This window comes from Saccostrea echinata, unplaced genomic scaffold, assembly GCF_033153115.1.
Source record: "Saccostrea echinata isolate AGI-Se365-2 ecotype Australia unplaced genomic scaffold, CSIRO_AGI_Sech_v1 ptg000023l, whole genome shotgun sequence".
Classification (NCBI taxonomy): Eukaryota; Metazoa; Mollusca; class Bivalvia; order Ostreida; family Ostreidae; genus Saccostrea; species Saccostrea echinata.
This window is the reverse complement of record NW_026889772.1, coordinates 11,683,751-11,739,990: the sequence shown is the minus strand read 5'-3', so window position 1 is coordinate 11,739,990 and position 56,240 is coordinate 11,683,751. Positions and strand designations below refer to the sequence as shown.

The 56,240-nt window shown below is 33.3% G+C and overlaps 3 protein-coding genes across 7 annotated transcripts; 2 read left to right on the top strand and 1 right to left on the bottom strand.

Annotated features, from left to right (window-relative positions):
- Positions 1-2,566: 2,566 nt before the first annotated feature.
- Positions 2,567-6,313, top strand: LOC133191471 (uncharacterized). The gene is made up of 4 exons (XM_061327223.1): positions 2,567-2,757; positions 3,132-3,511; positions 5,533-5,975; positions 6,094-6,313. Coding segments are annotated over exons 1-3 (594 nt in total). The 5' UTR covers positions 2,567-2,755; the 3' UTR covers positions 5,745-5,975; positions 6,094-6,313.
- Positions 6,314-18,316: 12,003 nt separating this feature from the next.
- Positions 18,317-22,210, top strand: LOC133191198 (uncharacterized). The gene is made up of 4 exons (XM_061326934.1): positions 18,317-18,418; positions 18,517-19,061; positions 20,645-21,432; positions 21,717-22,210. The coding sequence occupies exons 2-3, from the start codon at positions 18,578-18,580 to the stop codon at positions 20,920-20,922; spliced, it is 762 nt and encodes a 253-aa protein (XP_061182918.1). The 5' UTR covers positions 18,317-18,418; positions 18,517-18,577; the 3' UTR covers positions 20,923-21,432; positions 21,717-22,210.
- Positions 22,211-38,476: 16,266 nt separating this feature from the next.
- LOC133191197 (troponin T, skeletal muscle-like) lies at positions 38,477-55,624 on the bottom strand. 5 transcript variants are annotated; one of them, XM_061326928.1, is made up of 15 exons: positions 55,482-55,624; positions 51,286-51,330; positions 50,428-50,445; positions 49,976-50,014; positions 48,517-48,553; positions 48,130-48,246; positions 47,733-47,819; positions 46,095-46,244; positions 45,707-45,715; positions 44,256-44,468; positions 42,325-42,365; positions 42,080-42,121; positions 41,229-41,265; positions 39,540-39,771; positions 38,477-39,038 (listed from the first exon to the last, which is right to left on the bottom strand). In XM_061326928.1, the coding sequence occupies exons 2-14, from the start codon at positions 51,312-51,314 to the stop codon at positions 39,583-39,585; spliced, it is 1,008 nt and encodes a 335-aa protein (XP_061182912.1). In that variant the 5' UTR covers positions 51,315-51,330; positions 55,482-55,624; the 3' UTR covers positions 38,477-39,038; positions 39,540-39,582. The 5 variants fall into 5 exon arrangements, with proteins under 5 accessions (XP_061182912.1, XP_061182913.1, XP_061182914.1 ...); XM_061326929.1 differs by lacking the exon at positions 45,707-45,715; XM_061326930.1 differs by lacking the exon at positions 49,976-50,014.
- Between the last annotated feature and the right edge of the window lie 616 nt (positions 55,625-56,240).

Genomic DNA, 56,240 nt, shown 5'->3' with positions numbered 1-56,240 from the left:
TCACAATTTTTTTAACTTGACATTCACAACTTCCTGTTGGCGACCAGTTCTTGTGCACTTTCTTTCTGCTTTGGGTATGATAAAAATCACGTGTTCATCTGAATCAAACCACACACCCCTTTCAAGTTTTCTCGCAAATATGGGTAGCGGATGAGCAATAATGACAAAATTTCAATAATTTTTCTCAGTAATTTTTATACATTTCACAGGTACGATGTCTTTTCGGCACTCATTTTCAGTTTATGACGTTACTTTTCGGCACTCATTTTCAGTTTATGACGTTACTTTTCGGCACTCATTTTCGGTTTATCCTATTAAACCTCTCGCGTGCTTCTTTTTAATAATCTTTGCTGCCATTTTGCTATAAACCTTCTTCTTTTGAGCTGTACTTTCATTTATAATTATTTTAACTTTGTCCTAATGTTATATCTAAATTCATTCATTTCTGCGTAAGTCTTATTTGTATCATAAGTTTCAAAATTAGTGTCCAAGACAAATGCCATAATGACTTAATATTTCCGTGCGGCGATAGACGAGACCCAACGTAGGTTAATGTAATAGTATATGACGTTTTGTTGAAAACTTTCGATTTAAGATTTTACAGCAGTTGTGACATTTCTTTTAAATCAACCTTCATATATAATTAAGTTAAGAATTATTGCTTGAATAAAATAAAACAACATAAATTTCCATATCCTCAATCGGCGTATAGCAGATGACAACTTCTCCGTGTTTGATGACTAGGTTTTCACAAATCAACCCGCATAAGAAAAATATTTTGGCAGATCTAAATCGAAATCGTTGAAAAATCTCAACTCCGGATAGACCTTCCCAAGGATTACTCTTATCCAGAACTTCCAATGGATTACTCCTATCCAGAACTTCCAATGGATTACTCTTATCCAGAACTTCCAATGGATTACTCCTATCCAGAATAGTTCGTCTATGAATCCTCATTATATTCCAAAGAAGCATTCTGGTAACTATTTTGGATTTTGAGTTGAGATACCTGAGACAGACAAATCTGGAACGAAATAAATTTCTACTTCTTTTAATTACAGTGTTACTTGAGACCTTAAAGTATCCATAGTTTATTTTTTGGTCTTAAAGCTAATATGAAATGAATCTTAGCCTCTCTTTGCACCAAGTCATTATCGGTATTTAATTTAAGGATGGGTCATACATCAATCACAATACGTTGTTACGTTACAATAATTACGCCATAAGGTACACAGGAAACAAACACGCACTGATATACGTTAAGAGATAATGACAAAAGAGACCGTCCTGCCGTAGGCCGTCAAAAGAACAATAAAATTAATCTACAATGTGTTTTTCCGACAAATTGAAATCGGAAGATTATATCAGATTGTGTTTCTGAATTGATTTACACCAGCGGGTGTCCAGAATGTGTGTTTTATAAAATCTTTACACCTCTTAGAGACGTACGTTCTTTGATCGTTAATCCATATTTGTATCGCCCCTTGATTATCCAGAGGGTTGTACATGCTTTTATCTTGAAGTGTTCCTATAATAAACCTAATATTTCAAAATGTTAGGTAATAGACTGCTTTCTCCAGAACTTCAAAAAGTGTAAATTGAATGTGAAAGCAGTTTAATAAACAACGTTGTAAGACGATTCCAGTTTCATGAAGTACACGACTATGAAAATTTTGTACTTTCTTTTTGATAATGAGGCTATCGTTTAAAAAACAGTCAAGTATATTTTCAAGTGATAAATTGCTATACTATGGAGACAAGTTTTACCACAAAATGGTATGCAGAAAGGTCACAGGTACTTGTGGACAGCCATGCAACATCCACCACCCTTTTAATGATTTCTAATACATTTGTAATTACATGTATATTTATATATGCATACGAATTTCTTTATTTTTAATCTGTTACTATTCTTCTACATGTTCCTGTTCAAAAATACCAATATATCATGCATTTCCTAGAGCACCGTCCCTTGATGTTTTCTGTAGACTGGCAACCATTAATATATATAATTTATTTACATTTATACACTAACATGGTAAAACTTGTTTATTTTTTACTCAGTTATTTATTTATATTTTCTCAATTTTATATGATACATACACTATTGAATTGCTAGTCTATATATTAGTTATGAGGAGGAATACTGTCCAGACAGTTGCACTGCTGAGACATGCAGAGCTCTGTCCCTTGATATCTTTTGTAGTTTAGAAACTCAGTATACGATAATATAATATATATAATTGCTTAATATAAAGAATGACACAATGGTGGCTACAACAAACTGTCAATGCTTCGCTGACAAATTTTTAATGTTAGACGTAAATAGAGCATCCTTGACAGAGAACTTATGCAGCGAGCCAGTAATATTCGGTGACCCCAACCACCACAAGGAATAATAAATAAACACCGTCTTGAGCGTAATTTATACTCAAGCCCTGCTTCAACTTATAAATACTTCAAATCCAAATAAAATACACCATTAGATTTTATGAATATAGAACGGTCTTCAATTTGGAGATCAACACAGATAAAAATAGATTCGGTAAATTCCCTGAACCCATTTCATTGGACGATAAATTGCAAGGGGCGGGGCCTTGTTTGTTGCATACGGTGATAACAGGATCATGTTTAGACCTGTCGCGATATGTACTGAACAGATCAAAACATGTGGACAATGTGTTTGATTTCCAGTCTTTATTAACGTTACACATGACACTGTGCTCTTCATATTAAGTTTAGATTTCAAGCAGGCATGTAAGTATTTTATTCATTATAGTAACTGCATAAAGATTATTTTTAGAGACTATTATTTACCTTTTAAAATGGCTTAAATTCAGACTAATTAATTTAACTCATTTTGAGTACTGTTGAAGTATAATGTAAATTTTTTGATAGCCAGTCGTTAATTATCTGTCATAAATGACTTTAATCCTGACAGTTAATTAATAGACAATGAAAGTCTTCTGCAATACGTGTCAAAGCATAATTAACCAGTGAGAGATTGTGATCACTATGAGTTTCTAATTAGCAGTGGAAGACTCAGATATGTAAATGAGATGTCAAATAATATAAAAGGATCTTCATTACGCTTATTCAGTAAAAAGGAATTTTTCTCCAAAATATTTCAGGTCTTCAAAAATGTGTAGCATCAGCGAATTTTACAACATCGCTACGGAAGAATGTCAAAAGTGCTCCGAGTGTCCGAAAGAAGATTCTGTGATGTTCAGGTGCTCTGCATTCATAGACACGATATGTAAGAAGGAATTCTGGAAAGATCTGCCCGTACCTCCCCACCCTATTCCCACCACCTCACACATTACCCGGAGGCCGGGCACGGTGGCGGTGGAGGTATTGCCGGAGGAATGGACGTCTAGCCCCACGGTCCTGATGGTGGCCACCGCCCTGTTTTTGACGGTCATTACGGTGATCCTGTCCATTATTATCTACTGCTTGTGGAGGAGAATATGGAGGGCCAGTAAAGATAAGGAAATCGTCTACCTCCCTCGACGTAAGTTTTCTTACAAGTCAATTCTCCTGTTTATCTATGTCTTCATCAAAGCACAATTATCTTTAGGCCCATAACATTTGTATTTAACCCTATCCCGTTTCCAAAAAATTGCTAAAAAAAAATAATAAACAAAATTGAAAAAAAAACAAGACAAGACAAAGGAGGGAGTTTTTAATAACTAACGTTTGTATTTCAAGGTCTCTTGATTCAGTGATAAAATCGCAAATTTAAACTTTAAACAATAACAGCGAAAGGGGGCACATTTCTTCCAGATACATAGCAAACCTTTCTGCATATTTTGGATGATTGCTTCAACTGATGGTGTAACTGATAGAGAATTTTTCTGAAATAGATCCAGCTTTTACATGGTTCATGACACAGGATTGTCGATTCAAAAACAATACGGCATATGTGTTTTTCAAATGATTTCCCAAACAACAAAAAAGTGAAATTTTACGAATGACTGCCAAAAATATTGAATTCCCAACTGTAGCCTGAGACAAACTGTCTTATCAAATGAATGATAACGACATTTATGGTCTGTGAGACTGTTTATTCCGAGTTATATTCATGTTCAAGTCATGTAAATTAGGCGTTCATTCGCTAATTTATTGAGGGGGTATCAATTAAATTGCGTATTTCCTGGTACGTGATAGGGACTTTATTCTTAAATCAGTATTGTACGATTTCGATTAGATTTTATTATCAGGTGTTTTTGTATGCCCCCGCTTAAACAGTTAATTGCATTAGCATTATGACTTTTGTCACCGTGATCAGTGAGAATTGCGACAGGCGACACATCTAGGCTTTCTGGTATTGTTATCCGAGCGTGGAGTAGCATCTGTCACACGGGATGACGTAATACTATTGACTTGTCATTATCATATTTACATACTTTGTCAGGTCAGCTGGATTGTTTGCTTACAATGATGTTTAGGGACCCCATATTGTTGAATAAACACTGTCACATTCTTTCACGCAAGACAAAAATGGTGTCCATAAGTAGTAATTATGCTCATAAAAACAGTTATTTCGTCAATTTAAAATTTAACCTGTGTGATTTTTTTGTCTTCAATATTTTAATTCATAATGATTAGATTTTCAGATGATTAACAATCCATCTTTTTTTTTTTTTACTTTTACTCCCCTGTCAATCAACATCACAATCAGATTAATTTACTTCTCATTCAAACGAGTTTCTGCATTATATAGTTGGGATTCTTGTCCTATATATTAATGTTTTACTTGTCAAATCAATCAAAATGGTAAAGGTAGGCATCAAAGTTCAGTTACGAAATATGTATAAAATATACTTTAAAACCAAAGATAAAAGATAGCAAACCGAAGCTAAACATGAATTTTAGCCCCGTTTCTTTGCCGTTATTCTTCAGGTTTTGAAAGCTTTTTACATTCATACAATAACAGTCTACCCGCAACGTATAATTTGTTTGTTTTTTTTTTCATAAAGGAATAATAGCATAAATATCTGAAGATGCATTTTGTAAATAAATTTTACACCAATTCATTTTATATCGCACAACTTTACATGATTCCATTAGACCCGAGGCAGTGATTTTATCCCAGGCACTGCCGGAATCCCACTGTGTGCAAAGCTCCGGTTGGAAGGGACAATAAGACGTGAATGAAGGAGACCACCATATAGATATTATCACCTGTCGCGGCCATTGTAATTGAAATAACAACCCATTTCTTGTGCCGAACTACTTATCCAGCTAACATTTTTGTCTCGTATATCCCTGAGATGGCGGTGGGGTGTCTAAAATCGCCACTTGACAGAAAATGGTCCATTTTCCCCATTTAAGTAGAGTTTTAAGTGTACAAAGCTGTGTCTGTCAAGATATACATTAATGGTCATTAGTGCCTATGTTCCTCAAACAAATCGTGTTCTAATTCATTTGTAGTTGTCATTTATCATAGATGTTTTGCTTAATAAGCAAATTTTCTTGGTCCAGTCCTTCACAATAAATACTCTAATTTTTTATTATATTTTTTATTCACAGGGTACACTGATGTTCACGACATGGATGGTGAAGAGCCTCGTTACCAGCCTCTTCCCTCACGTGACCGCCTCAGGAAAACCAGCTACATTGGAGAAAGAGTATATGCAAATACCGCGACACCTAGCATGCCAAATACTCATATATATGTGAACATGTTAGACATTATTGACAATGATTATTGCAATATAGATGACTACGTTAACTTGGATTGAAATTGCGTGATGTAGAAAGCAACAAATGTTCTGTCTGTGATATGAAGCGAGAGTTTCACAAAAACTAATGACGCAATAATACTCTAACGGCATAGCAAGCGTCCAAGACTGAATAAAAATGACAAAATGCATGACAAGTCAGTATACAAATTAGAAAGTGACTGAAAAAAGCCTAATCCTCAAAAACTATAGGGACCTTTAACCAGGATAGAGGATATGGGGGTACGTCAGGTAAATTTATTTATTCTAGTCATATATTTGGAATTTGTATTTTCCCGTAGAGTGATGATTCTGTTTTCAAATCCTCTCACAGCTGACATCTTATATATTCTCGTTTTTTCCTTTGTAGAATTTAAGTCCAAGAAATGATGTATGGTCGACCCGAAATTTCCTTCGTGTGGTTTGTGTGTCCCATCCGAAGAATGTAAATGCGTTGAGAGACCAGCTCAAAGACTTAGTCTAGTCACTAGTTGAATTAATTTATTTATGTGTATATAAAGAACGAAAATCTGTATATATTGTACTTATTAACTTATTTTAAACACAATAAAAAACATGAAAACTTTTAAGTGTTTATGTATCAAGGTTTAACGTGCTATTGCGTAAGACATTGACAAAATGACCATATACTTGTATGTCTAATTGTCACGTAAATGCAAACAAATATTAAAATAATTTACAAGGCGAACTATACGATGAGATTATGCTTGTCAGCCTTTGAAATCGTTAAATAACAGAATGCTCTGGACTTGTTTATTCATTTTATTTTCATTCTATACCTTAAAAAAAAAAGGAGCAATATCAAAACTTTCTTTCTTGATATACATGCATGTGATGATGTATATTTAGACATCAGACCAATTTACATCTCGATAAAATGTCTAATTATTTATGGCTATTTACCACAGTTTGTGATTTTTCCCCCCAGTTTTTCCGAATTCTCTATAAAGTCTATGAATTGACACGAATGATTTGAATTCGGACTCCTAGTTAGCACCTGCCGTAACGAAAAGATTTCTATACAACCGACGCGTGATCTGACAGATGGCGCGATAACGTCACACATCGTCAAATAACTTCAATCAGAAATCTCCAGTACATTTCTCTATTTGACCAAAGCATTAATTCATATTTGGAGACATTTCTGAACATTTGCAATAAAGGATCCACATGTGCCGTTATCGATTTTCCAAAAATAAAATCATCTGCTCTTCTTTGTCGGAAAGTATCTAACGGACAGCGGGAAATTAGGGTGTCCCATGCTACGACTCACCTTCGCGTGGTGCTACTTTGTGATGCTAATGGACGCGTGGCTTGATTGAAATTCTCCTTGTTCTTATTTGCTTAACGGGTCCTTTCAGCTTTAGCTTTTGAACAAATGGATTGGGATCTGCATAAATATTTGTATCCAGCAGGCTTTCATTTTCCCCAAGTAGCTGATAAGTAAAAGTCAAGGTGCTCACTTGCCGACTATCGAAACTAGAAACAAAATTCATCCCTAGTTTACTGATAAAATCAACGCAACAAGAAAAACAACTTTTTTTGCAATTACTTGTCGAAATAACACAGTAAAAAAATAATCACAGCACAGATAACAAAAGATAAGAATGCGTTTATCTAGAAAATGTCATATTCTGAAAGTTAGATAAATGCTTTCAACACCTGGTCCAAACGCGGCCTACGTTTTTACCGAAATTTAACTCTGCTTATCAAAATTTATTTGCTTCATCAATTGCAGATTTTTGAAGATTTAGATACGCGCATGCTCCAGCATCAATTTGACTTTCCTTATCTCTTTCACAGAAGATCACAGGGATTATATAAATTGATAAAAGCAATCTTGAGATAAACTAAATGACTTTATCTCATGGTTAAGTATAAACTTATGACACATGTTTGAGTTTTTTGAACTAAAAATGAGATAAGCTTTATTTAAAACACAGCGACAGGTGTTTCCGACTTTTTTACGTCTTTCTATAGTGTATGGTATACATGTACATGTAATTGTCCCAAATATTGAAGCTCTTCACATATTTCATTTATTTTGAATGAAAATCCTCTAATAAGTTATTTTTAGGTTACTTTAGTTCTACTTTATTGTTACAATTTTATTACACCTTTCCGCCAGTTATCAAGTTACCGAAGTTGCAGACGTTTCCTAATTAAAATTCCGCAACACAAAAACTCCAAAAGAAAGATTGTGAAATTGATACAATTGATAATGGGGAAAAAAAATCTTTTTTTTAACACCTAGTCTGTCAACGAGGATGGCTAGAACTGAGAAGATTATGGAACAATCTGTCGCAAGAATCCGAAAGGAAGATACACCGGAAGTACTGGAATCCGCATTGTGGCGGAAGGAACAAGCGGATTATAACATTTAAACAACAAGTTTACACAAAGAATCATTTAATGGCATAAGAGGACTTAGTGATAAAGGTCGGGGCGTCCCGTCTAAGAGTCTGTTTCAACGCTGTCAATGATTAATAATGAATTTGAAATCCTATGTAGCGATTCCAGCTCCTTATTTAAGTATTTTATAACATCCAGATTGAGGCTTTATTTTATTGGTATTGTTAAATAGAGCCAATTCGTACAAAATCATGTACCTTGAAACGAGGAAGAACAGGTATTAGATGTGTAACCACTGGCTGCCGTCTAGGAATAATAACCACAGATTGTGTATTTCCTGACGCTTATCTATCATAAGCAGGAAGAATTCTCTTGTTTTCCCCCCATTTTCTATAGTAAGAAGGAAGGGGTCTCACGATTTCCCGATTCCTTGTGTATAGTGCCGATTAAATGTATTTGAAATCAAATGGAAATTGATCTACAAGTTTGATGAGCATGATGAAATGATCTTAATTTGTAATACAATGTCACCATATTTTGTGCATATAAAACGAAAGTCTAGATGTCAAGATAAATTTGGCCATTACTTAATATCAGATAGATTGGATAACTACCTGTATAACTAATAGCAGATTTTACAGAGAAGCAGCTTTGTTGTTAATAAAGAACATGATATGCTGTTTACGAAATGAATTGTATCTAATGGATTTAGAATTTATATTTACATAACTCTGGTTGTAACATGATGACATCATCTCCTGTTCCCTGGATAAAAGAAGGACATCTCAAGTTACCTATATACATTACTCAATACGATACAGTAAAATATTTTACTTTGAATAAATTTTGAAAAGTTATGTGATAAATTTGGCACTCTTATTCTTCACAAATCTGCTGCATCATTTTGAAATGCGTTGCTTAAAAAATCTGTCAGTAAGCTCTCTCTGGAAAAATGTTGCCCCCCCTTTTTTTTAAAATATAATTTTAAGGGCATATGAAGCGTAGATTACAAAACCCCTTGTTCTGTTATATATATATATATATATATATATATATATATATATATATATATATATATATATATATATATATAAAGGAATAACTTTTATCCCGAGTTGTATTCTCTAATAAAACAGGAAAAACATTCTGTAAGTTTCATCATGTCTATAAGAAAACCTCCCATAGTATAAAGCCACAAGATTCTCTCACCCGATAAAAGATCCTTCAGTTTGAATATTATGCAATTCGAAATAAAAGACCCACAACGCACAGATCATTACAAGACACCGGTAGATTGATTGGGCGGATACCGACAAAAAGACCGAGGAATCCGAATGATTGGTGGATGTAACTCGACACAGCACCCTCCATTAAAAGGAAATAAGGACGATTTCTTCTCGGTTTACTTCAAAATATCTCACCTCTGTGTGTGTTTACTCACACCATTTATTTTTTCACGCTAAGAGGGATCTGGCGATTCGTTAATTGGATAATCCCACGTATAAAATGAATTAAGTTCCTGGGCTATTATTTTGGGCACATTTATGTTTAATAGAACCGTTTCTTACTGAATGGAAACATTCATTTAGGATACGTTTGCATGGTTGGCAGTATGCGCCGAGTCAATGCGTTTTGATGGAGAAGGAACAATAAGACACACCTTCTGTTTGGCATTAAACCCAGAGAACACCCAAGAATATCTCCATACACCACGAAAATTTTCTTTGCTACATTACAATGACTGTCTATCTATTTCGGTATTTATGCGTTAAAAGTAAAATTTTGGCACCCTGTACAACGATACTATCAAATCAATCAATTAATTAATCAGAGACGTGATCCAATTTCATGTGTATTACATAATTTGTATAGAATAAGGACAATGTGAGACGAGAATTCACCCACTGTTAGTTGGTCTACTACATAAAGTTTGCTTTTTATTCTGTATTCCATTGACAAGATGACAAGGTTGTAATTTTAGCGTAACTGTGAAAATACTGGCTTTTCAGAATCACTTGTTTGGATGTCATCTTAAGTGGATATTAGACAATAATTACCGTCTGCAGACAATAGTGCTTCTGTACTTAGTCCCCGAGACCCCTCTGCAGTTATTGTTGTACCCCAATGATACATTATAAATCCAGAGGGGTCTCTGTAACTTGACGACGTCTGTATCTTCATTCAGGATAATCCCATAATGGCAAGTTTATAAACAAAGTCATTTAATGAGAAAACAAGCGTAAAATTACCGGATGTCAAGCTGAAATCTCCCATTGAATTAAAATGTGGGATTAAAACACCTAATATTTAATGAGAAGACAACCCACAGTATTTCTAGATATCAAAAGAAACAGAATTTTTACACACAAGGAAGGACTATTCTCATATTTATTGTACAAAAACAAAAGACCATGTATTCAAAATTTATTGAAATTTTCATAGATTCGAGAAGACACTATCATTAAATTTAAATATTATTAAATTTGACCGTCTTCTTTTAGCAACAAGGTCAGGTCAAGGTCATTATCGTTTTCCTTGACATGAAGGAAAAAATACTATTGCTGCCAATCATGTGATGCCTACTTTTATTTTAAAATATTTTTTTTTCTTGTGCATATAAAAATTATACCACATGAGAGCTATCGGATAATGCTACCAAATCTAGATTTAAAAAATAGAAATTGATTGACTCGAAGTTCTCTAATTTTCTTAAAATTTTAAAGAACATTAGTTATTGTTTACCGCTTTATAATTTTTTCTTCCCTATTTGTTGGAGTAGTCATATAAAGCTATTGAAAAAAAGGATAGTTAAATAAAACAAAAGTTAAGTTCCTTATTATTGATTTCATTTACTTCTGAAAATCCTTCAAGTTTTTGAAAATGTAAACTAAATTCAGTAGTTTGTAGTAGATTTGAAAAACAGATCATATGATCTTTTCCTACGCCACTGTTCCACCAAATATAGGCCTGCTGTATTATAAACTCGGTTTCCATGTGAAATTGTACATTTGTGAGAAGGAAAGAAAAAAAATCTTATATTTACTGTTTAACGCCGGCCGAGTTAGCATATTTCGCTATGTTTATATTTAAATTTTGCCAATCATGTCTATAAATGGTTAACCGAAAAAAGATGATACTTATAGATAGCTTGAATCAAGATAGAAATATGTTGCATCGGATACTGAAGAATTTTACATGTACTGGTCCTTAATGGAGGGGTGGTTGACAGTAACTACAGTGCAGAACACTTATCATTAAGTCAATGTCGAATCAATTTGTCTGGAATGGATTTTACAGAAAGACGAGCGTCGCAGATCCGGTCGGACCAAGGAAGCTAACAACTATGTAAAGGCCGGGTATATGTTGTGATAAATGACATGATTACAGGCCTTAAGACCAGCCATTCCGGCCCAAGAGCCATAAAATAGCCATTACGACAGAGGAACCCGAATCCGACCATCGTCTAGCGGGACGTCTGTGATTAAAATACAATTAAAGTGAATTTATTGCTTCAGAGATCAGTAAAGTTGATTTGAGCTTGGGGAACTGTTTGGTCTATTGTTAAAGTTTTGTTTATTTTGAGGATTTTTATGGTTTTCGATCTTGTCTCTTTCTAGTTTGACAAAATTTGGTACATCTTTATCAGTAGTGTTTTGAATGATATATTAAGTCAAATGTTTTAGAACTTTGTATTTAATTCTGAGTCCAGTAAAACAGTCCAATTTTTAAACATTCATATGATATCCTCAATTCTTTGTTTAAGCGGCAATCATAAATCTTTAAGCATATATTACAGGCAACATAATGCTTTTTGCAGTCAACCTTTCATCTTTAAGACCAAAGAAAAATATTTCCCCCTCCCCGTCAGACTCCGTGAAATCCGAGAAAACACTGACACTTTGTTTCCTGCACACTTAATAATAACGACCCAAAGGTTATCAGTTTCACACTGAAGCATTTATGAATACTATCGTTCAATGACGTCACCTTAACGGCTAAAAATGTCACGCAATTTGTGAAATTTTTACATTTGTGTATTGCAATTAAAAGCGTTAATGTTCGCCTAGATTATATAGCTTAAGCTCATAAGGAAATAAACATTCATTTTTTTAAAACCTAAAACTGTTTCATGCTAAAAATATGATGTCGAAAAAAATATGATTATTTTCATGAATAAAATTTGAAGATTTGTGGTGGAGATAATATTGTTCTGCATTTCCTCAACAGATGAACATGCGCAATACAACAGAACACGAATGTCATCTTCTCTCAATAAACACGGTTTTAAGAAATGCTTCTTCGAAATTGCGAATCAGAATCAGAAATTTTTATTTAAAGTCGGATTTTTTTAACAAATAACATAAGCTCTGTAGAGCTTTTGACCGACAAGAATAATATGATTGGAAGGAGGGGGGGGGGGCAAATACACGAGAGAGAGAGAGAGAGAGAGAGAGAGAGAGAGAGAGCGATCAGAAGTTTAAAAAATTAAATCATTGACAAACGTTACAGTTTTTTTTTTTTAATGAATTATACAATCTAGTGAGGAAAAGAAAAATTCCCACAGCTCAAACCTTTGGTAAGGACGCATATAATGTTTAAATGAATATTTGTTTGTGGTTATGATAAGAAACGTATTTTATCATACAATTATCCCCAACTTAACCTTGCCCATCAAAGAGATTTTTTTCATTTTATCTGTTATTTCATTTTTATAAATATAAAATAGTAATTTCCGTCGAATGATCAAGGATCGTTTCTATGGCGTGACGGTAAGTAAAATTTTAAGAAGATAGACGTATAATACCCTGTAATTTCGTTTGAGACAGTGCATAGTCATTGTATTGCTTAAGATCATCAGTCAAGGTAAAAAAAACAGAAAATACACGTATTACAATATTAAGAGCACTTTGAAAACCATTAATACTTTGCTGTTTAGGTTTAATACTTGATTTTTTTTCCCCAGTGTATCATGTCAATTAGAAAAACAATTACATATACAAACGCTTTCCATGAGTTTTATATTGCACTTGAACTGAAATACAAGATTTTTGGAGTAAATGTGAATACACATTACAGGTAAATAAGTATATGCATTGTTGCAATCGACGCGTTTCAATGAATTTTAACACTTATATCCCCACGAAGCGAAACTGTTCGTTGATCTATAAAAATCTCAAAAATATTGAAGTGGCACCAGTAAGTCAGACTGACCGCTTGTTAATCATTCATCTTCATTATCCGTGAACATAGTTAACTTGTACAGAGATCATCAGGACAGCTGCTATATTTCAAACTCGACATACGCAGATGTTTCCAGATATTTCATGATTTTGACGATTGAGGGCGATGAAAGCTTTAACATTAAAATTATTGTTTGCAAACCTATACACACTATCCTGAGGGTTTCTACAATGTCATGGCATTTAGAGAACAGTTCATATTTTTTCTATAGTGAATGTAATACCACTATCTGAGGAGAGAGAGAGAGAAAGGGAGAGAGAGAGAGAGACAGACTTTAACCCAGTTTTCGTCTTTTGATAAAACGTCCTACCACTCTCAAAAACTCAGGTTTGTTGACCTCTTCTGGTAAATCTATAGTTTTCTATGCTTTCACCTGCCTGTTTCTTTTTACCCGGCAGCTGTGGCGTTCCCTGCACGTGCCGGGTACCATTATTTCCATTCTGCACTCGGTCTAATTAATTGGTCAGGACCAGTTATTTGACTTTTGTTTGAGCAAAATAATGAAAGGCTGTTACCCATCTCAATTATCATCTTCTGTTTGGTGAATAATGAACTTTTTTTGAGTTTCACTGTATTAAATAACTAAAGGAAAAAAAGTGTTCATTTATTGATTACAATTCAGAACATATCTAGGAATTGGTAATAAATCCTATTCTATTCTAGGACAAAGACACCAAGATACAAAAATATTTCAATAAGTTTTATATATATATATATATATATATATATATATATATATATATATATATATATATATATATATATATATATATATATATATATATATATATATATATACTGGGTATATATATAGTTGTCAAATATTGTATTTTACACCCCCGCCCCCTCCTTAAAATCAGTACAGTATGCCTGTTATATGAAAAAAAAAAACAACAACTGAATACTGAGTTTATTCTCCAAGTTATAATAATTTGTAATCCATAGTTGCTGTGTCATGCTTCATGAGGACATAATTGGGGGGGTCTATTCTATTCTTTTTATAGTATTATTTATATTGTAAATTACATTTCAGCTTATCTTACATCCCTGATAAGTAGTAAACTGACCAGTCCCTCTTTAACACAGAAACGGTAATGAGACCTTTCTACAGCATTGATAATTAAAATTTAAAAATTTTTAATTTCTTTATTGCATAATACAGCCACATGAGTCAAGCAATACAATCTATCATTAAAAAAACAAGATGTCTTTGTGAAACAACAGACTGTCTGATGCCCCCATATGGCAACTTATAGCAAAGGTTAACTTTTCTCAAATGCAAATCAAATAATTATGTTGGTACCCCAAGTAAGGTCTTGTCTAGAGGAATATACCTGTGAAATATGAAAGCCCCAATAGCAACCATTGAATAGATATGGAGAAGGTTAAAGTTTTTCAAAAGTAAGTCAAACATCAAGGTCAAGGTCAAATGGTCAAAATTAATGGTATCCAAAGAAAGCCTCTCACAAGGAATACACATGTGATATATGAAAGCTCAAGCAGCAACCGTTCAAAAGTTATGGCCAAAGTTAAAGTTTTTCAAAAGTAGGTCAAACAAGATCAAGGTCAAAGTTGTTAGTCTTGTCAAAAGGATTACATGTGTGAAGTATGAAAGCCCTAGCACTAACTGTGCAGAAGTTATGGTCAAGCTTAAAGTTTTCCAAAAGTAGGTCAAACTCCAAGGTCAAGGTCAAAAGTTCAAAGTTGTTGGTATCAAAAATAAGGTCTTGCCACAAGAATAACATATGTGAAGTGTGAAAGCCCTAGCACCAACTGTTCAAAAGAAATGGCCATGGTTGAAGTTTTTCAAAATTAGGTCAACCTCCAAGGTCAAAGTTGTTGGTATCCAAATTAAGGTCTTGTCACAAGGATTACATATGTGAAGTATGAAAGCCTTAGCACCAACTGTTCAAAAGTAATGGCCAAGGTTAAAGTTTTCCAAAAGTAGGTCAAACTCAAAGATCAAGGTCAAATATGATGGTATCCAAAGAAAGTTCTTGTCAAAAGAAATACAGATGTGAAATATGAAAACCATAGCTCCAACCAATCAAAAGTTATGGGCAATGTTAAAATTTTTGCGGACAAGCAGACAGACAGGCGGGCAGGCAGAGCAAAAACTATATACCTCCGAATCTTCGATTACGGGGGCATAAAAACCAGAGAACAACGGATGTATATATACAATAGGCGCAATTTAAGTAATTTACTCCTTCTATGTTACACCGATGTGGACCTTTTATTTCTTAATTCTAATGATTGTTCTTTTATAAAAGTGCAAAAAGACGATATAAACTTCAAGTGTTGGACTAAGTTTATGTTCAAGTTTCTGTATGGGTGATTTGAGATAGAATGAGCATGGTTTTTATAAGTATATTCCTTGCTTTTACATTACAGTTACATTGTAAAAAGAAATGAAATTCATCATCAATAGCATTACATGAAGTGCATAATCTTTGTTATCGCGGCATTTTCTTATGTCTACCAGACTCTGTCGGTAGGCAGTGGTCACTTGTTCGAAATTTAGCAATTGTCTAATCTTGAAACTACATGTACATGTACTTTCAAGTAACCCACAAAGTCTGCAAACTTGCTAGGCGCATCATATGTCAAGTACTTTTTTATTAAATTATATTTAAGAATCTGAGAGTGGCAATATAAAACTTTGTTAATTGTATGTAGAAACTTCCCACTCGAAGAGAACACATTAACATGGTTGTTAAACATAATAAGCTATACATAAAAATCAGATTCACGCATACCAACTGTTGTGTACCGTGAACAAAACTAGCATTGAAAGTTTTCATCAATTCAGATAAATATGCAACAGGTGGTTGAAAAATATTTGTAAACTAAGGATAATCACCAATGAGCCTACAGCTAAAAAAGCCATTAGAGGGCCACCAGGATGAAAAGATAGGAAGAGTGACGCTGTCAATCACATTTTTAAGCAGCCATACTGACCTCAAAAACAAACACTCAGGTAACCTTTTATCTGCATAGGTTTAATTTAGAACAATTTCAACGGGTCTAAACTTGGAAATGAGGCAACCCTAAACCTCCTTTATGAAATAATCCCCGAACAAAGTAAATATTTTCTAACTCGTATTAGCTTAGAATCTAAACAGTTAACTAGAAAGTGAATTTTGCAGGAAAACGCTTTACGCCCACCTCACCTTCTATTTTGTATGTAGGAAATTCCCTTCTAATAATAGATGTGTTGCAATAGATAACCTTGAAGGTTAGGTAACAAAATTCACGAAACAAAAATAAATAAATAAAAATAATAAAATGAAGTAAAAAGAAACTACAGGATTCCCACTTCTTCACAAAAAGTATAATGGAGTTCCAGTTCGTATAGTGTATCGATTCCCCCTTGTCATTGTTTTTTATGTAAATATTCTTCCACAAATTTCTCACTAAAATGTCAAAATCTAAATCTATGCCCCAGGAAAATGACTGTAAATATCATTCGAGGTGTATATATAATTTGCTCACACACCGGAAGTCCTTACACAAAAATGTATATACCAAACGCTACTGGACAAATGTTTATTTTTCATTACGATGTGAAATATTGAGAAATCTATACAATTTTCAATAAGTTGCTAAATAAATACAGAGAGATACCTGAACAAACATTCATAACATTACAATAATGTCCCTGATTTTATTAATATTTTAAATGAGTTTCAATAAATTATAGTTGTTGTTGCAAAGCACTGAGGTACATTTTTTAGTTTCATTCAATTAAAGATTCATCTCTGTCTCATAGATTTTAGAATTTAATCAGTATTTATATATTTAAAACAACAAAGGTCCTTGCACTGAGATAAGCCGTCTGAATATTGTTTCTTAAGTGTATTAATTATTTATCACTGTCCATCAATGATGGACTGCTCATAGTCTTTTCTGTGCTTTGAAGTTGATCCGATTCAGCTGCACCTTACCTCGACCACCAGCGAAGGGAAAAGTGGAAGAATTTTCTCATCATACAAATATTTGCTGTATCAGTGATACAGAAGAAGTTTATTGATATACAACAGGCAGGTCAGATGTATAAAAACAATGTGTTGTAACGGAATCGTGTAACCAGTTCTAAGGGGAACCATGTGTTTTTTCTGCAACTTTCACTCTTCCTTATGGGTTAGATGACATAACTTTTTATTCATAATTATACTTTTGTGTGAGGTCTTTAATTATTTTTCAGTAATTTTGCCACCTACTTCGTTATTTTATGTACGCACTAGCATTGGTTTCCCAACCCTATAGACATCAGTGGTGCAGAATTTTAATTGTGGCGACAACACAATTCGTCAACAGCCATGTCCAAATCAATCAGTATGCAGAAAATAACATGTAAACCGTGAATAAAAAGCTGTTTTTGGAGCGCAACATTTCCGTTACAAGAATTTTTTTCAATGTATACTAAGTTCACACGTGCAATTGATGACAACAATAGCCAGGTAATCCATTGTCACTTCACACAAAATTAAGACGAGACCCCAGACAACTGAATTAAATTTCTGAAATAACAGAGGTTTGTCAAGGGACTGTGATGTCTGGAATTATTTAACTAATTTTAATGTTTTTCTTTGCTGAATATATATGCTTTAAACAGTATTTTATTAAGAAACGTCGGATAGTTCAATTTAAACATCTGTAAAATTCATCATGCGGAAGAGACTGTCAAAGTAAGCATTATAGTTATTCAATACCACAATGATGTATGGATTTCAAAGATTGCCTTACATCGAGACAATTGAGATTCCTTTAACATTCGTTTAAACGTGTTGTTGACACAAGCTGGAAATTGCTGATACAGGTAAACAAAGTATGAATGAGATTCAGGTGTGCATTATCCCAGCTGTAATACACAGGGCCCCACATTCCTCTAACAGTGTTTAAGGGAGACGATTGGTGTAAAGAATAAAATGGGCGGAGCTTTCACCAACTGGTCGGATAGGCTTACTGTTGCTACCGTTTATTCATAAGAAGAGAACGTCCATTGAGAAAAGAACAGATTATTTCATTCCCACGCCGTCTTTATCATTTAAAATTCAACGGTCAAAAATACAAAGAAGGTAAGTGCTCGGTTGAAATTTTCAAATTTAAGTCAACTCTTCAACAAGTATTTTGTCTGATATTACACGTATTTAAGAATTGTGCATTTTATTTTCAGGCAACGGAGGTTTTAGTATTTTCAAAATTAAAACGAGGATTGAGCTTATATTGATGATAAAATGGATTACACGATTCTCTTCTTATGTTTGTGTGCCACGACAGTAGTGGCCGAGAACGACCAAACGGAATGTACAGCCAATGAATACTTCAACACAGAAACAGCTGAATGTCTCCCCTGCACTCTGTGCCGGGCTTCAAACACCATTATCCGTGTTCCATGTTCAGCTATTGCTGACACGGTGTGCGGACCCTTCATAGAATTCGACAGATTTCATCAGGCGCCCATCATCAACCTGTTGCCTGCAGACAATGACACCACTAAAGTGTTGGTAACGGGGCCTATCTCCGGGGGTTCATACGAGTCCACCAAGTCCCAGGGCAGCGTCCCGGTGGAGAGGGTGACTGATGAACGATGGTACACTCTGGCCATGGCTCTTGTCGGTGTCCTGTCTGTCGTATCAGTAATAATCATCGTCTACATCACCATCTACTGCTTTGTTTGCAGAAGACACAGAGAAGAAAAAGAACTCATTTATTATCCAGGTAAATAATCTTCCAGATACTAGTAAATAATTTATTATCCAGGTAGAAATAAATATCTGATTTAAAAATTTCTGAATTATGTGGCAAAATTATTCAATTTGAATTCCAATTTGAATGACTAACCCTGGCATTGTTTCAGATAGGGTTTCAATCAGTTCGATTGTCAGATTATATACTATTACAAAAAGATATAGCTCCTATTATTGCTGTGTAACTGTGAAAAAATGCAGGTTAAATTTGGTAGCAGTTGGTACGGCATTACCCGCTCTCAAGGATGTACGCTGATGTTATTTTGTAAATGGTTAGTGGAAAAACGATTGTGAATGACTGCATGATCAAAGTACGAGGAACTGAGCTTCAATAGTTAGCATTCGCAATGAGTTGAAGGCACTGGTGCCTAAACACAACTTTATTCTAAGTAGCTTGTTTTATAATTACTATTACGTAAACTAGGATGAGGTGCTCATTAAAGTTACTGATTTTTCCCCTTTTTAAATCGTTGATGGATTTTCAAGAGGGTCTTTGGCAAAACGTGTCGTTTTCTAGTAAGAAATTGTCAAAGCTGTGTTTCTGTAAATTTTTTTAAAAAAATATACAAGTCAACAATTTTTTTTTTGAAATAATTAGAAACATTCCTTCCATAGTGATCTTTGTAACCTGAGATCTAGATTGACCTTAAAGCAGATCCTAATATTTGAAAATTACAGCAAGTCGAGCATGACGATCAAGAACAACCCCTAATTACATACATTTGGCCACCATGCATTTTAGATGAGTCATTTTTCTTTAAAAAAAAAGAAAAGAAAAGAAAGAAAAACAGACCATAATGCAGCTACTCGAAGTACACTCACATGAATACAAAACCCCCAAGATATTTGGGGATGGGGATGTATGATTAACTAGCAGTGTTGTAACTTTTGTTTTAAGCAAAATAAGCCAAGTATATATGTATATGATGTCAGTTCAAAAATTGTGCTAATTTATCGAACCCTGAGAATTGCAGTCTACCCTGATTTGGTAATTTTGACTCTGGAAAACGGTATATGGTTGTTGTTTCAATTTGTTGCACATGAATGAAATATTTATCTACAGTGTACGCCGTACGGGAAGATAATTGTAATGTTATCGGGTGAATCAGAACTGAAGAATTTTTTTGCTACAGGCAGATAAAGCTTTACGCTTGTTTTGACTTTGAAACACAGTAATTCTACTCCGGTGGTTTATTTGCCTTTCCAGTCAGAATACACGGATTCCCACACATTTCAGACCCGTAGGAAGCAATTTCTGTTTTGGGGGGAGTGCAGCCCCAAACATTCGTAGACAAGCCAAAAAAAGTTCATCAGATGTTAGACGTTTTTATTTAAGTGATACACCGTAAATTATCTTTGTTTTGTATTGTGCATTATTATTGTATTGTACATTATTATATATTATTATATTGGTAAAATTATTTGGGGAGAGTCCAAGGGGAAACACCCCCCACGGTTCTTAAGGGAGAGCCTTTACATATCCAGATAGTTCTTCCCTTTTGTAGTCTGTCTATACTCTAACTTATAAATATATATTTCAAACGGGTTTTGTAGAGCTATGTACATCTGCTCCAGAAACACCAAGAGTATTGACACCCAGGATGACATCACGTGATCGGCTAAAGAAACACATGATTACATCATACAGAGAAGAAACTGGCGATACTTACGGCGCAACGTCAAACCAAGTGGTTGTCTTGGCCAATGGGTTCGAACCATTTCTAGCTCCCTGCGAAGCATCAACAGACAGCGACGAAAACAGTGGACAAACCATTTCTTCGTCTTCAACAAATTATGTGTATTTCAAAGCACCACCTTGTGCCAATGTTTGACATGTTTTCAAGTGACAGGGTCTCATTTACAAATGTACATTCCAGGAGAGTGTGTTATACCGTCCATATGATACTAACCGAGATTGAAAATATATCGTGTTCAGATTTGTACATATTAATATTGAGATTATTATGTTTGGTGCATACGTGCACAATATCATTGTTATTACGGTACGATGGACACCGATTATGACACTGTGTAGCCAATTCATGTATAACTTTGCATTCAAAAGAGCTGGTTTTGAATTTTTACACAGTTCACACATCCGAAAATCATTCATCACACAATCCAGTGACCGTGTTGAATTGGTCACTAAAGGTGTGGTTAAAGAACCCTTCATATGAGTGGAAACTGTGGACTGAAGTGAGGGACCTTAATCTGTTTCCTGCTTGATTGTGACTCCCGCTGACTCTGTGGACAATGCTGGTCAGCTACCCAGGCCCGAGTGACCCCGTGACCTGGGAAATCGATGTCCATTTATCCCTGCAACCCATCATGACTCAGGAAAGGTAAACAGCCTGTAAAGTCTTTATAATTCTTTGAAATTTAAAGGATTTGTGCCGAAAATGACTTTTATAGATTAAGAATGGACATGAAGGATTTGAATTCTTTTTCTAAATTGTCACTTTAATCTCTTGGGGCAGAGAAAAGCCATTGGAAATCCATTTTGTAAGATTGATGGCAGTGACAAAGTTCTAAATTTTCCCACATTTGCCATATAAACACATACTTTTAAAGAAATAAATGTAGATACCGCTGAACTTGCTAAAGTGTTTTTATTTTTTTTTTCCAGATATTTCCAAGGCTTTATTTATGTACATAGGAGATGTGAGCCCAGTTAGTTTCATATTCGAGAAGTCTACACCTTTATTAAGAGACATGCACTTAAGTCATAATAATGATGTTCAATTAATATGCACTATACAGAATTTTTTATGTTTATTTTTTTTTCTTGTTTTCACAATACACAGAAGTGATAAATTTGCTTTTTTTCTGTATAATTGTTCTGTTTAATGTGTAACGTTTGAAGTTATTTCAAGATACTAATACTGTATGTTCACTAAAAACAATTGTCTTGCCAAAATATATTTGTACTTTAGAAAATAATGTGATCGTTTTTCGCATTTTTCATTCAGTCGGCTGTGATATAACCTTTGTATATTTAAATGTATATACATGTATTTATTTTTCTAAAAGCTAGCAGGCAAAACGTACCAAAGCATTCATGCATCGCTTTTTCTGAAAATGCATATGAAGCTGTTCTTAAATAAAATATTTGGAATTAAATTTTCTTTTTTAATATTTCTGAAGACCATATTTAATGTTTTGAGGGCAAAATTGAAAACATTAAGATTCCTTGGGGTCGGCTTTGAATTAGAACGGCCATCCAAAGAGTCTGCGCTCTCTGTTACCCGAGCCACACACTGAAACAAGACGGGAAGTTAGACGAGTTTATTTTTCTTTGAGATAATTTTGAATGATTAGAAGGGGGATTTTTTTTTTGGTAATTTTGGAGAATCCTTGCACATTCCACAAAGTGAAACATCCCTGGCAAGGTTATAATGCTGGCAGAGACTGCGTCGACCTCGGCCATTATTAGCAACATAGCCAAATTAATCTGACATTTAAATGCAGGATTATAAAAGCATTGAAACTAATGTCAGTTCTAAATTTCCACACGTTTTGTCATGAAAAAAAAAATGATTTTTGTTTTTCATATGATTGTATTTCTAACTAGCATCTAGTGAAGAACTGTACTCGTATTATCCTAATTTTTCTACAGATATTAAAAGTGCATGACGAACCTTTATGAAATTCCCTCCAAGGAACTCAATATTTCGATAACTGTTTCATGTTTCCGGATGCACAATAATTTATTAAGAATGTGGAAATATTTCATATACATCAGATGGCCCTTTGATATTCGCGTGTATCAGCTGAACAGCGGAATGAATGTTCTGTCTGTTTTAATTTGACGTCTATCAGATTTTACATCTGCCTTATCTCCTTCAGCATATTCTTGTATGACTAAAGTCTTTGTAATCTTAGACATATCAAAGTAAGTAAGTACCACGTTTCTGTTAGTAAGAGGACGAGACAGGGCGTGACAATTGCTCGAGTTTATCACGAGATCAGGTTAATAATATTCTCCCCAACACTGTGTCCATTGTTGTACAGAGATGTAAACCAACATCTTTGTTTACAGAATGTGCATCAAATTTAGAAATAACGAGACGCAGAGTTAACCTCCTTGCTGTAGCCCCTCTTTGTTCATTATCCCGTCATTGTTTATGTTTATAATATTTATATTCCTTTTTTCATAAAGGGGTCAGCATAAGTAACCAAAAGGATTTAAAAGACACAAAAAAGCTGTAAAAGATTTTTCTGAGTCATGATACTTTGGTCATCGTTTAATTTATTTTTCCTCTTTACTTTGGTATCACTGGATATTGGACAGTTCTTTGGAGAATGCAACAAAGAAATTTAAAAAAGGGGAGGGAGGAGGTTAATACGCCGTCAGAAACGGGACAATGGGACACTTCAAAAAGATTAAATTCTAAAAAGGGGCGAAATTGAAATTCCATTCACAGAACTGATCCGACCAGTATTCTAATAAATATCTTAGTGACCTCTTTTCATAACCCAAAATACCGTATTAAACATGCAATAGATGTTTCAGGACCTTATTTAAAAAGAAGAGAGGTTTTGTTCACCTAAATATGACGTTGCCCTGGGAAATAAAACTTGTGGATTATCGAACTCAATGAAAATTCCATTGCATATTTAATCTTGACAAACAATATGGACTCAAATCTAATAAGTACAAAACACAAATGAAAAATACAATTTTAAATAAATATTTACAAATTTAATCTTGTAATGCGGCAAGAAAATAAATTGTGCATATATTATGTACTTGCCATTGTTTTCTTTAAAAGTTTTTAATAGTAAATAATAGTCCCCCATCCCACAATTTTATAAGAGTTTTGAACTTACAGGGTGGAATTAAATTTCTTGATGTCGGACCCTAATGATCTGTTATAGGATCACTGACAGTAAGCATTTACCGTACACAAGTTCCCCTCAGCAGAATATATTGATTGTACCTGCATCTTATTTTCTCAATTCCTTTTGCCTCATTGCTTATTTTAAAGATATTTTCCCAGCAGTGAAATATAGATTCTAGAGGAGCAAATTGGAGTTTTCTTATTCCTGTGTAGGGTACATACATTGGGTCTTTTTAGATGCAAATCATCAACATCGCCAATAATCAGTTATCCGACTCCCTCAGCCATGCGGCTTTTTAATGTGAATGTTTGACCTCAGATTCGCTGTCGATTTGTATCCAATTTTCATATTTATTCCAAGGCGTGCTTTTGACACGCCAAATAATTGTCACGAAAGAAAATACTTTTCTTGTGTTCGCTTAAGGATAAGGGTACCCCTTCTAATGATTATGAATTCATACATCATTGACCATCACGTGAGAAAATCTTAAATATGCCGAAAGGGTTTTGCATGCTGTTTTGGTGTCCAAGGTCCTCATTATGACAAAAAAGAAGACTTTTCCCACTTTTCTTTATATTTTTACATCGATATACAATTTAATAAAATCTCGCATAATAATAAAGGTTTACAAAGAAACGAGGTTCTTTTGTTTCAGAGTAAAGGTCAAACTATATGTACCCGTCCATATTATTTCCTTTTTTGTTCACATGGTTTTCATTTTAGCCACTTAACTTTTTCATCCTCATTAAAACATTCACATTTTATCTTCGCTAGAGGGGGAGTGGTTGGCCGTTCCACTTCTTGCATTCGAACTGAAAATTATGTAATATCTACTTTGCCAGATGGAAGAACTCCTCTCTCGTTACGGTACATTAAAATATTTTAATTCAAGTTTTGACCGCAAGTGTTCTTTTGAAATGAATTATTTAAGGATAAAAATAAAGCTTATGTAACAACCATCTCTTCATTTGAAGACTGACCAGAGTCTGGAGGCACTTTATTATAGAGCTAAAACTTTCTCCCATAGGCATAATATGACATGTTCCGGAAGCAGGTTCCTTGCAGCTTCGGCTATTAACAGACATAAGGAACGCGTCAGGGCTTGGAAAATGCACATGTGCAGCTATTCCAGTACGAAAGGAAAGTTTAATTGAAAAAGATGCTTTGGAATAGTAGCAATGTCTTTCAAAATTACCGGAAACATGACGTCATAACGTGTAGGAGTCTACAATTATGTAACATCTGATGAGAGAAAACTAATTATGGAACTGTTAAATGTTCTTCGTTCAGATGAATAAACCAAAATGAATTATATTTATATCCTGAACATTGGCAGATTTATTAAAGCAAAGGCCATGAAATCTTCTTCTGGAATTTAAAGTAAATTCTTGGAACTTTGAGTTATTGTAGAATGAATGGCATGTGTTCTAGTATCTTTTACAAAAGTTATACAAGTATTTACAAACAAAATTTGAATAAATTCTTGTCTTCAGAAAAAATTAATGACATTTTTCCATTTTAACATTAAGACAATTTTCAATTTTAAAAAAGTTGTGAAAAGTATTGCCCTTTTGCCTAGCACTTTGCAGAATCTTTGGAATTTTACAGAATGAAATACATGTATTACAGTCTGGTTGACTAATAAGAAAACTCTCACTTTTTATCAGCGTACATATCATATCCGATTTTACTTTCCCGCGCGCGCGAACCGTGGAGGTTATGGTTTTAGCCGGCTGGAGAACTTTGTTGTGAAAGATGTAAACGATTAGTTAATCAACTCCCTACCACTCAGTAATGAAAATTACCAGTCCTCTGGTGTTTTACGACCTTGCGTAATCCAAATCATGTTTTGCTCATGTACGAGCGACACTATTAACATTCCAAATAATCTTCGTGCAGAGGGGGGAAAAAGAGCGCGAGTAACTGTATCATATTCCAGACTCATGTATCCTTGAGGTGAATTCTTTCATTTGTTTTCAAATATGAAATGTTTCTAAGGAATTTCATAAATCATAATTACGTTGATTTAACATAATATCAGTGACGTCATTAAGCTTTTATAAGAATGTGTCGGAAGCCCGGATTCGTTTAAGGAGGGCATTTAAAGATGGCAGACCTTTTGGCAAAATAAAATTGTTACTCAAGTGCAATTGATAACAATTAGAAAACACAAAACTGATATGATCTAAAAAGAAAAAGCTGAATATGAGTTTTATGGCTCGAGTCAGATAAGATTAAGAAATTAAAACATAATTTGTTTGTTTTCATGGTTTGTCTATTGATGAACAACATTTTCATTTACGCCATGGGAAGCGTTAAATAACAAAAAGTTTCCAGACACTTTAACCATTTTAATGAAATTAACATAATTGTATGTTTTGGGTCATTTGTAATTCCATTTTCCTTCGTTTGTCATTTCTGGACATCTGTGGCTGATCTGCCAGCACGTGCATTCCCTCTGAAAAGGTCAGTCACCAATAACACGCCGAGTTTTCTTCTATTCAGACATATGTTTTGCGATAGTTTCGTATTTGTGTGAGAAATTTTGCACTAGAATGTTCACACAAGCCGGTTCGCATCATAAGATATTGCAGAAAAAACATTATCACATTGATTACAGAAAACATTATAACAGCGTTTCGTTATCTTGGAATAATGGTTCTCATCAGCCTTTGGTAGTTTTGTTTTTCTGCTAACGGCGAAAAAAGGATGAGGAAGGAACAGGGGCGTTTCTCCCTCATTTGAGAGGCTCTGTCGCTATTTAGAGCTCTGAAAATGGTGACCCAGTAATGCGACGGGTAGTCTAAGCTGAATAGACAATATAATCTATTAAGGATGCTGCTTTGAACTCGGTGCCATGTTAGCTTTATCTTGCCAATTGGAATGCTGAATGTACGCATTTCAGAATCATTATACTGCAGACACATTAGAATTTTGGATCATTTTAGTAATATCTTATTAGTCATGTCGCACCTGTTATTATTGCACAATTTAATTAGATTCTCCTGGAAAAATAACAAATAGCTAATCGCAACGGAATAATTATTCCGAACGTTTCACTAATGCAATTTATTAGGAATATACGTGTATATGAAAAGTCTTTTCTGTGGTATATCCATTATTCTTACTAGTCATAATTTAAAACTGATATTGGTTGTAATTGTTATTTTCACATTATATTGCTTATTGATATTTTTGAACAAATATAATGTAGTGAAATTAAGAAAAGGTGAAGATTTTTTTTATGGTTTTGATACGAATATTCAGCAGTGTCATATTGTTATTTTTCCTAATGCCCTCAGATATAGTAATATAATATGTTTGCATACTGATATTTTACCCTTGTATTTTCAAAAGTTTCTTAATAAGTTTCAATGCCGATATTAACAGTGCAGTTCTGCGCTTTCGACCGTCGTGCCTGCCGGACTAGATGATTGACAAAAATTATAGTCTATTATTCGTAATTTGCTTAAAAATCATAATCGGTATGTACACTATTGACGTAATAAAGGCAGAGACGGGGGGGGGGGATTAAATATTTGTCAAAGTTTGACCAAAACTTTCTCAAAGGGTTCCAATCCTCGATCTTTTCAAACTGTTCAGTAAGATCATAAATTATCTCTTGGTATTCCCCAATAATTATGTTTATTCCTTTTAATACATTGAAAAAAAGTTGTTTGGTAGAGTAATCAAAACACAGTATGGGCACTGCGGAGAATACCTCATCAAATGGCAAAAGCTATACTGATAACCATCGCAACCAGAGTAAGCTATACCTATTAATAGAAACTTCGGCTTTAAACTCAACTTCAAAAATGCAAGTGATAGCGCAAGTTGAGTAAATAAAGCGCCCGAAATCTGTTATTTTCATCTACATAAAAAAAGTCTGTAACATTCCTCCTTCATTAGATAATGCAGATGAAATGACTCATCTCTATATAGGAGCTAAGAAGTTTGGATTTGAAATAAGCAGCTTGAAGTGGCGGAATTGATACATGCGATAAACAAAATGATCAGTTTGTTTACTTTCGTCGCCGTTGAAGACTTCTTTGACATGGAAAACCTCTTTTGCAGATACAATGCATGAAGATAAGATGAACATAGGGGGTTAGGATACAATTGATGTAGGGGGTGGGGTGGGGGTTTACAACCGATGTCGTATATTGAATGAAGGTCGTTGCCCAAGTGCATGCAAAAACATCCCTATTATTTTGATATCCTCCTACACATGCTCGGAACATTATTGCCCACTCATTTGGTGACTTAAATAATTTCTCTTAAATATGCAACTAAGTAAGATTACACAATTAGCTATATTAAGTATATTATATCACCATCATTACAGTATTATTTAATAATTAGAGTTGTTCATTGGTGGAGACGAAACAAGATATCGTCACATACATTATTACACAGGGACTCCCGGAGTTTAAAAAAAATTACAATAGTTGTTATAGTGTATGATTTTTTTAAAATAGACTATTATGAGAAGTATCCCCAGGGCGGATTCAGGAATTTGCGCTAACTCAAGAAGAGCGTGAAATATATATCAGTGGTAAGGGATGTGGTGGCCGCCTAAAGGCCCCCAGTAGATCTAGGGTGAAACCCTGATGGGGGTCCGGGGGGGGGGAGGGGAGAGAGCCCCCGGGAGCTCACGATTTATAGCGATTTTAAATTAGTAACCTAAAGATAAGACTCCTCGTTGTAGATACAAGAGTCTGCAGGTACAACCAAACGTTTAATCAATTACAATTAATTAGTTGTTCCAAAATTTTTATCATCAGATTTTTTTCTTCTGAATTGTCAAGCTTATTTGCTCCATACAAGTTGTGATTTGAGTTCGTCTACATTTCTTGATTTGAGCGAAATCTAGCCCCCACCACCATCACACACTCCATGTCTCTAACCCTAATATACCGTGTACGTCTCGTTTTTATAAAGCTAGAATCAGGAAGTTGCACTTATTTTAACTTTTTAAAATTAATTTTAAAATTTCAGCAAAAATAAATAAAGATTTTGCTGTGCTAATGTTGCTAGTTTTGGATTCATCTCTATAATTTCCTAAAATAGCATATCGAAGTATTTTATGCAAAAAATTGTTAAGAAATTCACATTGTCACTTTTAAAATTCTTTATTTTGCTTTCAGCAGCCTCGAACAGTATCTATAAATATAATATTTGTTTTGTCGGTCGACGATCGCTATTGTTACTTGTTATCATAACATAACCATATTTTTTTCACTTTCCAAAGTTAATGAAAGCGTTTAAAATATGTGTACGTAGTCCGAACCCCAAGTACTGAAAATCAGCAGTATTAAAAGTAATTGAAAATGCTCACGTAAATGCGTCTGAATTCAGAAAGTAATGTGATTTACCCATGGTATTTCGTTAAAGTTCAATTTTATAGTAAATCATATTATATAAGGAAAATTATAAAAATCTCATACATATTTTCAGATACCAAGTAAAATAAAAGTACCAGCTGTGCATTTTCTAAATGAAAATTGATCAACAAGCAATCGTATCAAGTATCAACAAAAATCGTATCCACTATCCAGGCATTATAGGAGAAAATCTTTTTTTTTTACACTTCGAATATGGTATTTTAGTTCTCTGAACAATTGTTACTAGTATATAATACATTGTGTATAAGGCTTGTGTTATCATATCAAGACATCACAGATCACTTCCAATTTCAAAACATGCTAAAACTATTGGTTTGTAAGACTAGATTAACAGAAATTCGATTTCCCTAAAAATAATTTTTTGTACTTTTGTGAGGTACAAACTAGAACGTTTCTAAGACTTCAAAGAGCGCTTCATGAAATATGCCTACGTGACAAGTCTGTAAGGTTTACCAGTTTCAATATTTAAACCTCAGTTTGCATTTAATCATAAGATGCTGCAATTTAAAAAAAAAAAAAAAAAAAAAGGTTTAATATATTAATTAAAAATGTTTTTTTTCAACATGTTCAAACTTCTAACACATTTAAGAAATAAAATATCATTTTTAGAGTTTCATTGGGATATGACATGAAGTCGTTCAGGTGATCAAATTCTATAATGCCCAAAGGATGTTATAGTAGATTTGATCACACACCAACTTCATGTCATATCCCGATGAAACTCAAAAAATGATATTTTATTTCTTATACCTACATTTTACTTTTTTATTCTTGTTACAAAGAAATATAGGCACTATTTAGACTTTGCTATGGAAATGCAACATAATGTACCTACAATACATATTTTATTAATTTTATATGAAAATACAACATTTTAATAAAACATTTGTTTAAATGTTTAGTATATATAGAATCTCCCATGATATATGGTTGAATATGATTTTTATCCAACAAGTTGTGTATTTTTTTTTATCCCTGAGCCTTGGCGAGGGGATAAAAACACACAAGTTGGATAAAAATCATATCCAGCCACAAATCACGGGACATTCCTTTTATCAAATATCAAAAAAAATATCCAATGAGTGATATCCACGGGATAAAGGGGTAAACAAGGGATAAAAACCATTAGTTTTAAAACAAATATTTTCTGCAATGTATTAAGGGATTTTGCTGAAAAATCTAGTGAGGCATTTGCCACAATTGGAGCTACTCCCCTGATATTATTATTTTTATCATCTGTAAAATGCATTCAATAAGGAGTCGATCAGAAAAATTTACAATGAAAAGGATTCTGTATGTCCAGTGCCCAGATTGTGGCTACATGAACAAAGTGTACTAACAGTGATTAAGGAAAGATGCTTTACCCAACAGACAATGTCAAAGGTCGGGGAGTATTTGATATTAATGTCAAGGTTGTTACAGGTTATTGAATATAATTTATACGGATATATATATTTTTTTGTCATTATAGGACTAGAATGCATCATATGAAATGAAATTTTAGTTAATTATCAATAACGAAAAATTTTAGAAAGGGGCATACCACTGAGTCACTGAATTTTTACATGAATGCTTGCTTAGAAAAAGAATTACATGTACATATATATTTCTGCTTGCAGATTTGGATTTGATAACTATAGCCTACTTCTTCTTTCAAAATTATAAAGTCAATTGATTATAAGAACCTTTAGGTTGAAAACCTTTATTCCTTTTCTTTTAATTGCTCTAATAAATTTTTCTCAATTAGAATACATGAAATTTTTGAGTATTATTTGTCATTAAATAATTCTATCTATTAAATAAATTATGAAAATGTGTATGAAAATGAGGAAAGTAACTTTTTTATCCCTGATTTCTGTACAATATGATGACACAAACCTGGCACTAAGCAAGATAAGCATACCGGTACTTATGATGTGTTAATTATAAATGTGCGTTATTGTTTACATGTAAAGTACACTGTATATATACATGCAGTATGCATTTCAATAATAAAATGAAATATTTGGAGATTATATTTCAAAAGTATGGTGCATGCTGGAACGTGAGAAACACATTTCAATAATCTATTCTCCACCATGAATATATATACACTGTAGTCCTCATAAAACTGAAAAATCATAGATGTTGCATATATATTCATAAGTTTTATGCTTCCTTTGTTTTTCATCCTGTATATGTATGTTATTGATAATGATTCAATTCAAGCAGCCTATATCTAGCTCTAAATCTGGTATATATCTTAATTGACATGAGTCAGTCTGTAATACACATGTACTAGTTGAATATAATTAATATTTTATATATTGACTAGTCTTAAAAAATATTCTTATGAAATTAAGTTGTTTGAAATACTTATTTACATGCAACTTAGGAATTATTTGTAAAGTATGCTGTGTGTTAAGGGGAATAAATTTTGCTTTAAAGCAATCTGATTATTAGTCCCCTACAAGTGAAACCAGAGGGGACTATAGGTTTCCTCTTCATCTGTCTGCCCATCTATTTGTCTGTCTGTTTAGTTGTCTAGCTGTCTCTCTGTCTGTCAGTCTGTCCCACTTGGTTTTCCGTACTTTTTTTCTAAATGCTTGGAGATATTGAGCTCATTTTTGGTATGTGAATGTATCCTGATGAGTTATAGATCAAGTCTGCATTTGGTTTTGCTTCATTGATTTTTGACGGAATTATTTAATGGTTTTCCACAATTTTTTTTAAAAGCTTGAACATATTGAGCTATTTTTTTTTATATAAGACTTTAAATTAATTGATAGATCAAGTTTGAATTTCATTCCGCTTCATTGATTTTTGACTGTATTAGAACATTTTCAATTTTTCATGGGAACCAGATTTCACTTGCCAATAGGGGACTAATATTGCTATGGCAATACTCACAGAATGCTTGTTTACCATCATTCTATTATTTCTAGATTTTTTTTATACCTGTTATAATTTTGTCACTATACATGATATTCAAAAGATGCATACATGCAAATTAAATTCATTCTATTCCTACATCAGTATGATCAGTGTTGCTGTATTTTCTACACAGTCTCATAACATATAAAATATACATGTATGTTCTAGACATTCAAGATGTAAAGCCACTGTTTTATTAAAGTTTTTATTCCAACTTTCCTAAAATTGGCCTTGACCTGTGGTCTTAAAATTTGGAAAGTTTATTTAAAAAATGTTTGCAAGCATGCACATTTCTTGAGGTCTATGATCATGCATTCTCTCTTGCAATATATATAAAACATATGCAAGAATACCATCCGGTCATGTACTATAAATGCATATTATATTAATTATTATTATAATATACCCCCCACAAACAAAGTTTGGGGGTTATATAGGAATCACCTTGTCCGTTTGTCTAGCTGTCTGTGCATACATGTCTGGTCCATATCTTTCTTACGGAGGAGCATTAGAATCTTCTACTTCACACAAAGATTGCTCATGACCTAAGGGTGTGTCATGTCCTTAACCCAAGGTCATGACCTAAGGGTGTGTCATGTCCTTAACCCCAAGGTCATTAGGGCAAGTTCAAGGTCACTGAAAGAAAAAGTTCATAATTCGTGTCTGGTCCATATCTTTCTTATGCAAAAACTTGAATCCAGGTCATTTGGGCAAGTTCAAGGTCACTGAAAGAAAAAGTTCATAATTCGTGTCGGGTCCATATCTTTCTTATGGATAAACTTAGTGAGTTACCATTTTACACAAAGATTGCTTATGACCTAAGGGTGTGTCAGAATTTTGATCCAAGGTCATTTGTGCAAGTTCAAGGTCACTGAAAGGAAAAGTTCGTAATTTGTGTTCGGTCCATATAATCAGTATTGATGTTCAATTAGGCTACGCCTTAGTTTCATTTATTAAAAATTTATAATGATCAATTACCGTAAATGTTTAAACAAATTCTGAACACCAATCCTAGTATTAGTGATGTGGCACCTTCTCTGAAAAACCTAGCGGGGGTATAAGTCCACTTTGGATAGTTCTAGTTAATTTTATTTCATAACCTTGACCTTATAATTATGACCTTGAATATTAAATGATCTATTGTGATGACATAGGTGATTAAAACTAAAAGACAATTAAATGTAAGAAATTGATGGGTACACATTCTGCATTTATCATGAATTCATTCAAAACTTGCATTTCCTGATAAATCAGTATAACAGATAAACCAGTAAAAGTTTTTGAACTTTTGTCAATGATAAGAAAATTTAGTCCATAACACCCAATTTTTTTTTATTTTTCAGAAGGTGAGTATTTGAGGATGATTTGGTATAAATTTCAAATAAATCCTATGTTTGTGTCTTTTTTAATAGTAAAATGAAGAAGGTATTGTCCGTTTTCCTTATATAATCCTAGGTAAAATTACACGTAGGACCAATAAAAATGACCATATTTTGAGCGCTGTTACCTGACAAACTAGCCGTGGAATATTTTTCTTTCTTGGCACAGAGTTTACTCATGAACTGAAAATTCACCATACAAAATTTTTCAAAAATCGTATGTTTGGAACTTACACCCACGAGACTCCTTAAATAAAATGTGTCTATTTCAACGTGTTTTGATATAAATTTATAGGCCATTGTACAGAACAGAACAGAACATTTATCTTTAATTTAGAGCACATAACAGACAAGTATGAAATTATTACAATAATAAAGAAAAGATATGCCAATGGATAGCATAACAATTTGTAAATGACATAAGTATGAAATTATTACAATAATAAAGAAAAGATATGCCAATGGATAGCATAACAATTTGTAAATGACATTGCTCATTTCAACAATAATATTGTACTATTTCAGTTAAAAGGAATACTATATATGAAAGTGCAGTGGTGGATTTAAGGGGGGGCGCACCCGGCGCCCCCCCTCCCCCTAAAATTGTCAAAGTTAGCATAAATCATAGTTTCGTCGAGAAAATGTAAAAATGTCTACTCGGTAGACCACATACATGTATTTATCCTACAAAATCTCTAGAATTTAGGAGCTTCCTGGGCCCCCTCCAGGGCAAAGCCCCCACTGGGGGCCTCAAGGCGGCCCCCAGACCCCCTGCCTACTTTTGGCGCCCCCTCTAACTTAAATTCCTGGATCCGCGCCTGAAGTGTATGGCTACTACAACATGTTATCATTTATGAATTTGCACATAGAATTAAGAGTTTCTTTGTCTTCAGTATTGAGTAACCAAAAAAGTTTTTGTTCATCATCTAATGCCGAGAAATTTGGAAATTTACTTTTAATTGACTGAAAAATTTCTTTTCTTTGATGATCATAATTTTTACCTGTTATCAAAAAATGAGTTTCATCATCTACACTGTTAGAATTACATCTATTGCATAATCGATCTTCTCGAGGGATGTTGGTAATTCTTCCCACTTCAATTTGCAATCTCTGACAAGAAATTCTTAATTTAAATAGAGATTTTCTGTGATGAAAATTTTTAACTACTGATAAATCATTCTCATAACCCAAATTTTGTTTGAGTCTTACATATGTGCTTAATTTACCATCGGTTTAACTTTGTTGACTTGTATACCAATTTTTTTACATAATAATCTAATAAGAGTTTATGACAGAGTGACTTAAATTTATGCTTCCCATAACAAATTACTTCATCTTTGATATTCAGTATATTTCTTAATTTCTGTATAAATGCGAACCATGAGTTCTTGCCATGTACAAAAAGTTTTTTACTACATTCATATGCATCTTTAAGTAAAGGAAATTCTGTGGACAAATTTTCAAATCTATACCAACTTTTGATTAACAATTTGACAATATCATAACGCAGGGGGAACCTTCCCAATTCAGACAATACTGCAAAATTTGTACTTTTCTTTTGAACACCAAGAATATATTTACAGAATTTAAGGTGTATTCTTTCACAAAGTAGATTTCTGAAACAGTCTTCAACCTCTAACTTTTGGCATTTTAGGAATCTTTTAGTATTGATATTACTTGCACCCCACACCTCTGCATTATACAAAAGAATTGGTTTAGTAGTAGAGTCAAATACATGTATACTCGTTTTAATCCCAGGATTCAAATTAATAAAATCATTTCTCAATTTATAATATGCTTTTAATGTCTTTTTATAAAGCTCTGATCTTGCTACATGAAAACTTCCAGATGCAGTTATATAGGTGGACTCCAAGATATTTGTACCTAGATACACAGTCTATCCTATTATTTTGAAACATTAGTTTTTGCGTAAAATTACGACCAGCTTTATTAAATATCATGACTTTAGTTTTTTGAATGTTTACCTTTAAACACCAATTAGAGCAATTCTTTTCAAGTTTAGAAAGTCTTGCTTGTATACCTTTAGCTGATGATGATAAAATAACAATGTCATCTGCATACATTAAACAGTTAACAGTTTTTGTCTGAAGTGATACTTCATCAATACATGAATCTAAATATGATGGAAAATCATTTATAAATATTTTAAATAAAGAAGGGCTCAAGTTATCCCCTTGACGGACACCTAAAGCTATTGGAAATGGATCCGAGAAGAACCTTCCAATTTTCACACATGCCTTACTATTCTTATATACATTACTTATAATATTATAAAATTTAGATCCAACATTCATGTGAAGTAATTTGATCCTGTGTGGATAACGCTAACAAAAGGTTTATGAAAGTCAATAAAACAAGCATATAGTCTTCCTTCTTTTAAGCTACAGTATTTATCAATTAAACACCTTAGCACAAATAGATTCATGATCAGATGTTCTTGCATCTTTGGTAAAACCCATTTGAGATTGGTGAATTAGATTATGTTCTTTAAGAAATTTAATCTAGAGTTCAGAATGCTGTTGAATAACTTGCCAAGTGTGCTGGTAATTGCGATACCCCTATAATTTGCAGGGTTGTTTGGATCCTCATAATAACACAACAGTTTTTCCCTTATATTTTTTACATATGTAACTTAATCTTTGGTATTTCAGTAGGGACATGCCCCCCTCCTCCTCCTCTAAACATCTGCTGCTGTCTAATAATCGTTTATCTCTGATTGTACTCCCAGCCTATCCCGTATGAGTACCGCTGTACGCAGTGCACATGCACGACTCTTTTATGTAGCACTTACGTTCTCAGTATATCAATTAAGTATTGTAAAACTGTTGGAGGCTTAAGTTTGATGTGCCGAGAGAGAGAGAGAGAGAGAGAGAGACACGAGAAAGCATGAGAGTAAGGTCCTACCCATTGCATTCAAAAACTATTTTTTTCCTTTTTCATACATGACATGTTTTTGAAGGTTTTATACATAGATTTAAAAAAATATCAATAAAATAAAAGTTTCTTTTTATTTTCATAAATAAGTTTTTATTTAAAAAGTTAAAATGTCGCTCTTATGGAATTCATCTGGAGGATTAACATTTTGAAGGAATTTCAAAGAAATTTCTTCTAATAAATATGAAAACATTTCTCGCATTCTCACACGTCTGGGGTCCTGAGTCCACTCATGGCAATGGTCCCATGGTCTCGAGCGGACTCAGAAGCCCTGACTTTAATTTGAGAGGATGCACCTTTCGTTGAAATGAAAGACCGATAAATGAAATATGTATTAGTGTTGTCCCTTTGCTCCAAATTTCACCAGTTTTTTTTTAAATTCCCAACATTGATCTTCATCAACAATAGCATTATATTTAAATGGAAAACAGTTTGAAATATGAAGCGTTTCTTGCTTTTTCAGAAATGCCTATAAGAGTACACACGGTAAACACTATACATGTACTAGTATTTCCCACTTAACAAACTTACAAAGATTTGCCCTCCGAGCAAATATAATTTTTTTGTCAAAGCCCCCCTCCCCGATTTCTATTATACATATATTGATGTAATAAATTGAACAAAATCTTGTGGTTACTTTTTTTAAATTTTGAATTACATTGATGTGAGGTATTATTTTCACTAGATTGTTATGTTTATCTAACATTTTAATCGTTATTAGGTTTTTGTTATTGTATTTATTTCATCAGACAGATGATGTTATTTTTAGCCTCTTTCCGCTTTATATTTGTGTTTCGTATTGTTTTTCATTTTGACATCATGTGCAATATACTAAGATGCAATAAATTTTAAAATTAAGGTTGATTGTTATGTGATCTTTTACACTAAAATGTAACTGATGATTATATCGAGCATTTCTGATACTCTGATGAATTTTGAAGAAATTTTTGTTTAGACCCCCAGCCTTCTTAATTAAGTTAATCATTAGGGTTTTCTTTAAACTTTCAAAACTACAGATCACTTGCAGCATTCGATTCAACAGCGTTTCATCTCTACATGCATCTTGTCAGGTACTTGGGAATGGAGCTGCTCCAAAACTCAAACCTGGTAACTTATTCGGAAAATAAAGGTTTTATGCAGCATCCTCAGAAAGTCTGGTAGTGTGTATCCCAATAGAGTATCCGTCATTTATGTACGCTTGGTAGAGATAGGGGTTCATAATTACTTTGAATGGACCTTACCCTGGTCACTTATCCGGAAATGTAGATCAGATGAGCATAGCTGCAATAATGTAGCCCCTCCGATTTTTTTTAATCAGATATTTTCAGGAGAAAAAAAATCGGAGAGGGCTACATTATTGCAGCTAGATGAGCACGACTGTTAATAGATCCATAATATATGGAATTTTGGTCCAAGTAGGACTTATTACTGGGGAGCAAAGCAAAAAGGAAAGTATAGCATAGGCACATTTCATCTTTGTTTGGGTGAGCTAAACTTTTTGTGAAAACTTGACAAATCATTCATTTTTTTTTTCAAATCTGTAAAATATGATATCGCCGATTCCAAGTATTAATTCTCATGAATGAATAACTGCATAAGGCATATATATTTCAGTAGTAATGTTCAATGTATGTATGAAGCATCCTCTCTCTACCTGGTATCAGTTTTACATTTTATAGATTATTTTTCAAATCACCCCCCCCCCCCCCAATAAAAATTGTAAAAGATATGAAGAACATTTGAATATATTAGTCAATTAAATCGTTCATCATCATCTTGTAAGATTTTTAACTTTCATGGAGACATTGTCGAAAAATACTTAACATATGATTTTTCTCTCTGTTCACAAGGATGCCTTCAAATGGAGATAACCCAGACAGAAAACACGTGGAAAAGGATTTGGCCAACTTTATTTACTTAGTCTATAGGACTATCGTATCACACATAGTCTTGGATATACACGTAAGCAATAGTATATCTATCGCCTCAACTGTTTTCAGTGGAAGAAAATCTCTGTTCAACGCTCCTTTCACCCTAATCCCCTGAAGTCACCACAGTGATGGTCGACAGAATTCATAATTAATGACAGCTCCGACCACAAAGACACTTTCTCCCAAAGAAAAACAATTCTTTTTTCTTAGGAAATGGTCAATATCAAGACTATTTATGTCTTTTACCATCATTTGAAAGGATTTCTAAATGCATGTGAAAGAAATCCTTTGAAACAATCATGCAAATATTATTTTTATAAATAAAACGAAATTTACAAAGCTAAGAATGATAGCCTAGGATATGAAGAGATTAAAAACGAATTAATGCAGCTATTTATCATCGAGTTAAAATTATCATTAGCTATGTCTTCCTATGGTTGCCAAAACATATTATTCTAAGCTGAAATGTTGTCATGGAGACGTCTCTTCTTCCAACTAAAATGCTTTTTTATAGTCGCTTAATCTGCAATAAAAAAGAGATATATGTAGGCAAAGTTCTTATTCAAGCAAACATAATTCTACTGTATGTTAAAGTTAAATGTATATGTATGGTGCTGATGGGGGATGGGATTGTATGTTTAATATTAACAACATTTTTTGCTGTAACCTCAAATATAAACTCGGTAAAACAGATGTGAAAATTTATCTGCAAAGTAAAAATACTTTGGGAATAAACTTGTTGATACCAAGGTTAAAATATTAAATTAAATGGGTCAGGCTGGAGGGGTGGGGGTATAATTTACCTTTTGACACTTAGGCTAACAGCTTATTTTAGGGTAGTGGAGGGGTATTTACCTCTTGAATTATTCTATGCTAGTAAGTTACATTGGGGTGAGGTGGGGTTATTAACCTGTTGACACCTAGACTAACAGCTTATTTAACTGGGGTGGGGGAAGGGAGTGGGTTTACCTATTAACATTTAGGCTAATGTGTTACATTACATGAGGGGAGGGGGGTAAATTACCTGTTGACACCTAGGCTAACAGGGTAAATGGGGGGTTAATGAGTTACTCTTCCCCTCCCTCCTCCTGCCCAGCGTCTTCTTCCCCTTCTCCTCCTTCAACATCCTCTTTTTTATGTTGGCCTGGGACAAAAGGTTCGATGGGTTTACTTATTTCTTCAAATAATTGTAATCGTTGTCCATAGGATCGATGGTCTGTGTGGCGCTCGTACTTGCTGCACAATTGGATCTTGGGCTGATGTAGAAGAAAAAATCAATATGCAATAACTATGCATCCTCAAAAGATCTAGGAAAATGTGTACATGTAAATACACTGTATTACATGTAATTGAGGGTACCCTAAACAAGAGGCCCATGGGCCACAATGCTCACCTGAGTCACTATGGTCCTGCTGTTCTTCATCAGCAGATTTTTTTTAAAATACATGTATATTCCAATATAAAACTTCAATCTCCTATTATGGCCCCACCCTACCCAGGGGCCATCATTTAACCAAACTTGCACTACCTGAGGATGCTTCCAAATTAATATGACTAATCATGACTTTACTGTTCTTGAAGAGGAGATTTAAAAAAAAAAAAAATTTCAATATATTTCATGTAAAACTTTGATCACCAATTGTGGCCCCAACCTACCCTTGGGGGTCATGATTTGAACAAACATGAATCTGCACTAACTGAGGAAGCCTTTCATGTAAATATACTAATCAGGTCTTTGCTACTTGAGAGGGATTTTAAAGATTGTTATTATGTATTTCTATGTAAAACTTGAAAGGGATGCTTTGTGGTAAGTTTGGTTGAAATTGGCCCAGTGGTTCTGGAGAAGAAATTGAAAATGTGAAAAGTTATTACAAGACAGATTGATAAACAGACAGACAGACAGACAACAGACACTTTACTCTCAGGAAAGCTCACTTGAAAGTGCTTAAAACCCTTGGCACTCAAGGCTATAAGCCAAGGATGTTAAGGGTTTTCAAGGGATAACAAGTTCAACTGTCAAATTTAAGAACATGCTATATTTACTTTAATAGGCAAAAAAAATTAATCAATAGTTTCTCAGGCACCGCCACATCAGGTCAAACATTGTCGCATTAATCAATTTTATTGACTTTATTGACGAGGGAATTAACTCAATTTCCTATTTTATACAAGTTGAAAAAGAAATTGAGTTATTCCCCTTTTCATACATGCTAATAGATAGATGTTTTTATTACTAAGATAACAATATATTTTTTTGTTAATACTGATTTTATGAATGAACTCTTAAATAAATGATTGGAATAACATTAATTAAAGTTGAGTACATATTATAATTAATGTAAGAGAAAAAAGCAAGAATCAGTTGATATCATCATTTTGTTAAACAACTACAAAACCTTTAGCTTCATTGCATTCCATATTAGTTCATACATGTTCTGTTAAAGAACATAGGTTTTATTATTTTTGATATGTTGCTTTTATAATCACTGCTTACCAAGACTCATTGAACAAGACAAGAAAAAAAAACCACCTGCTTAAAAAAAAAAAAAAGATAAAAAAGAAAGAAAGAAAAGAAAAGAAAAAACCTGCCTGCCGCATTGAATTTTGAAATTTTTGGCCTGAGAAACTAAAGATTAATTTTTTGGACCTTATACTAAGAACACTTAGAAAAAAGCGAGCAACTTTGGTTACAAGTTAGAATAATGAGACTTACTGGGGCACCGGTAAATTTGTCTGCTAATCTGTCAAAGCTGTTGAACAAAAAAGTAAAAAAAAAATTAAAATCAAAATGAAATTTTCAAATTAAATCATGTAAGAATTAGCAATATTGACCTATTACTCAGCATTGAATAATTCTATTTACTAGTGTTCGTAAATTTTCAAGAAAAAGGTCTTTAATGACGACAGACCTAATTCATTTCTGCAATAGAATTTTTATTCAAATTTTAATATGAGGTAAAGTGATTTTTGGTGAGTTAAAATCAATAAAAAAAAATCATATGGTCATCGATGTAGATTTTTAATGGGGAGAGTTTCAAAAGTTGGCTATGGAAATAGATAATTGCTATAGGAAGTAATGGGAAATTTCCAGTGTAGGGTATAAGAGTGATCATTGAAAAAAAATTCTGCAATAGAATTTTTATTCATATTGAAGGACTATATTAACAAGACAATTTACCAGCAAATTATGCCAAAATATAAATGGGTCATCGGCTTAGATTTTTCTGGGGGACATGTCAAACTCAGGTGTAGTGCACATTTGGGGGGAAGTTTTCAATGAAAACACCTTGGCCAAATAAATCATTTATTTATAAAATTAACAAATGAAATCAATATAACTCGAAATGTTAACAATATTTTTGAATTGAGAGGAAACGTTTGAATATCTTTAAAAGAATTAAAAAATGTATTTTTTTTATCTTTTGCAATACATTTAAATTAAGTGAATTTGATTCAAGGCATATGCGCGGTTTTCTGCGCAGTGGCGCAAAATTTCGAATTAGGTCTGTCGTCCTTAACACATCTTTTCATATTTCTTTAACACAGTTTTCTAAAGACACTTACGATTCATCAACCTGTGCAGATGATATTCCTTTTCTTCCTTTCCTAAATGTGTGGAAAAAACAAAAATAAATGTCATTTCTATTCCAAAAGTACAGGTATATATATATAAATAATATTCTCCCCTTTAGTCTTTGACAAATGTAGACAATCACTATTGGCATGCTACTGGTTTACAAACAAACAAAAATTTAACAAATATGTAGAATATAAAAATTCATAAACAAAATGGATCACAAATTTCTTACCCTTTGCTCATTTGCCGTGCTCTCTCTGCAAGTTCAATCATCTGTTCAAAGAAATTAATGGAACACATTATAAGGGGGACAACTCCCACATCACTTTGTCTTCAAATAATACATTTGTATTCTAATACAAATGTCCTAGTATTAAATCAAATATATAGATTTTCATTACCTGTTAGTGATGTGATTTCCTTGTATAAATGCCTATTTTCAGTATACAGTAACATCATAATGTTATTTTCTCCCGTATAACATGTTATTTTCTTCAAGATAACACCACGTTATTTTCTTCAGTCTATAGATGCATATTTGTAGTGTAACACCATAATGTTATTTTCTTTTATAGATCGAAGCATATTTTCAACATAATGTAATTTTTTTTCTATAGATGCACATCTTCAGAGAAATATCATAATGTAATTTTCTTCTTTAGATGCTTTTTTTCAATATAATACCATTATGCAATTTTCTTCAACAGATGCTCATTTTCAGTAACTCTTGATACCTCGAAGTCCACGGGACCGAGGAAAAACTTCGAGAGATCAAGAGTTCGAGTTTTCAAGAGTCCGAAATTTTCCGGGTTTGTTGACCTGTTTTAAAATTAGTCTTACCGGATGTAATGATTTTCATGCAGTGCTAACCTTTTACACGTGGTTTTTTTTTAAGATAACGATTTTTTTTTTCTCATAATTTAGATGAATATTTCATTAAACTGAGTAAAGCAAAAATGCGTATCATCATTTCATGTAAATTTATATATTCTTTGTAATACGGACATCATACTATGCATTGGTTAAATAAAAAAAAACAACATTTTACAGCGTCGTACATAGTATTGACTATTCCAAACATGCATGATCAGTGAACGCAGTTCTGCAAGTATTTGTCCAATAATAGTCGTCATATTGACATTGAGGCTGTTTCTGCTTTTTCATATTTCGTTTAACTTTGACACTGACTCGAAATAAAAATTAAAATTAATGTTTGGTCTTTTATTCAATTACTACTTTTCACTAATACTGCGTAAATTATCGCAAGATAGTCAATGAAAATTATTTTAATAGCATATAGGCAAAATATGATCAATTATAAATCAATTATCACCTTGCAGCATAAGTGTCACCTGAATAAACATCCCGTTCCTCGAGACCCACGTCTTCTGCCTGGGGTCATTTAAACGTCCAGGTACAGGTACTAATTATATAACCTTGTATACAATAGCCACTTCGAGGTATCGAGGGTAAATTTTAATAGAATATGCATAGCGGGACTGCATTTTGACTTGGAGGGATCAAGGGTTTCGAGAGATCAAGAGTTCGAGAAATCAAGAGTAAATTTGCTTAGTTATATAGGGGAAAAATTCGAGACCGGAGACTCACTTCGAGCAAACAAGAACTTCGAGAGATCGAAGTTCGAGCCATCAAGAGTTACCTGTACCATATTGTATGTTCCAGTAATTATCCTCTATATATGCCTATTAACAGTATAAGGCCATTCCAAGTTTTTTCTATGTTTAGCGTCCGCATGCGCCTTGGTTTTTGGCACCCCATATAAGAAAAAACAAACAAAATCAGGAGTGCTAAAATTGATTATTTTGGTCAAAATTTTGGAAATTTGTCAATTTCTTTATATATTTCTCACTAGTATGTCATATTATATATATTTTAAGCATTTAATACCTTGATTTTACCAAACAGAAGATACTTCTATAAGAAAAATAGATTCATGAAATCAAATCCTTTGAATGATGTCATTTTTGTTACTGTAAAGTCTGTGTTTTATTTTTTGGCTTGTGTGTTTTTTGCGAATAGGTAGGTTTTTGAAAGATGGGTGGATGCTAAACAGAGAAAAACTTGGAATGGCCTAATACCATAATGTAATTTCTTCTTTAAATGTTTATTTTTCAGTATGATACTGTAATTTTGCTGACTTACGTCATACTGCTGTCTCTTAAATTTCTCCTCTACGTCATACTTTTCATTCATAAGGCGGAAGATTTCTTTGTGAATCTCCTTGGCCTGTTCTGCCAGTTTTTCCACATCTAACCCCGAGAGGTCAGGGAGGGGCTTAATCCTCTGGGACAGGAATGCCCTCTTTTCTGCCTCCAACTGCTCCTTAGATTTCTGTACCTCCCCTTCCTCATTCTCCTGTTGTCAAATCACAAAAATTCATGCTTTATTTAATTTTCCAGCAAAACAAAAGATGGAATTAGTTTCTTAGTTTTTCTCTTGGTTAAAAATGAGTTAAGAAGCAAAACTACAAACATACAAATATATATAAAGTGTCAGTTATTGAGAGAAGAAAAAATTAATCAGCGAAAAGGGTATCAAAAGCATTAACTGTTAAATTATCAGGTCTCTATAATGTCAATCAAAATGTTATTAGATAACCACAAATTTTTACAATATGTAGATTTTAGTCATTTTGCTATAATTTTTTAAGAGTGTATTTTTTTTCCATGCAAAACTAATCTGCAGAAATATTAACAGGCATGCACATTGGTATTGATACAGATATAAACATAAATGGTTAAAAGCAAAAGTTGAAAAGTGTTAGACAAAAGGAAAGAAATTCTAATGGAATTTAAATATGAATTTTCATATCAATCTTGGGAGAAAAAAAACCCAACAACATAAAAAGAATCAACAAAACAAAAATAAACATTCCAGCATTATGAACCATCTTTTATATCCATAAAATTGTTCACTCTTAAATATTGTTTACAGTATCAAAAAGATATCAATTATAAAATTTTTGCATGTACATTTTTCCAATATAAAAGATAATAAATGGTCATCCAATCAAACAATTTAACATAATCAAATTTGTATCATCCTTTTAATAAATCAGGATATCTAGAGTGTAATTGTACTTGTTAAGTGGAATATCTATCATAAGAAGTGTTTTATAAACAGAAATACACATATACATGTACAGTAAAACTCGGTTATAAAGCACTCGCTTATAAGAAAATCTTATTTACAAGGAACTTTTTACAAAAGTGGATATAAGTAAAATCGATTGTAAGGAAGCAAAATTCAAGGTCTCAGTGAATTCCTTATATCCGTGTTTTACTGTATACACAACACTGCAATTTTAAATGTTGATTTGGGAACAATAAACAAACTGCATGGCTATAAGAAAGACTATGCAGGGGTAATACATGCGAATAACAGTCATCAGTTTTCCACAAAATCTAATCATAAATTCTTTCTATTTCTGATTGCTCTTTTAATGACAGAGCACATGCATTTCCATTCCTAAGATGATGATCTACAATTTTCTCCAGTGACCAGTTTTACTGTAGGAGGGAAAAATGGCTGAAAACTCCAGTGCAGGATTGAAAAAGTGGGATCAGATATAAAAATCTAATAAATCAACCCACCTCTTGTTTCTATAAGAAAGTGAAAGTTGGAAAATGTATAATGATTTAACAACACTAAACTAACGACACAGAACGGTCACTCCACTGCTTAATGAAACAACTGATTGTGTTCGAACCTTGTATTGAGTGGAGAGACAACTAATAAATATTTGAATGTCCTTTACAATAATCAAAGTACTACATTTCAAACACACTAAAAATTTTTTATATGTAGGGGGTTAAAATGAGCATTTGAAAACTACTGGGGTAGTTTGAAATAAAAAAAAATTGAATGTATTAAATGTGTTATGGTTTTATAAGTAAGATAACATAATTTAATTATTTGTGAAAATTGAGATAATTCCTCCTCTGTTAATTACTGAGTAGGAGACATTGATCGATAAATTACCTCTCCTTGGTGCTCTCCGTCAGCGTGTTTGGTAATGACAAAGTTAGGTTTACGCATGTTCTTTATCAGTATTTCCTGTTCTCGGCGTTTCCTCTCGCGTTCCTCTTTTCTCTTTTGTTCTTCTTCTAACTTCTTCTTCCTCTTCTCCTCCTGTACAATAAATATCAGATAGCATTCTTACAAATGAGGAAGAATTCATTTGATAAATTTCTTAATTTTGCACATGGGGATTCCAGCTTTGGAATACAGACCTCCTTAACATAATTCTTGTGCCCCTAATCTTCTAGCTCCCCTTACAACCTACACAGAGCTCCTAAGTGTTTCTCCTGGTTCCCTCATTTTAGCCTACTCCTACTCCAGCATGCTAGAGGTTCACATCGTCATACTTTTGCCTACTCCTACTCCAGCATGCTACAGGTTCACATCATCATACTTTTGCCTACTCCTACTCCAGCATGCTACAGGTTCACATCGTCATACTTTTGCCTACTCCTACTCCAGCATGCTACAGTTTCACATTGTCATACTTTTGCCTACTCCTACTCCAGCATGCTACAGGTTCACATCGTCATACTTTTGCCTACTCCTCCCCCAGCATGCTACAGGTTCACATCGTCATACTTTTGCCTACTCCTACTCCAGCATGCTACAGTTTCACATTGTCATACTTTTGCCTACTCCTACTCCAGCATGCTACAGGTTCACATCGTCATACTTTTGCCTACTCCTACTCCAGCATGCTACAGGTTCACATCGTCATACTTTTGCCTACTCCTCCCCCAGCATGCTACAGTATCACATTGTCATACTTTTGCCCACTCCTACTCCAGCATGCTACAGGTTCACATTGTCATACTTTTGCCTACTCCTACTCCAGCATGCTACAGTTTCACATTGTCATACTTTTGCCTACTCCTACTCCAGCAAGCGACAGGTTCACAACCTGATCATACTTTTGACTTGGCGTCAAGGTATTTAAAGAGTTCTCTTAATCCTGGCTTTCCCATGTACCCTAATCTTAGTTAGCCCCCTTCCCCATTTTTCAAGCTTAAAGATTCTCTGAAACTTTTCCTGTGTCCTCAGTTTTGCCTCTTCCCCTCTATCTGCATATAAAGACCTTCTTGGCCTTTATCCTGCCCCTTCTATATACAGACCTCCTCTGTCTTCCTCCTCTCCCCTTCCATCTTTGTATACTGACCTCCTCTGCCTTCCTCCTGCCCCCTCTATCTCTGTATACTGACCTCCTTGCCCTCCCACCTGCCCCTTCTATCTGTTTATCTAGACCTCTTTGGCCTTCGTTCACACCCATCCCTGTATAAAGACCTTCTTGTCCTTCCTGTATACAGACTCCTCTGTCTTCCTCCATCCCCATCTCTGTATACAGACCTCCTCAGCCTTCCTCCATCCCCATCTCTGTATACAGACCTCCTCTGTCTTCCTCCATCCCCATCTCTGTATACAGGCCTCCTCCACCTTCCTCCTGCCCCCTTTATCCCTGTATAGGGACCTCTTCGAGTTCTCATGCCCCCCTCTATCCCTGTATAAGACCTCCTCTGCCTTTCTCCTGCCCCCCTCCCCCCCTTTTCTGTATAAAGACCTCCCTTGACCTTCCTCACCCCTCTATCTCTGTATACACACCTCCTCGGCCTTCCTCCTGGCCTCCTCTTGTGCCCTCATCTCTGCCAGTCTTTTTTCCTCCTCCTCTCTCTCTCTCCTACGCTGTTCCTGAAGACAAAAATACACACACAAAAATTAATAGGTATAAAATGAAAATTTTATATCAATTGCAAATTTACAATGAAACAAGTAAGTTCTAGAGCCAGGAGAAATATGATAGAAATCATTTAAATATACAGATAAACTAATTATCTTTATTGAATAGTATATCAAATCTACCGCAACATATTTTTATCAAAACAAAATACCTTCAGATTATTAAAAAACATTAACTTTTCTGATACAAAAATGAATGCGTTTTGTGTTCAAAACTTTCAGTTCGGTATTTTTTCAGATTCTGCTAGTTTATTTTCCTTACTCTTTTCTCTCTGAGAGCTTGAATCTCCTGCTGTTCTTTTTCTCTTTCTTCTTTCCTCTGTTCTTCAAACTCTGCTATCTCTTGTGCCACCTTTTCAGCCTTTCTTCTTGCTGCTTCCTAAATATAAGGTTGTCTTGGTTAGAAAACTTGGTGACATTAACCTATATGTGAAACTGCAGATTAAAAATTCACAATTTCCAAAGCGGGATCCATGTTTATCGTAATCAAGCATGGTAACTAATCTGCTCAATGTCTATCAGTAAAGATATTCAGAAAAGAGAAAAAAAGTTAAATGATTCATTTGGCATATCCTTTAAGAAAGTAAAACTAATGGGTGACGCTTGACTTAAAAATTTACAAAAAAAAAATTTTGAACTGCAGACTTACTTCCATAGCTCTTTGGGCTTCATTCTCTTGTGAGGCTCTGAAATTTTACAATAAAGTTTTTAATATAAAGAATAAATTCCAAATAAGTTATCAATTATCAATCATGCAAGAGATCTATTAAATTTAAGCTATTCCCCTAAATCTTTTCATGGCACACAGGAGTGAAATGTCAATCATTTGGGCTTCATTCTCCTGTAAGGCTCTGAAATTTTACAATAAAATTTTTAATATAAAGAATAAATTCCAAATAAGTAATCAGTCATGCAAGAGATCTATTAAATTTAAGCTATTCCCCTAAATTTTTCCATGGCACACAGGAGTGAGATGTCAATCATACAATGTATCTTAGATTTTTTCTAAAGATTAAACCACACCACAGAACAAATAATAAGTACTAAACTAGTCACACTTCAACAGCAAAATCCTCTTCAAACTTTTAAAAGTTTTTTTCACTATATTTAACCATGTCACATCATTAAGGCCTAGTGCCAGAAAGCAGCAAAGAAAAAAAAAATTCCTTGATTCTACAACTACAAAATCACATATCTACTGGACACTTAAAGGGACATCACTCTGTCTACTCCCTAGAAATCCATCAATCATAACTTACTGGTCATTCTGCTCATTTGGAGTGACTTCCCTTTAATTAAGAAATTCATCATTTTAAAATGATCGACAAAATGCAACCAATTTTTGATTTAATTATTCCATTATTTCTATAAAACTAATAAAATCTGGTAGCAAAAAATTACATTCAATTGTTAAAGAAATAATGAAAGATTTCATAATTTACACAGCACATAATATGTACCCCACAGTACCAGCTAAGCTTCTAACTAAAATGCAATTGCAAGACTCACACTTATGTATACAATACAATTACATAACTTAAGTCACTAAGATGCGACTTTTCATACAAAATTTATATGCAAGCTTTTACCTGTTCCTTTGAAATAGAATGACTGACTGACAATTTATTCATGGAGGCATATATAATTCAGAAAATTTAATTCTTTCTGAAATTAATATAGATTGAACTGAATGAAATGCTGAAGCAACAATTACTAATTTTTTCTAAATATTTAGTGTTGCAGTAGCTAAGCAACTCTTTCATTTTTCCATTTGAATTTTTATTGAAATTCCATACCAATGCTTTCATCAGGATAGAACAGAATTCTTTAGTAATAGTAGCATATATTGGAATGTTATTTTCACTTCAACCATACAGAATAAAGTCAGCCTGCACATTCAATGGTTAAATAAATTGTTCTACAATATTGCGATAGCTTATATACATTTACAAAAAATCTACACGTCAAAATAAAACATTCACTAGCTGTCTAAAGTAAAAATCTGCAGACAGTAAACTCTTTCAATCTTAAGACCTTTGCTGCATGTCAAAAATATCTTTGATCAAAACCAGCTCAAACCTCGCACAAAAAACCCCTCAAAGACTCACGTAGTAGTAGGTGCGGCTACGAAGGTTACTTCTTCTATGCTATATTGAATAATGGTCACAACATGACATATATATTATAAATATATCAATAGGTTATTAGGATGGAAACTCCCGTTTAATTCAGTTTCCAAATTAATCATGCTTTGTCCTTCAGTTGATGATTTACTAGTTAAAAAATTATGTTATAAAGCAACATCTACCCAGCTTATTTAAAGTGTTAATTGCATTGTTAAATCAAACATTTTTTAATCATGACAATGACCTCGGAAATGAAGCAACATTATACGTGTATTAGCCAACTCAAATGAAAATACGTAAGAAAGTTACAAATGTTAGGAAAGGCATACTAAGTATATTAATTTTGACAATAAATACTGTAGATAAATATTGTTACTGTTTTTTTTTTTTTTTGGTTATAAACACTTAAAAAAGATCCTACAATAAAAACTTACGCATCTGTACTTTCCTCTCTGCAAAAAACATGATTTTTGTTTCAGTCAGTAAGAATATTATACAGCTAACGACTTTGTGTTAACCTTGAAAGGTCCTTAATCTCACAATGATACATGCAACCCCCCCCCCCCCCCCCCCCCCCCCCCGGTCCAAAGAATGTTAATTTTGTGAGGATCTTCAAAAAGAACAGATATATGAAACTGATGGTTAAATGGACACAGATATGTTCTTAAATTCATCAAGATATTTGATAATATTGTGTGCTTATAAAACTTAAACTCTGTCTCAAAATATAAGAGTTTTATACTTTTGAACTTGCTCCAATACTAAATCCCTAACAGATACTTTAAAAAATGTCTTAATTCATATTTCTTATACATCCAGTAATCATGCAGAGGAACTCAAAAGTTGATTCAATGAGCTAGTCAGGTTCGTAGAAAAGGTGTTCATGCATTTGTGAAATCATATTTTATTAAATTTTTCCATGAAATACTTTTTATCCTCATAGTTGTGCCTCCTTTTCATTCTAAATTACTCTTTTTGCATTTATTTACAAAATAATTCACAAAAACAGAAAGTTAGCAACATTTACTAAATAAATGAATTAAAGCCTTCCATGGTCTCTGGGTCTATACTGCTTGAAATTGTGGCGATTAACATGCTGTCATTGCTGGATTATATACTTAACATTTTGTCTTGCTTTACCATAAAAAAAAAAAAATCATCACAAATTTAATTGAATGAAAGAAAAAGAAATCGCCTATAGAATATTTGTTAAGCAAAAATGAGCATATAGGTTTAATTTTGATGGAAGTTATCATTAGGAACAAAAGTAACCATGGTGACTGTATACTTACGGGGGATTGTGGGATTCGTCGTCAGACATGGTGGAAATTTAGAATCTGAAAAATGTGAACTAAAGTTAATTCATTTTAAATAAATTTCATTCAGTTACTGCAGTATGAATAACGAAAACCTTTTCTACATTTGATCACCACAGACAAATCAGTACATTTATTTTACCAAGCAATTTATAAATGATGATGGCATAACAAGTCAAATTAAGTATGCTAAGGCACATTGTCTGGACTACTCAAATTATATCAGAATTTACAACATAGGCATATATAAAGCCAGTGATACTATTTTCAATCCAAAATGAAGAAAACAACTCTATGCAGATGTAACAATACAAAACAATTAATGCACAAATACTGCAAAACCATCATAAAGATTATGATAAATATTCAAACAAGATTTTCTATATCTACTGAGTAATTTCTTGGAATCATTTTCCTACTCACCAGAGTTTTTATTTACTATTAATAGAGGATTGAACTCTCAGCAGCTAACTATCCCCCCACCAAAGCCAGAAATGTGTTACATACAAATGTGTTTATGCCTGTACTTGTGATATATTCATAAACAAGAACCACATGCTACCCTGCTGGTGGCAGGCTAAATCCCCCCACTGACTATCTATATATCTATAGACACATATTGCCTCAGGCTGAAGAGTACATAGTAGGATAGTAAGAGAGGGTCTAATGATCAGATATATGTAATCTACTATCTCAGCAGCTGTATGCATTTATTATGCACAAAGACATGTACGTCTATGTGTCAGATTCATTAACAAAGAGAAATGAACTGACATTTATATACAATCTTGTTTTTCTACAATGAAAATTAATTCATTCTACATTATTTGGTCCGAGCATGAGGCAGTGTAATAAGTGAATTCAGATTACAATCTCACTTGACCTCTTTTACTATGGATTGAAGTCTTTTTTTCTGCATTCCACAAAATTGTACCAGTTCATTACAAAAAATCTCAAGAGCTCCAACATTCATAAACAGTGATACAGATAACAAACCAGTGGCATCTGACAAATGCTGAATTCCTTATAGAGATACAAGTTATTGCTTTTTTTACTTTATAATTGGTCATCTACTCATCATATATTTAATATCTTAACTGATCTACGTATTTGAAAGCAAACTCATGTGCTTGGCAAAATCTGGCAAAAATCTCCAACCATAAAACCCTTAAATCTACAGGTTAACCAGCATTTCTGCATAAATATATCAATACTACTTGTAATACTCACTTTTCACTACTCAATATGAGGACAAATCTGCCTACCTGTTTCAACTAAGAATCACCTTTTATGAAGAATTAATAGAAACTAAAATTTCCTACTCACACAAATCGCAAATCGTAGAAAAGCCTGGAACACAGTATCGGGGGAAAAAGAAATTGTTTTTCAAGATAAATTCCAGCCACTGGAATGTGTGGTTTTATTTTTAGCTGGTGCACCTCTGATCAAAAAACAAGGAGAAAGAGCTGGCTTATTTCTGATAACTCATGGAAAGGAATATTTATTTCTGTGTACACAATCATGTTCCATCAATCTATTCTTGTACTTAAATTAGCATGATTGAAAAAAAAATACTTAACATACTGGAAAGAATTCAGTAACATGGTTAAAGAAGAAATTCTGCATATTTCAGACTTTATGATGCTTACAATTGATGTATTCTGACTTATAAAGCATATATAATCCATACAAAATGGTTTTTTATTCAACTCATTCATAGCCTGTCTTTTGAAATATCTTGGATGTTTTAATAAAGAATAAAATAATGTTTATTTCCTGGTGTTTTATGTTTATAAGGTAATAACCATATGAGGGCACATAATTTGTATCATATATGATTACCATTTTAGAAAGCACAAAGTATAATTTTCTCATTTGTACATTAAAAAAATCCCTCTGCATTATTCCCATCCCACCCTGGCTTCCCTTTTTCTTAATGAAGATATCTAGTTTAAAATTATCATGATTATGAATTTATTACAATACACTGACATCCTGCAATCTATATAACCCTGACTTTACTGGCATGATTATTATTCACAAAACATTTGAGTGTAAATATAAATAGGAAAAAACATTTTTGGAAGTTTGAGATCTATATATATTTTTTGAAGGAGTTGTTTTCTTCATGCCCAATGATCATAAGCTTGAACCTGAAACCATAGGAATGCAAATCATAATTTTGTACAGGTCCCATTGCTTATAATAATTGTACAGACTGTATGGCAGATTAACATCTAAAAAGAAGGATGATTTTTATGTCATAGTGCATTATCAACCAACTGGGCGCTATGATAGGACATACTGGACTTTACAATTTTGGTAGACTAGAGAGCACATATTGCTCATAATAATCATGTAAACAGTCTGACTGACACATTGATGTCCAAGATAAAAAGATTTTTAAAAATAAAATTGTCTTAACGGTATATTTGTCCTATTTTTCAGGAAGGGGTGGGTGGTGGAGGGAGAGGGGAGGATCATAAAATTCACATCATTTTATCCTTTACCCATTAATGCTAGATATTTTATAATCAAATTATTTGGTTGGAGATTCTCAGCAAATTTTCCATAGGGAAGCTGAGAATGTTAAAAAGTTTATGGTGGACACATGTTGCATGACGACATACAATATGAATGCAATAGGTCATCTAATTGTCTCAGAGGTGACTTAATAATAAGTTTTTCTAACCACGTACACTTGAGTTAATGTATTTCCAAACAATCTTACTTTCTATTTGTACTGAATAAAATGTCATCATTTAGAAAAAAAACATTTAATATACCTGACCAATAGCTAACTGCTTACAATGAAAAACTTATACAGACCCATGTATGTGATGTGTATTATGAGGGGAAAAAACTGATTTCTTGATAATACATTTTTTTTTCCATCTGACATCTGAACATTGTATCCTTCATGAAAAAGCACACCCCCAACAGTTTATCATATTGAGAAATCTTTTTCTTTTGACAATCAATACTTTTTTAAACTGTAGCTGTAATATATACTAACTACACTGATTCAACTATTTCTTAGAAAAGAACCATTGGAATCATGTAGAAACAAACTCTATACAACATTGAGTAAAGCATACCTTCTCCTGGCTTTCTAGCAAACAATTGAAGGGGTGGGGGTTGGTAAATTTACATTGATGTGAGAGCTTCTTTCTCTTTTTTATGCCCCCTTAATTGAAGCTTCAAGGGCATATAGTTTTTGGTGTTAGTTTGTTCATTCACATGTCTTTCTGTTCATCTGTTTGTCCGCAAAAACTTTATCAGGCTTGCCCTTAACTTTGGACTGGTTGGGGCTAGGGATTTCATTAATCTTGGTAAATCCCATGGGACTTTCCATACTTATTTTCCATTTTCTATGATGTCAAATTTGTACACTCCTGTCCAAAAGTTCTTACTTACACAGCAACAAGACCCTCCCCCACCCAACTCAGGGAACCATCTCGACAGATCTTTCACAAAATCTAGTCACTTGCTTCCATACATTATACCCAACATTGTTTTTTTTTTTAAATATTCACATAAAATGCATGCATTATCTGTAAAGTAAACAAAGCCTCCCCTTTACAAGTACATTTGTATATTCAGTGAAATTGTGCACTATAGTTTCCAAGTTATACTCTAAAATATATGCCACATCTTAATTTGAATCTTCTATTAGAATGATAATTTTCTATTTGTTAATTTGTTTGCCCATAATACATGTATGATCAGTTAATTTTTCACACTGTGCATTGGGGTATGTTTTTTAATATATAAAAATGACATTATACATGCATGCAGATTCAGGAGATGGTAGATTTTTACAATGTGCTGGTAATTTACATGCAGCTGTCAAAACTAGTTGCAGCTATTATTCACATTGTTTGGTGAACTTTTAGGGAATATGTGTAATGCTTAATGGAAACTGTAAAACAAAGTTGGATATGCAGGTAATGCAATTGGGAAATATATGTTGGGAAGGGTCTTTAATGTATAAAACATGAAACAGGTCGGGTTTTGACAGATCATAGTAGTCAGCAAAAAACAAATTGTACTGAAGAATCAAAATTACATTTCAAACTAGAATATGCAGAACAAGGTTGTTTACAGTTTTATAAAAAAATTGAAGTTTGAAAGTGTTGGGAAGGGGTGAACATAAAACTTTGAGACCCTACCTAGAGATGTCGAAAACAAAGATGGCTGCCAGAGGAACTTATCGTCTGCTGGAATGTGTTGTTAGGAAGAAGAAGCCAGGAGCATCTCCTACATTACAGCATTCACTTCTACTTGGGACCTCATCCATTCTTCTAAATAGGGGTCAATAAGCCTTGTCCTAATCTCTACACACTGAAAAAAATTAAATGTAATTAGTACCAAAAATAAAATGACTAAATTTTTTACAAATAGAATTTATGCCTAAAAATAAGTTTATGTAAAAATTTCAACAAATTTACCAAAAACATTTAACCATTTTACTTGCAACCTGTCATTCCCTCAGCACCAAATGGGAAGGTCGGCCACATGTTGATGATATAGCCCTGTCTATGCTCAGTGGGATGTTTGCTTGAGAGAAGAGGCACTCCATATAAAGCCAGCCTGAAATGCGAGCAAGAGATATATAAACAGAGGAAGTTCTGTAAGATATTGCATATGTTATCCAGAGTCAGTTCATCTTAGAATGTAATTGCCAATAACTGCTTGATTTTTTTTGCTTTACAAAGATTAAGGTTTAGATTGTTTTGGAAATAGACATTATTCTTATGATTTTACTTTTACAGGTTAAATGTACCTGAGAAATATACATATATATGTGGTTATATTTAAGGTAATATATATATATATATATATATATATATATATATATATATATATATATATATATATATATATATATATATATATATATATATATAGATATATATATATATATATAT

Excerpts from the sequence above, each read along its gene's own strand:
- LOC133191197 (XM_061326928.1), bottom strand. The coding sequence starts at position 51,314 with ATGTCTGACGACGAATCCCACAATCCCCC. Across the intron at positions 47,820-48,129 it reads AAGCTCTCAGAGAGAAAAGA|GAACAGCGTAGGAGAGAGAG; the intron begins GTAAGGAAAATA and ends TTTTGTCTTCAG. Across the intron at positions 39,772-41,228 it reads ACAAATTTACCGGTGCCCCA|CCCAAGATCCAATTGTGCAG; the intron begins GTAAGTCTCATT and ends CTTCTACATCAG.
- LOC133191471 (XM_061327223.1), top strand. Across the intron at positions 3,512-5,532 it reads AATCGTCTACCTCCCTCGAC|GGTACACTGATGTTCACGAC; the intron begins GTAAGTTTTCTT and ends TTTTATTCACAG.
- LOC133191198 (XM_061326934.1), top strand. The coding sequence starts at position 18,578 with ATGGATTACACGATTCTCTTCTTATGTTTGTGTGCCACGACAGTAGTG. Across the intron at positions 19,062-20,644 it reads AGAACTCATTTATTATCCAG|AGCTATGTACATCTGCTCCA; the intron begins GTAAATAATCTT and ends CGGGTTTTGTAG.